The following is a 53,546-nucleotide window of genomic DNA, read 5'->3' as shown; positions in this document are numbered from 1 at the left end:
AGCTTGTCACTATAGGATTAATTAGTACATTCACACATTCTGCTGATTGTACCTGAAATGACACAAATGCTTGTTCAAATTTCTTGCCACATTAACCCTCATAGCTGATTATGACAGCAGAGTGAGTCCAAACTAAGTCATTACTGAGGCTTCCTTAGTTTCTACTACTGTATCTTTTGGAAACTAGCCAGGTAATTATGTAGGCAATGTATGGCAATGACCTCCCCAGTGTCTGAAAGTGTTTGATTGGGCAAATAGTGGAGCATTACTTTCTGCTGACATTCAGATAAAAAAAAAAAATGGAATAATGTTGCAGCTATTTAAGCTAAGAAGCCTTTGGCCAATTTGATTATTTTTATGAAAAGTTGATTATTTTTATGAAAAGTTATTTTTATGAAAAGTCTCTGCAGACCAGTGTTTTTATAAAATCTTATGAAAATAAATAAACTTTTTGGTATGCAGCACTTAATAAGTGTTGTTGATGAAGTATGGTTCATACTGTTTCTTTTGGTATTTATCTAGTTATTATTAAATATATACTCCCTGAACAAGTCTACAGCTTGCAGCTCTGTTTTTAGCAGTACTTTGAGCTAAATGCTTACATCTGCATGCTCACACAAGCTCACAATGACAAGGCTGACATGCAAATGATTCACAGGTAATGTTTACCATGTTCAACATCTTAATTTAGCGTGTTGGTGTGACAGCATTTGCTATGTTGTCATGCCAACAAATTTTGTCATGCTGGTTGACTGTCAAGCTGTTAGTTTGTAACTAATCAGTTACTAAAATTGGTTGCACCATGATTTCTTGGGGCATAACCTGACTATTTTGGATGTAAACTAATCAAAGATGGAGTTCTATCGTCATGGTTAATGTGCGCATTAGCTTTCTGGCTGGCATGAGCCACTTGGCATCGAAGCACATTGTAGTAAACTAGATCGATATTGAAATATCATATCAATAAATTAGGTCTCTACTGGATTACTGTGTTGTAAAATGGCAGCAGTTAATGAGAAAATATGCTGTGTGGCAGAAAACCTGCTGTTTTACTGTTAGTGAGTATAATTCTGTGACATTTTATGATTATCACCTACCCTTGAGGCATGTGTATCTGTTTAGTTGTTACTCAGAGTTATGTTGTAACTTATCTCCGTGGTGCAACTGCTTTTATTTTAATAATACATAAATCACAACTTAGTAATAAGTTACGTAATAACTAGATTTGAACTTCCACACAACTGCTGCAACAGGCTGCAGCAGTTGTTTGTCCTACTCTGCAGCTACGTATTTTTTCTTGTAATGGGCTAATATCTACGCTAATATCTTCTCTGATCTACATTTGATCTCCCATCTAAACGACTCTCTGAAGCAGGTAAGTTCAACCAATTATTTGTGGTCTCTGTGTAATTGATAATACACTGTTATGTTGTCATTACTATTGTTTGTTGTCCATATTTTTACCGTAGAATGAGTGGGTGGTGATGAGGCAGTACTGATGTGATAATGTATGAGGGGCACCAAATCCTAATCTCGCCTAGGGTGCCAAAATGGTTGGAGCCGGCCCTGGATAGACTGACGGATGAAATGTTCTCCATGCTCACTAAAAAGTTTTTTTACTTTCTGAATGAGAACTTAGTCTGAAAGACAAACTGCCAAAAAGTGAATTTAGTAAAAAATTTGTAGCCAAATGAAGCACTCAAAATGAGGCTACCACAAAGGCAATTTTCATGTTATCATCTGTGCAAAATCAGTACCTATATTCAGAAAGGTATGTTTATTCATGAGTTGGATGGGAATTCACATATTTATTTACATAAAATGTGCAAATACAGATTCCTTTATGAGTAAGTGCTACTCTGTGATTGCGGAGTATTTTACCATGAAAAACAGTAACTGCAGAATTCCTCAGTTCCACAGAATAAACAATCTGCTCATGTCTATCTGGCTGAGAGAACAAATCACTCACCCAGCTGGAATGCAGGAAACAAGCTATTCCCCTCCTACCACACTAACTTCTGAGGAGTCCTTGAGCGGGGCAGTAAATCTCTATTTAGAGGTTCTTAGAAACCATTCTCTACATAGGTATGTACAAAGATAATTGTGCCCAATGATTAAGATAATGATTCAAATTAAAGTACAAACATGCACCATTCAATCACAAGTAATTACAACCAAAACTTTTTTTAATTGCAAGATTTTGTATCAGTTACCCAATATAACTTTAAATAAAATCAGTGCTGCAAAGTCACAGAATTAAGCTACATTCGTAAAATAATTTATGTTTGTGTGTTTGTGTGTTATTCTATACAGTCAGTTGACACCAAAAATATGCATGCAGAATACTGCACATGGCAGCATGTTCATTGTACAATCGAAAAGCCAGCACAACACCACCATTATTACAGAATTTAAAAAAACAATTAATCAATATTCCCCCCGAAACATAAATATGGAGAGTTGGTGTTTAAAACTGAAACTTCATTATGATACAATGTCCAAATAACAGTTATTTCAGATCTATAAACTGCACACAGTCCCAAACAGAGAAATGAAACTCCAACACCATTGCTACGAAAAATACTGGTAGGGAGAACATTGGTCATTTGTACTGTAAGGCATCATCATTACATCATTATCATCATCTTTCACACACAACATTGTACAACATATACATAGTCAAAACATAAAAAAACATTGGTGTTGTTATCCAAAACACAGTAGTACTGTAATTGGTTAAGAAATTGAAGATCATTAAATCCTACATGGATAATAATTAAAAAAAACAAAAAAACACCAGAAGACAATGAAATGAAGAAGAGAGGAACATCCCAGCGTGAACATACTGTAGCAAAAGTGACATGAAGTTTGATTTCTGTAGAGGCACGACCAGTATGATTTCACCATAAATAAATTTGCATTTCTCCAGAAATGCTGCACTACATTTACTGAATCTGTCACATATTACATCAAGACAGAAAACTGCATTTCAGTTACCATCAGTGTTCAAGTTAATCCTAGCTGGGCTAGTTAGCTACTGTAATTCTTTCTTGTTCAACACTCTTTGACTTTTGATACAGTGCTTGAGAGCTGATGTGGTATCATCTGATATAAAAGGCATAGTTTAAATCAATTCCTAAGATGTTTCTGACTCTTCTTGATGTTTTTTTACACTTCTTTATAACATTAGTTATGCATTTTACTATGCAAAGTGTCACTTGTAGGTCCATCTTATCACTTACAGACCCTCCCTCATTGTCATATTGTGGCCATGTTCTCCAATCATCATTTGTCCTTTTTTCTTAAGTTTAGGGGAAGTCCATTGCATGAGCATGTGGCTTCTTGACATCTCCTGTCACATCTGTTTTATTTCCATCATCTGGTTTTACACTTCTGTATATATGTGCAAATAAAAAACTAAACTATACAATCACACATCAACACACAAACACTCACACATGAATATATACACAGTGTACACGCTCACATTTGGCTGTGTACTCAGCACAAAACAGTGAATTCAACAACTTCAAAGATTTTCTGATTTTAAGATAAATATCTGGACATGAAGACTTCCTCTGTGAATTTTGGACTTACAGTGAATGTATGACTTATCATTTAAAAAAGACAAAGATTTCTGTTCAGACTATTAACCTCGGTCACAAACTGGAACATTACTGTAGCTGTACATTTGTCTACAGATATTTTTAGATCTGTTAATTAGATACAACGCTCTAATCATCTGTAATATCCTTTTGACACTGATTTACACATTTGAGAAGGTATCAAAATTCAAATCAAATACGGCAATTATCAAGAGGGATGATGAGTCATTTTCCACACTTTAGGATGATGCACACATCTTGCAACCAGCATTGTGATACAGTGTGTTGAAAAGGTGTTTGCTATTGAATCACTGCATGAAAAGAAAGATATTGCACCTACATGATAACTTTAGACTAATGGATACAACGGTTACATATGAAACCTCCACCATTACCAAGTCATCATTTAGTTATCATTCAAACTTACAATAATGAATACTTAGTCTCAGAGGCATTTATAGATTGTCTGATTTAGTGGAGAGTCACTGTGATTATGTTAAATATGGTTGTTGCTGTACAGTTCTGTTTATTTTACAAGTAAACACTATTTTTCCTAACAATTAAGAGAAGATGGAAGATGTTTCATTGTGAGAACTTTGAACACTGAAAGTTAAATATATTGTACCTTTTCTGAGATGGGATACAATGTCAATATTACAGCACAAACTGGAATGGAAAGGCCACTACAACAACCTGAAAACTAACAAAGTCACTCTTCATATATCACATGATTGTAAAATTCTTCTTGAAATGGACACTGAAACTAATACATCTGTTTTAAGTGAAGTGGCAACTGCTCCAGGGAGCCAGTGTCCAACTTAATGGAAACACTGCTGTGATATTTAATGCATTATTTAAGCTGAATACACCTGTCATGGCAATATTGTACATATTGGCTGAAATGGTCTACATTTACACATACATACATTTAATGTAATTCCAACTGGATTCTAACAAAATTCACAAGCCAAAGATACAGAAATACAAAATTTGCAAATCAATATCTTAGTTTTCTTACACAGTTATGCTGACAAATTGTCCCTCATTCTTCATTTACTCCATCATATTATGTAAGAAATAAGTATTCTGACATATGTTTGTAGTCAAATAAAAAATCTCAAAAACCATTGTAATAATTACTCAAGAAAATACAAACACATTGTTTTCCTTATCCTTCGTATCTCTGGTGACTCTGTCTTTGCTGTCCCATTCCTTTCACCTCATGGCGTGGTCCAAGCCAATCAGCAGTTAGCGATCAAATATTTTGTTGATAGATTTTTTTATTTCTTTCTTTTTCCATGTAGCTTATCCATTTTCAATGTGTCTCTGCCTCTCTCTGTCGTCCAGCGTTTGAAAGACAGACAGACAGCTACAGGTCATCACAAAGGTCAACATCAGGCGTCAGGGGGTTAAAGAGGTCAAACTGTCCATTAGATCCATCAGCTTAACATCAGAGCGACCTCTCTCAGACGTCTTGAGGAACACCCTGGTCTCTACAGCCTGAGGAAGTGGGTGGAGAGCAGACAAAGGGAGAGGGAGATATGGAGAAAAGAGAAAGACTTGAGTGCCTTTAGAACTACCCATTGTACAGTAAACTCTATTGTCTTGCTTTTATGACCCCAGGTTTTCTAAGAGCTACTTGCAATTACAAAACATTTATTTTGAACGTTTGACATTAACTGCCGTTCTCCATTTCATTCAATTGAGCAGACTGAAAGCAGAAAGGTTGGCAACAGCCAAAAAGGAGCTAGGCTGAAGGATTAAGCTTTCAAGGAGTTAACTGGTTATGTCTCAATTTAATAGTGATGCCTCTATATGAGACCATCAGCAAGAAGATTGGCTACTTTTCTATATAGTTATTCTAAATGCCTGTCCCCAGGTCCGATTTCCCGCAAAATCAGACAAAACGATTTACGGCATGCACACCAGAGGAACCTATGTTTACATTTTCCCAGGAAAAGTTACGCAGTGAGGAGTACGTCAGCCATTTAAAAGACAGATATGTGATATGAATTTACGTTGGTGGCTAAAACAAAGCTAACTTACTCACTTTGTTAGTTGAATGTAGCTAACGTTAGCTGCATTTATTGAGCAAAGGAGCACCACAAAGCTTTCTATAATTATGAGCATGATGACCAACATGCACCAGTCAATCGACAGTAGTTTGTATGAAGTTGAGAGGCTCGCTTCCAAAACAAATGCAGGATCTTTACGACATGAGGGGGTGGTGCTCATGGGAAATGCAGTCTTCATTCCGGGAAACACTACCGCTTTTGTCCACAGGGGGCGCCAAAATCAACACAAAATGAAAGTTCCTTGTAGTTGCTTTAAGTATTAGCCAGTCAGGTTTAGCCAGTGATTCATAAAGAAAAAAATTCTATGAATGAGCCAAAAACAGAAAATTGTATAATAGCCTCACAAAGCAAGTCAACAGTTTTTGTTTCATACATTATGATCTGGTGTGGATCAACAAGCAGGACAGATGTCATTTCAATGATATGACCTCTGGTCCTCTTATAACTCTCATCGACAGGAATCCCCCCTTTTAGTTCAATTTTCAAACAAAAACTCAGCAGCTGTTCAGTAAAAATCTAATTTCTTGTCAATTATCCACCAAATGTTTTGAGTGGAGGTGAATTACATCATCTAAACTACTGGTTTCCCAATTTTCTTTGGCTTGGGACCATTTAAATGAAGCAATGTCCACTTGTGACCTCATCACAGATTATGGTCTTATGGCATGAAATCTGAATTGTTTAACCAAATAGTGACTTTACCTTCTCAAATAGTTTGCTTTGAAGGATTTTTGGAGACAGTGAATATCCAGTATTTTACAAGCAAAAAGCAAAAATCAGAGAAAACACAGAAAAAAAACAAAAATATATATTTTGTAGAATGTAATTTTTTCTTCATTCTTATCCCTTTAATCATCTTGCATCCTTCATTGTTATCTTGTGACCCCTTTGAGGGTCCTGACTTGTAAACCACTCTCTATTGTTCATTGGTGCAATTATCAACAAAATGTTAGTCAGACAAATATTTCAGAGCCAAAACTGAGCTCATGAGTTCTCAGGGTCCACCTACAAGCTTTTACTAGAGATTTCAACTGTAGAACATTGTCTTCATCAGTGGATGAAGTTGTCATCTGTTGTCACGGGGCTTATATAACATGGTCTCATCAGCAGATGAAAGAGCTGTGCAAACTCCATCCACTGATCAATACAGTGAGATGTGTTTAATGTTCTTAAAAGCTAGTGAGTGTCCCCTGAGTTGGGATTGTTTTGTCAAGCTACTACTTCCAAGGTCAATACTGAACTTTGATGCTTAACTTTTAAGTCAACATGGATGAGAAGTCCTAAATGTGCAAGGGATGAAACCAGGGAAGTCAGTGAGCATGCTTGTTGTCTCCATGACAACCCAACAAACTCCATCCACTGATATGACAGATTTAAAAGCTTGTAAGTGGACCTTAATTTGGGATCTATGTGGTCAGACTGCTATTTCCGAGGTCAAGAATGAACTTTAATGCTTGTAATACTTTGTTAGTCCTGAACAGTCCAGATGAAAGATCATGAGAAAGTTCTAAATTAAGCTTTGTTATTGCAAGTATTTCCAAGCCTGGGAAATGTCGTTATCTGTTTTGGATATCTCGATATTTATGTCAAATATAGTCAAGATAATGATTTACTGTTTCTGCTGTATCAATTCACTGGGGAACTGTTGTTAGCGAGTAAATGAAAAAGAAACACCTACCGTCAGAAACTTTGGTTCATGAAGAAGGAGAGCAAAGGGAAGAGAGAAGAGACAAGACAGACATGTTAGGGATGATGAGTTCAATCGTTTGATGATTAATCTTTTAATTCAGAATATTTATGAACAGTTTTTTTGGGCAAAAAGAGACATTTCCATTGAGCACTCTAGTAACTTTCAAGGAAAAGCAACAACTCTCTTTCAACATGAGCTGATCTTGTGTTGATACGGATATATTACAAGATCAAATGAACACAAATACAATAACACAGCCCTGGTTTGCTGGATCGATAAGTGGAGAGATGGAGACAGGAATGGAGGGAGACAGGGCGAGTAAAACCGAAAACTGAAGAAGAATAAGGCGGACAGGGAGACGGGAGGGCGGGCAGAGAGTGGGAGGAATAGTGTGAGGGAAAGAAAGAGAGGGATATGGCAAGATCAAATAGGAACAATCATTAACTAGAGAGAGAGAGGCAGAAGGAAGGCGATCAGTGGGAGGAAGATAATACCATGATCATTAGATAGATGGAGAAAGAGAGTGAGGGAGCGGGGGAGAAGAGAGAGGAGAAGGAGGGGTGTTTGTAGAGAGTTTGTAGTATAAAAAGGAATACATCATATATGCAACACAGGCTCATTAGAGAGGAATGGAGGGAATGAGAGGAAAGGAGAAGACTGATAAACATGCCACATTATCAGAATGATTCATTTCATGGAGGAAGAAAGATGGAAGAGCTGAAAAGAGCTTAAATCATAGAGCTACAAAGATATTTATTGTGTTGATCAATGTGTGAATAATAATTGATCTCACAAGCAAACAGCATACATAATTTTCAGTACCAGTTCCCTGAGAAGCACGGCTGCGCTAACAGGAAAATGGTTTCCATATTCAATATAAATATTCAATAAGCTGCTAGCCGAGAGCGCTAACAGGAGTATAGATTTTAGCAGCAACAGTTGAATAAGACGTGTGCCCAGAGGCCTAGAAAGCAGCGGGGAGCGGTGAACAATACACACCAGGGGGGCTGCTCACTCCCACACACACAATTACTGTACCTCACACATAAAAACACACACAGATTCCTGAAGGCATGTACGTACCAAACACATTTGGTTGGGCACACAGGCAGCAATTACCTCACATACACGCAGTCATACAGGCACAAAGCAAGCACTGCTGCAGTAATTCAAAGGCTGCCTTGGCACAGTGAGAGAAAAGTGACTGTGTGTGTGTGTGTGTGTGTATGTGTGTGTGTGTGTATGTGTGCGTGTGTGTGTATGTGTGTGTGTGTGTCTACACTTGTTCATGCATCAGTGCCTGAGGAGAACACACTACTTTCTGACAGAGAAGGTAAAATTACCCAACCTCTCCATCTTTGCTCTCTGCATTGTATATCTATATCTATATCTATATCTATATCTATATCTATATCTATACCTATATCTATCTATATCTATCTATATCTATATCTATATCTATATCTATATCTATATCTATATCTATATCTATATTTTATATTCTATATGCGTATCTCTGCTCCATATTTCTTTCTTTCTTTCTTTCTTTCCTTTTGTGATCACCAGACGTAAATGATAATGCTGGCAATATTCCATATCTTTGTTATTGTCCACAAGTTCATCTTCGGTGTTGTGCGTGGCTGTCAGCCCCAAACCCACCCATCCCCCTACTGTAAATCTTGCATTATGCACATTTCCATGTCTATATTTATATTCTGGGGCTCTACAGGAATATTTTAGCATGACTTACAGTTAAAAATCTCCTTATTTATCTTACACTGACCCTTTATGCAGCCCCTCAGTTCAGCCTCTGTCTGAAATAGGCTGTTTTAGCTCCTGTCTCTTTAAGACCTCCCTCCTGATGAGCCCACTCTGTTCTGATTGACCAGCTTCCAAAAAACTGCCTCTTATCAGACTTCTGCATGTGCCGGAGGCTATGTAAACAAACAATAGTAGTCAGATTTCATTTCCTTCTCTCGCTCTTTTCTAAAAAACCCTGACCCAACTTGTCAAAGACTTAAGTAAATGTTTGTGCCCAAATTCGATTCAAAATATGCGAGTGGACAACATGAATGGACTGCCATTTGTTGGCATGCATGAACAATCTGACTTCAGTTCGATGGGGATATCAGCATGTTTAGAGCAGGCTGAAGCCCTGGGCTTTTATCTTACAAAGAGCATTTCTACATAAGTTCACCTCAAGTTTTGGAGCTTTTATTATGCTTAACATAGATATCCAACATTATACCAGTATAGAAATAACAGAAAATCTCAAAAAGCATGTTATATCTCATTATACACCCTAAAGTCTTGTTTTTGCTGACCCCCAGTGGTTTAACTTCTCAACTTGCTGCAATGATGTACAGGTGAACACCAGGATCCTGTGACATCAGTGTTGGGTGTTATTTTTTTTTTACAGCAGTACAACAATAGTGTATATGGGATTGACTCACAATAACTATACAAGTCATGTAGCTCTATGACACAGATGAATAAGATATATGAGGCTTTGGCTACACAGAGAATACCTGTTAGTAGAATCAATCAAAGTCATGGGATTTGTCAAGTATAAGAAAGATATAGAATATCACCAGACTTTAAATAACACAAATAACACAAATAACTTTAACATATAACTAACATATAACTAACATAACTATTGTCAGTTTCAGTCTTGTTCCCACTTCTCTACACTCTGTGGTAACCCTAACCCCGACCTTTCCGTTACACCAGACTTGACTCAATGTTTGGCCCAGACACCGAAAAAAGAGACATATTTTTAAGTATTACAATTTGATTTTCATATTGTAAAAATCATTTTACTTGTTTGGATCATCTTTGAACTCAGCCACCCACTGCATGTCACGTGTGAGACAGAGACAGACAAACAAAGAAAAGTAGACAACACAAAACTAAAAAAAAGAGAGAGAGGTGAAAAGAACAGAAGAGAAACAAAGACTGTCAAACGGAAAGATAAACACAGATGGACAAGTACTGACTTGCCAGGATGACCATGTCCATTCCCCAGAAGATGCTCATGATCCATCCAACCATGATAACAGCTGTCAGTATCTGGATGAGGGCCGCCGCCACGTTGAGCCAGAACACGCAGCACACACCTCGCTCTGAGATCAGCTCGCTGCGAGCTCCGCACAGCACTGTGAAGGCTGAGATGAAGGTACCTGCAGGACAGAAACAGCCAAAACATCATCATCCTCTCTGTTTGTTTGGGTAGTTGCCAGAAGAAAAAATTAAAAAATTAATGAGATAAAAATACTGCACGATACATTTAAAAAGGTTTTCTTTTGTTAAGGGGACTGATATGGTGACACCTCTGTTAACATAAAGACAGAAAGCAGTCTCCCTTGAAAATCAGTCAGGTTGATTTCCTGTGAGATAAACTAGACACCAGACCGCCAGTGTCTGCTGTATATGTACAGTAGGGCCTACTTGATGTCTTGATGGTATAAATGTAAATGACAAAATAAATAAGCATAAAAAGTGATTAATTCACCACAATGTTTACAATTATGGAAGCGGAGAAACAATCTCAAATAAATTGTATACATTTGCTGTTTTGCAGTGAATGAAAGCAGGAGAAGCTGAACAAAGTGGCTGTAGTGGAGTCATTCATCAACCAAAAGAAAAACATCTACTAAAACTCAGCGTGGACAAAGAAAGCTCTCCTCTCTCTCTATGTGTCTCAAAGAAATAACAGTGAAGGTTGAAGCTGCTCTACGCTCACTATTCACAAAGCATCCCTGAGTGCATGAGTCTGTGATTGAGTCGGGTGGGTTTTTCTGGTCACGGCGACATTGCTATGTCTATGTCTTGGAAATGAGACCAGGAAGACTCACACACACTGATACACACATCCACCGTTACCGAGCTGAAAACAGGATTATCTCCCTGGACAATACAGTACTCGTCCGCCTGAATGAAATCCAATATCAATCCTTATCCTGTTATCTGGAGAATCAGACCTTCCTGGCCCCTAGTTCATTGTACAGTAAATCCACTGTGTGTGTGTGAGTGTGTGTGCATGCGTGTGCTTTGTCACCTATAAGCACATGTGTGTGTGTGTGTGTGTCTCAGTGCACATTGATCAGATTATTTCATTACAGGAAGTTTCCATGACAACATTTCCTCAGGATGATTTTGACTGTCTAAGCCTACTTTATATCATTGACTACATTTTCACATTAAACAACCTTTATGTTAACTACCAGAGTATCTTTGGCATTGTCTCATCGACACAAACTACCAGGACTGTTTGATTCAGTTTGACATCCATCTATAACATAGTTGTGAATAGGACAAAAAAGCCACACACAAAGTTAACTTTTTGACCAGATTATTTGGCACTGTCTCCCTGACTGCATATTTCTTGCTCTGAGCATTTGTAACACACATCAGTTTACACTGAACATCTCCAGAATTCAAACTGTTTATACAGGCTTGATGGGATTCTGCATTTCAGCAGTTGGTGTTGATAATAGTGTCACTAAACTCTCCAGTCAAGATGTATTGAATAAAAGGGGACATCAAGTGTGTTTTTTGGTTCAGTAGTATCCCCACTTAGAATATTATAGTCTTTAAATAAGCATTCATTTAGAAAGTCTCACTGAGATCAAGATGTCTTTTTGTAAAACTGTCTGAATGTGAGGTGTTTCAGGTGATTAAGTCATTAAGTCTAAGAAATGTTCTCATTTGTGCACAGTCATATATTATTCATAGAATCAGCTGATGTTTACACTTTCTCTCTACAGGCTTTTTTTGTACTGCTTTTTTGCAAATATGAAAGTGAATACTGTGAACACTGAATGCGACACTAGAAATGCCTGGTGGGTGTTGTGTGCATGTTGGCCTTGGCCCTTCTCTTTCTGCTAGCTCCATTTCTTGTCACATTAGTGGAATTCATATACCAGAGCAAGTCGAGCAGGTGGGGGTGGGGGTGGGGGTACAAGGTTGACCTGACTGCCAGCTGCATCTTCTTTCTTGGGAGCAGGAAAGGCCAAAGTCGACTCATATGTATATATATGTATATTTATGTATATATAAGTTAGGTTCTTAGCACCTTTTTTACATCTCTCCACTATTTTCTCTGATTAACTGCAGATATACTATATTTAGACCATGATCTCTACAAATCTGAGCACACACTAAAATATTTACTTTCACATGACCTACATTAGCCTTATCTGGAGTGACCTCCAAAAAGTCAAACTGTGGAACAAGCAGAGACCCAGAATAGAAAGCAGACCTGGTAAACGTTTACATGTGGACATGAAGAGATTAATTAGATATTTACTTTTCCTTTCAAGCTTTAAGTCGATGCTCATTTCAAAGTATCTCACAGAAAAAGAGCAACAGCAGGCTAAAATGAGATTCCGCCCAGAGCCGATATGGTCTGATCAGACAGATCTGACAGAGAAATTTTGAGGTTGCTGAGGCCACACCCACCAGCAGATGCTCTGGCTGCCGGTGGAGCTGCCCACCTCCAGACATGAGCCGTGATTGACAGCAAGCTGGTGGCTGAACGGTTACACATCACTTCCATCTGAGTGTCTGGCATGCAAAATGGGATTTATATCACCTAACTTTCAGTTTTTCTGCGTGACTTTCCAATGTCTGTAATCACTGACAGCAGGTACATGTCAAATGCACCACTTTAAAGTCCAACTGAAATCACATTTAACCATCCCTCTCTGCAGTAAAAAATTATGTCAACATGTTTTTAAATGTATTGTTAATAGTTTTGTATTATTAGAATGAAAAAAAGGTCTTTGGGGAAATATCAGAAATGCTCCTTCTTGTCTCAGCCAGCATGTCAGTGTCTGCGTTTGATTGACATTACCTGGCAGGCTGCTGTTACACCATATGGAGACAAACGGATGTATCTATAAGTCATGGACAAGCAGTGTGTCGCTAACAGGTATTTTGAAAAGAAATGACTAAACTAGCATCTGACCAGACTGAAGTGACATTTGCAGGTATGTTTCATATGCTACAGCTGAGCAGCTAATTGGCTATCCAGCCAGCTACCAGATGTTAGTAATGCACTTTTCCTGGGTTAATTTTGTTTTGTGGCTGGTTCAACAAGTTAATGTGCAGGACAGGATGTGTGTTCATGTTTGTAAGTTAGATAATGTGAAAGCTAATAGTTGTTCAGAATCTGTGTCTCTTATGTTGTGTAGCCGGCTGCTATCAGGCTCAGTGTGACTAAGAAATGACTAAACACCACGTTATTGCTTTAGTCAAGATTTTTTTGAAATAATGTAAAACTAGGGGGTACAATAGTGGAATCGAAGAATATAACCAGTATCCGCTCATGATTATTTGCAATATGGATTCACCTATTGATAATTGTCTTGATTAATTCATTTTGTTGTTTGTCTATAAAATGTAAGAACATAGCGAAAAACCTCAATCACAACTTCTATCATCTTTAAAAACCTGGTTTTGTCAACCAGCAGTTCAAAACCAAAGGCATTAAAGAAAACAAACAATTATTTATATAACAAGAACTTGTCACCACGAGTGACTCCTTTCTCATTGCACATAGTAATTTGATCAATTGCTAAATAACAAATATTGATTAAAGCAGCTTTAATTTTGACAATCAAGTTAATCAACTAATTATTTCAGCTTCAATGTTCACTTCTACTGGAGATCAATAGAAAAAAACCCACCAGCCACACCGACATCAACATCAGATTTCTGTGCTTTCTCATTATGAATGTGTCTGTAATCCATAAATAAATCATAACAAAATCATCATCATCTCTTTGTTTCATGAGCAGTATTTAATGAAACAAAATAATTCATAGCTTGAAGCATGCCAATTGTTGGAAGTTGAAGGAAATATTAAAAAAAAACAAAACATTGCATGTAATCTTTTGTTAATATGAGATTAATTCTACACCACAGGCAATATTGAAGCAGCAGAAGATTTGTATTATTTGACTGTTTCACATTTAATAGCTGCAAACCTCTCACAGAGCCTTTCATACTGCTCAGGTTGTGCAGACTTGGTTTGAAGTTCAGGTCAGTTTAGGGGTACGTATGTTAAGGTTAGGGTCAGGCATATGGTGGTTATGGTTAAGGTTTGGATAAGTCTCCAGGAAATGAATTTAAATCAATGTAATGTCCTCTGAAGTGATGGAAACACGACTGTATGTGTGCATGTATGTGTGCCTAGATATAACCCAGACTAATGACTATAATTACACAGAGAACTTCACAAAGCACCCACTGGCAGTGTGGGAGGTTAATGATGGAGTGTGAAAGACAGAAAGAGAAAGAGAGAAAAAGAAAGACGAAGAGAAGGAAAAGACGACTTTAAAGGAGAGAAAAAACAGGGGCAACAATAGACAGATTGGGAGAAAGGGGAATGAGAAAATTGCATACTGTAGCGACAGGTTAACAGAGACAGATTGGGGTAAGAGCTGCACAATGCCAATTTTAGGCATGAGTATGTTTTCTGTTTTTTTTGTTGGGTTTTTTTTTACATCATGCCAGAGTCAAGTTATTTTCCTCAAATCCCTGAATTTAACCCTAAATGTAACATTCTCCTCAAACCTCCACAGTGCTGGAAATCATCTAAGTATATTTACTCAAGTACTGTACTTAAAGATCCCCTCCAGACATGTATTAAGACATATAAAAATACTCTTTGGAACAATAATGTGTGTCTGATATGTTTTTTTTCCACAAAAAAGGATAATTATCATGTTAAAATCCTTAAAATGGCATCTACTCCTCCTCCCTCATTAAAAATTCAAAATATCTATAAATATGCAAATATTTTTCATTTCAAAAGTTTTCTTGCTGGACACAAGATGTCTCCTACCTCACTATAAAGTCCATTCTCAGTGTTTGTGCACTGAAGGCTTAAAGTTTCTACATCACACTTGTGTAAGTTTCATACTGGACCACGATTGGCTTCGAACTAGTTGTGATGTCACAAATCATTCTCGTAGGCCCACCCCTAAACTTTCCACTTTCAGCAGATAAACGTGAAAACAGCCTTCTAGTGTCAAACTCTGCACATATATTATTCTGCACAGCGAAGCTCAAACATCCAACTGAAGGAACAAGAAGAAAAACATACTTTCGAGTGGAGGAGGGGGACTTTAAGTACAACTTTTGAGCACTTCAGCTTCACTGCATTCCAGCAGGAAAAACATCATTATATTTATTTGACAGGAGTAAAGGACTGGTTAAACCTTTATTTAACCAGTAAAACCTAATTGAGATTAAAAAAATCTCTTTTTCAGTGTCTCGTGATTCAATGAGAGAGACAAACAAACAACATAAAACAGGAAATAAATCTCAAAATAAGTCATAATATCAGAGTGAAAAAAAAAAAAAAAAAAATATATATATATATATACATATATATATATATATATATATATATATTACATCATAGAGAAAACCTCAGACTCCGTAAAACAACCCAACAGCTATCTATATATATCTATAAGGAGACATCTCCAGAGGTGAACTACTTCTCATAGGGACCAAATTTCATCTGGCATATTGACTCTTATGATAAACTCGAGCCTTTTGGCCCCTGACGACATCTCCTATCCCTCACTGAAACCCCTCTGGGATCCGGCTCTTTCATAATCAAGTGGACATCCTCTTTTCTTACTCGTTGCCCAGACTCTACACATTCAGAATACATCCATCTTTATCCATACAGTTGTCCTGGGTGCAGTAACTGGTCACGGATGAAACCGACAGCATCCTGCAGATGATCGTACTGCTTTCCTCTGAAGAATCAGGCATCAATAATAATAATAATCCAATAATAAAATATATAATATAATACTCACAGGACCATTTCCTTTCTGTATTATAAGCACTTTTATTTGTGATGCCGAAGTAAATTTAGCTGATTATACTTGTGCTTTTACTTGAGTTAGGGTCCTCCCCCTCCATGAGCCTAATCATAACCCTAAAACTACACCTAACTCATAATCCCTAATCATCAAAACCCAATTACGACATCAACTGTGACCTTTGACCTACAGCTAACCCAGAGTTAATTTGGTCAAAATGAGGACCAACAGAAATATTCTCACTTTGCAGCTTTTTCCTCAGGTAACACTTGGTCCTCATAAAGACGAAGAAGTCCCAAAGACACACATCCCCATACACTTGCATCCAGAGGCAAGATGTCAACATGACCCAGTAAAGCCATGTAGTGTCTCCAATATCACAAACCATCAATCACACACACGTGTGCACACACATAGACGCACGCGTGACCTCTTCCACCCACACACTCAAACTGAGGGCTAAATCATATATTCACTTTATCTCTGTGTGTCAAAGCCTCACACGTTCCAATCCTGTTATGGCAAAGAATGTAACACAACTTGTGAGCTGCAGTTTCCTTTATGATTAGTATGTGTAATTATTTAGCCCTAGACTGTTTAATCAGTTTAAACTGCACTCACCAGTGGATTTTTACTCAGTCTTTATTACATTACAGGGACAAGCTAATGTTTGTAACCAAGCACCGGACCTGAGGCGACAGAGCCTTCTACATAGCTGCCCCCTCCCTCTGGAACTCTCTGCCTAAACACATCCGAGACCGATCTGTCCATGTTCAATAATTAAAACTCACCTTTTCAGAACTGCTTTTAATGTGTGTTTAATATGTGTCATATGTTTTTTACTGTGTTGTTTTCTATGCTATGTGGTTTTAGCTTTTAGTCTATGATATATGCTTTGAGTGTATTGTTTTTCTATGATCATTTTAACTCATGTAAAGTGTCTTTTAGTAGCCTGAAAAGCACTCAATGAATAACATGTATTATTATTATTATTATTGTTATGGCATTGTAATGTCAGAAAAGATGTAAAGTTGAAACAAGCTGACTTGAAAGAGGGAGGTTGTCAGATTAAATCCCCCTAACTTGCTTTAGAGCTCTCGCTGTCAAACAACTCATTATCGATGTATTTGTGTATTTTTGAGGCTCACTTAGAAGAAAATCTGAATTTTAACCCTGAGTAGATCCTGCTAGATGATTAGGTATTTTTGATTTCTGAACTCTTGTTTGTTTGTTTGTTTGTCTGGAGGGGAATTTTCCTCATCACAAACAAAGCACATGTGAAATGTATGCTTTAATATGTGAAATGTAAAATATGAAATTACAGAAATTCATCATGTGAAATGGTGGTTAACAATGTGTGACTTTGCATCCTTTCTTCTACCAACAGCCAATGTTGAAATTATGCTTCACATGTGCCTTTTTTGTAAGGTGGATACTTATAAGAAAATACTACAATTACTACAACAAAGGATATTCAGCAATCTGAAGAAGAAATAATGTGTTTAGAAAGCCCAGTTTTTCCAGTTCAGGTGAGTTTTAAAGGACCAGTGTGTGAGATTTAGCGAGTTCTATTGGCAGAAATAGAATATAATATTCATAAGTATGTTTTCATTAGTGTATAATCACCTGAAAATAAGAATCTTGGTTTTTGTGTTACCTTAGAATGAGCCCTTTATATCTACATAGGGGGCGGGTTCCCTTCCATGGAGGCTGCCATGTTGCACCGCCATGTTTCTACAGTACCCAGAATGGAGAAACCAAACACTGCCTCTAAAGAGGGCTTTTTGCATTTTTTGTGAGTTTTGCAGCCACCGTAGGTTCTCCTACATGCTTGGAAGGGGAAGGGAAGGGTATTCAGTTTGTTGCAACCTTCATCCTCACCACTAGATGCAACCAAATCCTACACACTGGTCCTTTAAACGTTCAGTATTCTGGTAAATGTTTCTGAGCAAAAACAAAACCATGCAGTCAGTCATAAAAGTCTCATACAGTATTTGTCATTTTACACACACACATTCATGTGTACTCTTTTTGTATACGTGCATATGTCTGTGTGTATTTATTTATACACCTGTGTGCGCATGCAAGCAAGCAGGAGTTCGTGCTCTACTCTTGTCCAAATTCAATTACATATTTCTAATTTTATTTTGGCTGGAGGTTGAATAGAAAAAGATGCTACTTTCAGTCTCGGTCAATTAAACCCAAACAGCATTGACACACACACGCACACATGCATTGTGTTCATTTCAGTCAGTGTTGTCATGGCAACCAGTCAGCTATTCAATAAAAATGTCAAGGCATTCAGGCAAACCTACACACACTACTCACACTGTACACACACACACACACACACACACACACACACACACACACACCTGGATGAGGTGTTGCCTTGATGCTTTTGCCTTGATACATCTAAAACCATTTTAGTAGGGAAAATACCAAAAAGAGCAGATAGTGAAGGAGAGGGGAAGAAGAGATGAGAGAGGACAAACACTCACACACACACACACACACACAATTACTCTCCAGAGAGTTTAGAGGTGAGGCACGGAGAGGACACATCATAGGTTATTTGGTGATGAACTCAGCTCTGAGTGATCACTATGGAAACATTAGTCTCATAATTCCTTCAGAGAAAAGATCTGAATTTGTGTATCTTTTCCTTAATTTTTGTTCTCTGTATGTTTCTCTGCTTCTTTTTTGTCTCTCTTCTCATCACACAATGTTTTCTCTGTCACAAAATGTGACTTTCGCATGTTTAGTTGCTTCATATTCTGCTGTTCCTAAAACTGAGCCTTATCTGTGTCTTAACAGTATATACATGTATGCATTTATGTAGCAACGGTGTTGTATTAGTATGAATAGGGTTTAGCGACTGTGGATACAGCACAGTGTGTGTGTGTGTGTGTGTGTGTGTGTGTGTGTATGCTTCAGCCTGGCTCCACAGGCTTTTGTTATGTACAAAGTGAGGATCAATGTATCGTTCAGGTTTTTACGGCATCACGTGAGTGTGTGTGTTAGTGTGCGATAAGCTACCAGATGTTGTTACATAATCTTACAATACAGACACACATGCACAGACATCCAACCAAGAAGAGGATCAAACTGTGGAAATAAGAAGGCAAAGGCAACAGAAGGCAGAGACATCCTAATAATACAAAATGATCTGCATCTGTATTGGCATCAAAGTAATGTTAGAAAAATAGACACATTTTGGAGAGTACCTAAATCCTGAGATAATTAGAGGTTTAAACAAGAGTGAATTATGCAGAGTTTAAAGTGTGTCAGACTCAACACTGCAGTTATAGCCATTTGAACTCATCATGTTCCTGTTGTGTGTTGTCAAAATCCAGTTGCAGTTACTCATTGTGCCCAACAATTACGGTAATTTATGTCAAATTGACCATGCTAACAAGCATTTAGCTAGTTACACAAAAAGCAGCATGGGAGATACATATATATATTTAAAAATGACAAATTCATAACCTTTTTGGGGTCATAAAAATATATTATCAAACATCTTATGTATGCAAAACCAAAGTGAAAATGTAAAGTGCCTGATAATGACCACATGGTGGCGCTATCTACACCAGCAACTAATCAGTTCTTCCCAGACCAAGCATTCAACTACATATGATTATAATCTGTTGAGTAGTTTTTGGGATACTCTGCTTAACCAATGAAAAATCAGACAGACAAACAAGACAGAAAACAGAACTTCCTTCACAGAGATAATAATCATCACCTCACATACACTGAGTATTATAGTAAAGTGCAGTCGGCATGCCTCTGTGTTTACATGTGCACACTGTATTAAAGTGTACTGTATGTGTTGTGGTCATTTTCTCCTTCTGTACTGACAAAATATGACAAATCTGGTGATTAGATAAACAATAAATAGCTTTGCTGTAGAGTGGATCATCTTCTAGGATCCTCTGGTAGATATCAGTTTATCATTGAAGGCTGTATATGTAATAACTGTATAATGTCTGTACTTTTCTAGTATTGTTTCATGTCTTCTAAAATGAGTTACATGTTGCTAAATTCACAACACAACACTCAAGTGTCACGTTTTCTACTCAAGAAAATGATGCAAATGTTTAGTGCACCCACAGTGATGATGTCTCCGCTTGCTGTGATGATGTTTTCCGCCCATAATGACGACACCGCTGATGGATTTTTGCACCCAGAGTGATGGCATATCTACCTGCAGCGATGACATCTGGACTCCACATTTTCTGTGTCTTATCACCTGGCAGACTGTGGCTGTGTGTATTTGCACCCTGACACTCCTATTTTAACACAAGGCGTGAACGGGGTCTCTCACTATCCTTCATGTGTGTGCATGGACACAGAAAAATACACAGAAATACACACTCAGAGGCAGATTGAAAGGTGAAAAATAAAGGCTTTTCTGTTCTGGAGCTTGTGTTTTACTTTAAATAATAGTTTTTAATGCCCTTGTGTTATTTTAACACGTCCTTTAACGTTAGGAGGGCTTTTAGATGCAATTTTTCTTCAAACACAAATGAAAATGACTCCCTCTAATGGTTGTACAATCAGTGATCAAACTTTAGAAGGAATCCCTAATGTGCTTCTGGGCTGAGTAAATGTGTGTGTGTGAGAGAGATATTAAGTAAGCTGGACATACTGTAGCACAGGGAGCACAAATTAATTCTAGCTGGTTATTGCCTGAAAACCTTTCATGCAGCATTTGCGGTCCCTGCCCACATGCATCACAGCTATAAACTCCCCATGGTTGTGTGGGTACTCCAGTTTCACGACCAACCCAGTGTCCAGTTTCACTATTTTCAACCCTGCATGTTTACTTTCTGTCACATTTGCTCTCTTCATCATACCAATACATTATACCAACTTTTATGTTTTCACCAGTTTGTTTATTTGAGTTTCTGTCTATTTTTCAGTTCAGAAATCACTGCCCTTCTACTAGAAAGTTAGACATTTGGCTGCTTTTATAATAACAGTAGAAGGACACAGTCCCTCATGCATTATGATGAATTCAAATGAATCAAAAAGAGAAGAAAACAAGAGATTTCCTACTCACCGAGTCCAGGTATGAAGGTGTTGAGAAACAGACAGATGACGGCTAGAGGGAAAGGCATTGTGGGTATTGCAGCCCTTAGGGGTCCCTTCTTCTCCCGGACTTCCACCACCACTCCCCCGCCTGCTGTATGAGCCCCGGCCATGGCTTTGGCCCCAAGATTGTCCCCGGTCTTAACACGCCCCTGCTCTGTTCCTCCCTCTTTCTGTGCCATCTCGGTTTCTTTCTTTTCCTTTGTCTTAAGACTGAAAATAGTTGGTGATAAGCAGGTAAGTGATTCTCTCTCTCAGTCTGGTCTAAGCTTATTAGTGATTCAGTAAAAGAAAGCAAAAATAATCAATGCTTATCGATTATGCAGTACATCTCAACATTTACAAGTCACCACCTATATAACATTCAATTAATCATTAAAACACTAAATAACAACATCAACATGATATTCTATTGTAAAAGTATTAAATTTATGGTTAAGTGAAAGAAAAAATCAATCTATATTTTTTTGACAATGACTAGAAATATTTAATTCTACTCCAGAGCAATGGATTGAAATATTCTGTGATGCTTTCTTAAAGTCAACTTTAAAAACATTCAGACTTATCCACAAAACATAATTTCTCTTAAAAGCTTGAAGCAATATTCGGGTAAGTTTCAGTCTTCCCTGGAGAACAGTTATTAATATTTTTTTCTTAGAGATGCTGAAATTCCTTTGAAAGTTACCTTACAGCTGTTTACATTAAGTCCCACCAAGAAAAAAATAGTTTCTTGTTGAAATCTCCACACAAAAATCCCTTCAAGCCCTTAAAAGTGACCACACTGTCTCATCAGAGGTCAGTGATATCTGCCATTTGTCTCCACATCCAACATGTTCTTAAGGAATGCTGAATCAATAACAGTTCCACCTTAAAATTGTTCAGAAAAATCCTCAAAAGATGTACGTCTCTTTTCAGCAATTTCTTGTGAACTTCTTTCTTTCTTTCTTTTTCTTTCCTTCTTTCTTTCTTTCAGTCAAATCACGCTCAACCCACACACCTCTCCAAGACAGAGAAGAGAAAGTGCACACAACAACCCCCCTTTTTCTACTACATCTCTCTCTCTCTCTCTCTCTCTCTCTCTCTCTCTCTCTCTCTCTCTCTCTCTCTCTCTCTCTCTCCTTCCCTCTCTCCCTCCCTCCTGCTCCCCATCCTTTCCATTTCCATTTAAAGGAACAGTACGCCAATCTAATTATACTGTTCAATGAGATCACATTCAACAAGCTGTAATTTGGTGCATCAGAACAGATGAATAAAGTTTATGCTCTGAAAGAAGCATTTAAACTCACATTGAGATCAGTTTATATGATAAACATTAAAGGATTTGGCTTTATTTTTCTTATTGTCAACAAACCTCATGTGCAGAGCCAAACAAACAATGAATCAATCCTACTTAAAATTCCTTCATTATGAAGAGTATAGGGACCTCAATTTGTTTAGAAAAAGGCTCCAAAGACTGATTATGGCGACAACGTCTTCAGTCTTGGGAGAGTAGTTCCTTGTGAGGCAGACGTCACTGTGCATGAGCATGAACACCTCCCGACTTTGAACTGAAGAAAAAATTAAAAATGTAGTGCAAAGTCAAGGGGTTGTTGTATGTAGCACAACAAGCTGGTAAAGCTCTGTAAACGGCGTTCCTGTGCATGTGCAGTGGTATACAAGGAACTACTCTCCAGAGACTGAAAACGCTATCACTGTTATTAGTCTTTGGAGCTGTTTCACCGCAACAGTATGTCTCAATGACGTGTTTTTAATAGTTTTTGGACAATAACGGAGGTCTGCAGCACAGAGGATACGATACATCAGGATTTTGGATACACACACAATACTTGTAGGATCCTGTAGAAAGTAGGACTGATTCATTGTTGGTTTGGCTCTGCACATGAGATTTGTTGACAATAAGAAAAATATAGAAAATAATCAGCCTTATCCTTTAGGGACAGGCTTGAATATGTTGGCCTCATGTTAGATTATAGTGTTGTTTGTTTGCATTTATTTAATTTACATGACATTTACAGCCAGTGAACAAGCATTTTTTTGCAAATAAAAACAAAGTGAACAGAAAGAAAACATGTTTTCAAACTTAATTATGCATATTAATCAGTTGTATCAGTTTGTAGTGATAAACACACTGATATTGATTGATAAAGAAAAAAAAACATGAAAAAAGAAAAACCAAGAGGATGGAGAGAGACATATTTCAAAAAATGAGAGGGAAAAGAAGTAAAAGGAAGCCATAGGATTTAGTGGATGAAGGATTAAAGAAAAATATAAAAATGAGCATCTGGTGGTCAAGATGATGGAAAACAGAGAGGACAAGGGGGAAAGATGGCTTGAAATGAAGAGACAGTTGGTGTTAATATCTCAGTAATTATTCATACAACCCAAACCCCTATAGATCAGACATATCTCATCTACCCACACCCAACCTTATCTCTGACTTTCTTTTCATTTCTGCTGCTCCTTCCTCACTTTTTGACCTCCTCCTCCTCTTCAAAAAAAAAGAAAGAGATAAAACACAATGGAAATTGTACGTGTCTCTGTGTCTCATCTTCTTCTTCTCTTCCCCTTTCTCTCATATCCATTTGGCAACCCAGGAAGCTGGAGGTAATTATACCGATGATATTGATCTCTAGGTTTTTGGTCTCTCTCTACCCCCTCTCTTTCTCATCTTTCTTAATTTATTCTCAATTCCCAGTTTTAATTTCCTTTTAATCTCCTTTGAAACACATAAGATGGCTGCCATAGGAAGTGGTTTTACTGTATTTTGTCATGCAAAGCAGCGTTATCATGTGTGTGACAGTGCAGGATTCTAAGAAATCTGGACGGCTGAACTCCATCATCATTGGATTGTTCAGCCAATGTGCTGATGCTTATTACCATGACAACGTGACAGGAAAAGTTATATGACAGCCATCTTAAAGTGACAATTTGGTTTTTGCTGTTAAGGAGTTTCCCAGGAAATGTAGCTACTCTGTTTGAGTTGTGATAAACAACCAGCATTAAACTGGTGATTTACACTCTAATTTCTCCGTACTGCCCTTAACGGTGAGCATCATAATAACCCTCTAATCGTATGTGTGTGTGTGTGTGTGTGTGTGTGTGTGTGTGTGTGTGTGTGTGTGTGTGTGTACGTGTGTGTGTGTGAGTGACAGGTGTTGGTCTTGGCACATGCTGTCACACTTTGTTGCTAAAATAAAATATTCTTGCACATTCGACTGCATGAACCTCTCTCCTCCTGCCCTATCTTTGACTCTTTCTCTGTCCTGTCTCTTTCTCCTGCAAACACACGCACACACACACACAAGCACACATACACACGCATGCCCGCACGCACACATGCACACACACACCCTCTCTCTTGTTCTCTCAGGGTTTAATTTATGTTGATCCCATCTGTCAGGAAAAGCTGACATCACACACCGGTTATTTATATACGTATGTGTATTCATGTGTTCATGTTCCTTCTCTTTATTTCTCTCAGTCTCCCATAACACCACATGAATTCCACATACAAGTGTATCACTGTGGTTTGTGTCATTATTATTATTTTTTTTTTTATTACCAAGATAAACAGCAGGAGCATCCTACAAAGGCAAAAACATCCCTTGTGCTCACCAACATAGAAGCTTTTTCACTCCAAGGTCACTGATTCATTATTTCAGGCTTCAGTGATCATCACAGGTGTTTTGTGTATCACTACATCTTGAAAAAATACCAAATATATCTCAGTAGACAGGCACAAACACACATTATTGACACATTTCTGTAAAGGAAGTAATAGCCCATTTCTAACTATAGTCGAATGTAGTGAATTCATTGTGAAGTCAGGTGAAATACTTCAGGCCTGTGACTGTAATACCTCAGGCTGCCTGCTTGTGTCCTAATTTCTTTCTGCTACAGGTAGGTCACGCTGACAGACGGGTATAATATGCAAATTTAATAGGACATCTCCAAGACTCCCTTCCTGGTCTCATGAATAAGTACCACAGCAAATCCTCCAGACAAAAGCTCAAATGAGATATGGCTTGAATTTTATTTTATTCATTAACAGTGTTGTCATTTAGCCCCTTTTAGCTGAATATTTGCTATATTGATGAATTGCTTTGGTGAGTTACCCATGTCTCCGACCTGATTCTTTTCTTCATTAATATGCAAATCTCTGTAGCAAGGTTCTCCAAAATCTAATCAGACCATCTCCTCTAATGGGTCACCTGTGGTGCGAGTATGAAGCTTCAGTCATAAGCTTTTATTGCGTTCATAAGCACCTGCATCGAATGAGGCTGATAACGCCCATTCAATTGAATGATGGCATCCGAAACAGGTGTCATAAGATTGTGTGTGTACACATACATGTAAAATAGCAGGGAGGGTGGCCAGACATAAAAATAAAAAAAAAAATCTGGGTCTGAAACTATTTAAAGGACTGGGTGATGATGTCACTGACGTCATTTGAGGTGTCATTTTGAGGCCGGCGGACGATTTTCAGGTCAAGTTTGTGCAGAAATTTTCCAACAAAGAGCAACGAGAGTTTCATGAATGTTGATCACATATTTTAGAGAATGTTTTTACCATTTGGACCCTGTTGGCTAAGTCTGCACCCTCATATAAGAAGATTTTAGTTGTCATGTTTGCCCTGGTACTCCATAACTGAGTCTCACAAAGATGCATTTGTCAAGAACTTCATTAAAAGTGATATTAAAAAAATTCTCATTTTGATGCAGTCCACCCTAGAGCCATAAAAGCCCAGCCTGGAAAACACAGTGATCCATTTTTGGACCTTGTTGAATGTGAGAGAAGACAAGAACGACATCTGCTGGCCACAGAGCTACACCAACTGCAAATTAAGGAGTGCAGCTGAAGAGGAGTGATGATCACTTATTTGTACAGAGTTAGAAGAAAATGATGTATTTTCAAATCATTCTCAAATGCTTAATTTGCTCATGTCAGTCTAAAGGGTTGAATCTGCTGAATGCGTGACTATCACACCCTTGTGGTGCAGATCTGGAGCAGATGTGGTGCAGTTTCCTGTGGCTTTATCAAATAGAAACCACAACACCAACGCTGATTATATCTAATGTTTCTCTGATGTCTGATATAAAGTCGTACAAGGACTTACATGGCCATTTAAAAAAGTGAAAGTGAAAATAAGTATGATATATAAAGCATTTTATTAGAAAATAATATTAGTATCTGATTTAAAATGTCATAGCTTATATGCAACCTTCCAATACATCACTTAAACCTTCAACTGCATTGAAATAAACATACAAACAAGAAGTTATCTCAGGTTATTTTGCAGTTAGTTTTAAGCTCATTGAAAAGTACACTTTAGAAAAGTAGAGAAAGCTTTAAAGATGGCTGGATTAAATGTTACCACTACACAACCGCCTCTTATTAATACATTGGATCAGTTAGTGGTTTTAACCAGAGCTGGATGCTTTTGCAGCCTGGGAATCTTTCATCTTGATGATGTTCCTGACCCACTCCACAGACGGGTCAACACAGAATACGGCGCCACTCTTCATTGTAAAGCTGGAACAGAGACAGAGATTTTTTGAGACATTTTATTTAAAAATGATCATGGAAAGCTTATTTCTGAAAAGAATCAGATGTGAACTTATAAGGTTTATGTTTAATAGCAGGAGATGTGACACTCACAGCGCGGCTTCCATCGGACACATTTTGTCTGTGTATTTGTAGCTCATCACCTTTCTCTTGGGCAGGAGTTTGGAGTAAAACTTAAAACAGCACTCATCCGGGCCAAAGCTGCCTGAGAAAGCAAGAAAGAGACAGAGAAGTTATGAACAGACATTTATGGGTTTTCTCTTTACTCTTTCCCAGCTGAACATTTTGATAAGTCACAAAAACAATTAAATAACTTAAATTATCTTAAATTATTGGTATATTTGGGAAAAAATACCAATTATATTATATTATATTATATTATATTATATTATATTATATTATATTATATTATATTATATTATATTATATTATATTATATTATATTATATTATATTATATTATATTATATTATATTATATTATATTATATTACCCCCATGTGTTTAAATGCCAGTGTGTCTTTGGTTCTGACCTCTGGATTTGTTAGACATATATAAACTTGCAGTCAAATACATTTACATATATAAAAAAGTACATACTGTACACACACACATGTGGAAATAAACACTGTATGATGGATAACGTACATGTAGTGTGTACTGTATACACACTTACAGACCTATATACAAATATACCCAAGTTTATAAGACAACAAAAACTTTTCCTAATTGCCCCCATGTCTATGTAACTTAAATATAAATACATACATACATCTACAGCTCATTTTTCCACTTTTAATTCTTTGTAGAATATTTTTTCCTTCCAAGACTCAGAAATCAGACATTATAAACCTTGTTAGGCCTTTAGTGAGTAACTTAACTTTTAAAATTATGGAACAGCATTATTTGTTATTTTCCATCAACCTTTTATAAGACAAGTTAGAAGATAACACTTGATTGAGGGAAATTCATTCTTTAAGAAGTTATTACAAAAACAGGATTGCAAATGCAGTCAACTTACTTTGAGATGCTTCGACAGTGAGGGATAAGAGAAGCACAACGCAGGCTGTCAGAATGATGGAGCTCTTCATCATCATCATCTTGATTGTTGGCGTCTTTCTTCTGCTGGTGGTACTCTGTCTGTCTGTCTGCATCGCTCGAAGTCCCTCACTTTTATTATGCTGCTTCTGTGTGTGTGTGTGTGTGTGTGTGTGTGTGTGTGTATGTGTGGTTAAAAGCAGGGGTAGTAGCAGGTAGCAAAACAGGTTCCATGACCATACCCTGAAACTACCCATCGTGCAAAAAAAAAACCCTGCGGCCATGTGGTCAACAATTCTCAGTAAGAACATGAGGCAGAGGAAGAAGAGTGAGGGGAGGGGAGGAGGAGCGTAGTAAGTGAAAGAGCATATTCTATGTGATAAAAAAATATATATGCACATCAGTCAGTCTATATGTGTGTGTGTGTGTGTGCATTTGTGCATGAGTGTGAACGTGTCTGTGCAGTATGCAGATGCATACTGCAAAGATGTGGGTTTAAGCTCCTCTCTCTATTATTGCTTCATGGGTATTTTTTTTTTTAAAAAAAGAAATGATGACAGGCGATGTGTAGATTAATGACATTCTATCATCCTTAATGTTAGTAATGTGTGCAAACACGATGGTCAAGGTCTATTTTAAGAAGTAGTGACAAAGCCTCATCAAAATCGGTCACTCTTCTCAAACTTTACAGTGTACGTAGATCATGCTAACTTTTCTTAGACTGGTTTTTTATCACTACGTTTCTTCTTTGTCACATTAGACTCATTTTACAACAGCAGGTCCTACAAAGTAGTTTTTATGACAATGGTTGTTTATTTATTGTATGTATAGTATTCTCTTTTTCACTGCGTTTTTTGTGAAATTAGAATGTGAAATGGTAAAAGGAGCATCTGTGGTGGATGATGGGGGACAACATGTATGGGTATTTTTGACTATATAGATGCTCTTGATGCTGTTTACACATTATGTCCTTTTGAATCTTGAAATTTTCTGAACATGAGGGGGGTTTTGGGGTATACGTTAGGGATGCAGGATTCAAGGGATAAGTAGATTTTTGGGGGATCAGAAAAGCACAGGAGTTACTGTAACAGCAATTAAGGGCTTAAAACCAGGTGTACTCTATTAGAAATATTATTTTTTTCTCAACTACAGAGCATAACACATGTAACGTAACCTAATATAGCCACAGTGTACGTCAATATCGAGTGAAAAGTTTAAAAGCTGGTTCAGCTGTGGAAGAAAATGCCTCCCTAAATGTCAGATTATCACTTCACAATTTAGTTGTATCACTAATCTGTATTTGACCTGTTAACTCAATACAGATCTGGATGGTTGTACATTCATACAATATGTACCCTTTAAGCTAGTCAGTTTCTGTGGTTGTGCATTCAAAGTTGCAGGCATTTAACTCGGCTGTTTACACTTTCAGGGTTGATGAGGTCACATTTGGTTTGTTAGTCTTGTCTGTCCTGTGAAAGTTGTTAGAGTCATTAAAACCAATCACTTGACTCAGTGTTTTTGGATATAATTAAGACTTTAAATTATTGAGAGGAAAAAAGTAATTAGTCATTAGTCATGAATAAAAAAAAAGATACATAAAAGACACACAAAACCCCCAGAGGATGACTACTGCAGCAATCCACCCCCTGCTAACTCAAACGGAAACCTGTGGTTTCGCAACAAAGGCGGGCGTGATGATGCAACAGGTACGATGCACAAATGTGGATATGTAAAAACCAGCAAAGTAACAGGTTCATCAAGTGAATTTCACTTATTGATACCTGATATTAGCACACATATATTTTTTTTGTAGAAACAAGCCTAACACAAGTTGTGCTCCAAAACTGCTTCATTACAACTATTAAGTTTAGGAAAATAAGTAGATCTTGTGATGAAAGATGAAATTTAACATGAAAACATACTTCAACCCAACCTAATACTCTCAAAGGGGAAGTTAGCCAATTTTTTTCTTTTTCCTGGTCTTGGGTAGTAAAGCTAAATATATGATAAAACTTTTTCTTCTTCTGTGGCTCCGGAAGAAACTGCGAAAAGACTTCTGGTTGGTTTGGAAAGTTTAAATGGAAAGTTTGCTTGCAGACTGGGTTTGGGGGGGTGTTGGTGGGAGGAGGAGGAGGGTGTTAAGCTGCCAGCATCGCAACATGCTGCGTTTGCTTATCTCAGCATATTGTCTTACTTTGCGGTTTACAATTCTTTTCATAATTTGGTGACCTCAGCTAACGCCTAGCAAAAATCCACCAAAACTCATCCAGATTTAACAGATTTAATTGGCCAAAGTAATTATCATAATTTCAGGAATACTTAAATTACTTCAGTGTTTAAACTACTGTTTAACTAATTCAAAAGCACGCCAACAGTGTCTCAACAGGATGTTCCTCAGACACAATTCTGTTAAAAAAAAAACATCTCTAGACTGACAATAGGTGGATCATTCATGACCCTCTGGTTTATTTATCGAAGCCCATGCTTCACACACACAGGTAATTTCACTTATTGCCTAATCAGGCCCTTCAGTTAAGATGGTGTGAATGTGTATAGACCAAGAACAGTTCTGACTCGTTTCTGTAATACAGTAATACAGTAAATACAGACCAGCACTTACAGATTAAACAAATGAGGTAAAACAAATTAATTAATTATCTTTATAGATGCTGCTAGGTGGAATTAGTAAACTTTTTGTGGTACTGATATGATAATTTAAAAAAAGAGAGAGAGAAACATGAGAAAATAAAATAAATCCTTCATGAAGTTCTATAACCTGACCTATCCAGATGGATAAGTCATTACAAGTGTACATTTAATATTCAAGGTTAATTTTAATCATTAAATAATGCAGGATTGCACAATGAAATCCAGGTTTACTTTTTTTCAATTTACGTTTCCTAGTTTCACTGTAGCAGACAAAGAGGTTTGAGTAAAGAGGCCAGAGTGTGATCTCTTCTATGAAATGGCTCTTTATTAAAAAATATGATTAAAATCTAAAATGAAAAAGAAAATAAAGCAACATTATTGCTGGTAAGCATGTACCGATCAGATTTAGCACTGTGTTTCCTAACAGAGGAAAATAACAAAACAAAACCAACTAAAGCACCCAGATGTTGAATATGAATAACAGAGATGACAAACTATCCCACCATCAACATAGAGGACTAACTTCACACCATCCAATGGTGTAAATATGGTGTAATATTTCTTTTGTTGTTGTTGTCTTATTTATTTAATGGGACCATGTACAGTGTTAAACATAAATGTTACCATTTGATGTACTGTATTTGATGTACCAGAGTTAGCTTATAGCTAATTTTCATCTGCAGTCCCTTAGGCAGGTCACAATTAAAACATATAACAGCACAATAACAAACTGTACAAAGCAAAGAACACACAGGACATATAATACAAAACACAAAGCTACACACAATAGCACATCACATACACCCACAATGTCAACTACAAATGACTAATGTATGCTTGTCATATTAAAAGCAAGATTATTTGCGTTCATGAGGATACCATGAGATAAATGGTAGAGTCAGTAGTTTCAGAGCTGAGTAGTTTTTAACAGACATTTTAATTTGGTTTTGAACGTGCTGATGGAACTGCAGCTCTTCACATCGTCAGGTAGGATGTTCCACTGAGTTGTGGCTTTCACAGAGAAAGCTGACGGCCCAAATGCAGTGCGACGAAAAGGTATAGTGTAACCTCGCATAAAGGATATTCTGGAAGATCCAATGTAACTTACTGAGCGAGTATACACAAAGTCAAGTGAGCAATAGCAACATGTAAAAACACTACATATATAACAACACTATTATATTTTAATTAAGTAGAAGTACAGTACTATTCACAGCAAAATGTACTCTAAAGAAAATGGACACATTAGGTAGCAGACTGACTCCTGTCAAAGAGTTTTATTATGTTGTATTGGATATTATTGCTGATACGTTACCATTTTAATGTTGTAGCCGTTGAAGTAGGTGAAAAGGTATATTTCACTTCTGTATATACTGTTAGCCTTATAAACTAACATCATATATATTAACAGTAATATCTTGATCTTCAAACTATGGCTGTGAAATTTAGGCTATGTAGGTATATACAATGTACATATCGAAATAAAAATAAAATTTGCAGCGCTGGTACAACCAACCACAGTACTAGAACAGAGAAAGAATAATTAAAACCTCTAATTTAAAAACATTATTGATTGATCCTAAAATAATAACAAGGTATCCATAACTGATTGGAGAGTTTGAAAGTGATGTTTCTCTAAGGCTTGGGGGATTTAAGGTTAAAAATAAGTTAGGCTATATCCACAACTAGCTATATATATTCATAAATAATAAAACTACGATGTCAGATAAAGAACTAGTTAGACAAATATCTAACTAGATAGTTCTTATTCATTTTCAAAACTTGATCATGCTAACAAAGATTCAAAATTCATCAATATATCTCTAATTGCACCACCACCACTGCAGAATTCTCTGTCACATGCATCATGTTCCACATGTCATGACAGCAAAACTAACAGCTCCACTCAAAACTAACCAGTCATTCATTTCACCAAATATCACAAAGCAGTTCAAGTTTAGGTTGAGTCAACGGCTGCCTTTGTTGAGAGTGTCATGGAAAGGTAGAGTGTGTTCCCAGCAGTCAGCATCTGCTGGCCCTGAAGTTCAGCCGCAGAGGTTTTGAGGTGAATTGTCGCATTTTATATAGTAAACTGTGTGTATTTAACTACTGTTGGAGCAGAGGTGGATTTTCTTCTGTGTCATCCCTTGGAGCAGTCACTGCAGGTGCTCATATTCAGAACCAACACCTGCTGCTTTTTGAGTCATTGTTGCAGAGGTTTAGTGTCAGCTGTTGGATTGTTGTTGTTGAGAAACTGTGAAAATACCAACTTGTGTTGGAGCGGAGGAGGGTTTTTATTCTTTTTAGGGGAGGAGGTGTTCACACAGTAGGACTGGAAGGTCTATTCAGGTCATCATCTGCTGGAGATTCATCGCCACTGAGGTTTTGGGGGTGAAATGTAAACTGTCACGGAGGAATCTGAGAGCTCCTGCTGTGAATATGTGGCGACCAACAGCTTACACAGTGTACACTATATTGAGAACAAGCATTGCTGTTGCTTTTTCTACGATGAAAGCCACTGTATCCATAATGACAGTAGGAGGTGTCATCAGTTACTCACCATTGGTGGTTGGTGTTTTATTGACTTATTTTTGTGGTCACAGTGGTGGATGAGCTCACCACTGCTTTTAAGCAAATAACTGCTGTTACAATACAAATTAAAAAAAGGAAGTGCTTTAGCTGTGGTACAAAAGGCATTAGTACTGTTTGTGCCATGGCAGGAGCGGGCTTTGTTACTGTTTGTAACATAATGTATAATACATAATAATGTACATGTGTATAATTTCTACTGTTTCTACTGTTTTCTTGGGCTTACACACGTGGTGGCTCCGTGGTTAGCACTTGTCACACAGCAAGAAGGTTTGAGGTATTCTCATGCAGGTTAGATGAGCTGTAGAATGTAAAGTTCCTGCGGGTGTGAATGTTGTCTTTGAGTTAAAATATGTTCCTTGTTTCATTTTGATTCAGTATAAACTATATTTTACTGTGCAAACTGTTTTCAATTGTGGCTGGATTACAACCCGGCAAAGCCTCAAGGGGCCCAAAGGCTCCTGGCTCATTGTATGGGTTTAGTTTAAGGTCGTTCAATAATTTGAAATTTTGTTTAATACTGCATGCACCACCAAAGGCCTTAAGGTAACACCAGCATCTTGAGACCCTGTCTTGTAGAGGTGCCCTGCGTTAAAATCAAGTTTTAAGAACTTATTTTCATATACAGTATATTGTTTTTACATTGTGTGTTTTACTTAATAAATTTGTGCTTCATCTAGTCACCAAAAACTGATCAATGGGGGATAACAGCACATTTTTGACCCAGACCGCCCCTAGGTTGGTTAACATGGTCCTGGTTGGGAGAAAAAAAGTAAAGACTGAGCTGAATATGAATGACCAACTTCGCTGCCTAGTGAGTTGAACCCCAGTAAATATTTACAACTAGTAGGTAACACCAAAAGTTCAAACTTAAACAAGGCACACAGACTCATTGACTGGGGAGCAGAGACATGATTTGAAAATGGGTTAATGTACATTTTTGAGCATGAGATGTGAAATGTTTCAGTAACTGAGCAACCACTGGGTGGCAGCAGAGACATGTGGAGATGAGAGGAGTGCTGTAGAGAGAAACGTACTCTTTGTTGTTTTTTTTCCTGTTTATCCCAATCACCGTTAATTGACATTATTTGTATTAGTGAAGTTTGTAGATTGATGGATCAATTTCCTAGGAGCTTCAGATAAACTTTGGTATACATTTCTGCAGAGAACAAGGATTGTGGAGTTTGTCACTCATCAATCACACTGAAAGCACATTAGGAAGAGATCTTTTAATGGCCAGTATGAACAGGAGGAATGATCACAGCAGGCAAAACCTGTTTAAATCCTGACTATTGTTTTAGATTAGATTAGATCCGACTTGACATTGAATTGATTGAACAGGTACTTAAAAAACGAGATGCAGTTGGCATCTAACCAGACTGCAATTGAGGCATAGAGTGCTGATGTGCATGATATAAATTACTTTGAGCCTCTTACAAGAAATACACAATGTAGATATACAGATTTGTGCAGTGATGCAGTATGTTATATGAAGTGGAGAGTAAATTGTTTAGTTGTTACAGTTCAGCAGATAAACAACAGAAGGAAAAAAGCTGTTCTTCAGTCTGCTGGTGCGGGACCGGAGGATTCTATATCACCTCCCTGATGGTAGTGGAGTAAACAGTTCATGGTTTCGTTGCAAAATGCCTTTGGTGATGTCGTCAGCCCTCCGTAAACATTGTTTCCGATGGATGTCCTCAATGTGGGGAAGCTGGGTGCTGGTGACATGTTGTACAGTTTTCACCACCTGTTGAAGGACTTTTCTATCAGCGACAGAGCAGTTCCCATAAAACACTAAAATCTGTGGAGACAGCTGTGCTTTCTTTAGTGTTCTCAGAAAGCACAGTCGCTGCTGCACTTTCTTGATGAATCCGGATGAGTTGATGGACCAAAAGAGGTCTGTCTAGATGTTGATGATCAGGAACTTGAAGCTGGAAACACGTTCCACGTCAGTCCCATGGATGTGGATGGGGGCTTGTGTGCAGGTTTTATTTCTTTTGTAATCTATAATCAGTTCTTTGGTCTTGTTGATGCTCAGGTCCAGGTGGTTCTCTTTGCACCAGCTGCCGGGTGCTCCACCTCCTCCCTGTAGGCTGACTTGTTGTTGTCTTTGATCAGGCCCATCTGCAAACTTGATGATGGAGTTAGTGTCATGAAGAGCTTTGCGGTCATATATGAAGAGGGGGAAGAGGAGTGGGCTGAGAACACAGCCCTGTGGGACCCCAGGGCTCAGAGTCAAGGTGGAAGAGGTATGGTTGTCTAGCTTAACTGATTAGGGCTCCAGAAAATCCAGGAGCCAGTTACATATGGAGGGGCTAAAACCGAGATTGTGAAGTTTGATGACCAGCTTGGAGGGACGAACAGTGTTGAAAGCAGAGCCGAAATCAACAAACAGTATCCTCACATATGTGTTGTAGGCGTCCTGGTGAGTCAGAGCAGAGTGCAGTGCTGTGGAGATAGTGTAAGACAGACTTGAAAGATTGTGGACGTTTCCTTTAATTATATGAAATATAAAATGTGAGCAGGTCAGTGATGCGTGTGGTGTCTGTGTGAGTGGTATGGAGAGTATGAGTGTATGGATATGAAACACAAAACACAATGCCAACAGAAATTCATGATTCATGATCCAAGGAAACACAAAGAGGGAATTTTATGCTAAAAAGACTGTAAATGTGGCAGATACCCACTTGATATGACTAACCCAGATTGCCAAAAGCCTAATATAAGATTCAGATAAACTTTTAAATGCATTTTTGAAATGAACAGGAGGAATGATTACAGAGAGAAAAACCTCTTTCTGGGTTCATTTGGGCACCTGACTGTTGTTTTAAGACATACTTAAAACAACAAAATTATGAACCTATCCTTTAATATCCCTCCTTGCAGTTTTCATATTGTACCACCAAGCGGCGCGCTTCCATACAACGGCAGCTCCTCCGTCCCTCATCCATCATGGCGTCGTCCCGGTCGCCAATTATTTTTTCCTAGGATGGTGAAGTCATTACCTGCCCTACTCTGCCTTTGATTGGCTAGTCCTCGTTGCCTTCGTTGGTTGGGTTGGTCAGGTTTAGGCACGAGGAGTGAGATTGGTTAGAATAAGGGTAAGAATATCACGGTAAGCCAATCAGAGGTAGAGTAGGGCGGGTCATGACCTCGCCATCCTAGGAAAACTACACATCGCGTCCCGGCCGGCTTCAGCTCCTGCACCATTGGGCGGGACCGCGCTGGGTCGGGCTGCCAGTCGTCGGGCACTTCCGCCGGGCTCAGGTTTCCTTCGACTAGGCATTTAAATTGAGCTGCAGGGCATCAGCTGCTGCTACATTCAGCGCCGTGCTGTGACAGTGAATAACCACTAGCGCTAGCAAACAGGCTAATCTTATTTTTTGACTCGAAAACGACAGAAATAATTTTACCCTGACGAGTTTGTGCTGGTTTTGTGTGGCGGAGAGCGGGAGCGGTTGAACAATAACGGTCGCTGCGCTCTGACAGCAGCTCGGTGCATCATTTTTGGGATTCCTCTGCTCGCTCTTGGACGATATTGAATAGCGGTAACGTGATGAGCAGGGTAAATTAAGTTTTTTTTTTCCCTCGGCAGTGTTTGTTTACTAAGCTAGGTTGGTGAACAAAAACAACCCCATTGAATGCAGTGTTTCTTTCCGGCCCAGGATCATCATTAGTGGCCTGGATATTTAAGCAGGACCGATGGACTCGATGATCAGGATGCGTTTGATGGGTCAGGTTTAAATTCTCATAAATAGATACAATTTAGATTTTTATCCTGTCTTTTTTTAGACATACCTAGAGACAAAAAACCCCTCAAATTGCTTTCAACTGGGTTGAATGTAACATCAGGCCAAGCGTCAATATCATCACCAAGAACAACAACAGTCACCACCCATTCAGCAGAGCAGGACACACATACACACCGACTTTCATCCCTGTTTTTGTGTCCTGGGACAGTTGTGACAGCAAAATACTTTTATCTTTTTTGCAAAGATTTCTAGGAAAACAACAACATAGATTTTTGTCAGTGTTTTCGCCTGTCAAATTTAAATAACCTTTTTGCTTAGATTTAAATGGAAGTTGTTTTTAAATTCAGCCAAATCTCAGCTTCACCTGCCCCTGTATCTCCAGTTAGACACATTATGTGTGTTGTAATTTAAGTTTATTAAGTTTTAGAAAACATAAAACTTAACAAAGTAGACTTAAAGCTATTTTGTTAAGCAGAGTTTTGAATTGGAGCTGTTAAAGTCTTGTACGTTCATATTGACCTTGAATATTGTCCAGCTCATCAACAAACAGCATTTTTGACCAGTTGCACCTATTGGAAGCTAGACAACTCTTAACAATCAGCCATCGGTAACCATGTTCAGCTGGCTCGGGACCGACGACAGGAGGAAGAAGGAGCCAGAAGTCTTTCAGACCGTCAGTGATGGTCTGAAAAAGCTCTACAAAACAAAACTCCTGCCTCTGGAGGAGAGCTACAAGTTCCACGAGTTTCACTCCCCAGCTCTGGAGGATGCCGACTTTGACAACAAGCCCATGGTCTTACTGGTGGGACAGTACTCTACTGGCAAGACGAGCTTCATACGGTGAGAAAACAACACATACTGACATGACATACTGATGAAGAGCTCCATATGGATATGGGGATCACATACAAACACATAGGGCAGGGGCTTCTAGAAAGATAGAAAGGGAGAGGTTGACACACCCAAACTGACTTTTCCCTCTCTCAGCTTCAGCAGTGAAGCAGTTTGTCAGCAAGAGTGAAGAAGAAGAAGAAGAAGAGTGCAGTGGTCTCACAATAAGCTGGATTTGAACATAATAGAAGTAGCATTGAAACAATAAAAAGCAAAACATATCAATATTAAAAAAGAAGAAAGGTCAGCCATCATACCCACCAATAAAAACACTCATAGCCTAACTGTGAGGAGCCACACCTCTGCAAGCTTTATTAAATCCATAAAAAGTTAATATGACAGCTGACATAACACACACACACACACGCAAGCTTGATACCTCATATCGAGGCAGCTCTGCCTGACTGCAATCCTCCCTGAAGAGGTGTGTGTGTATATACAGTATACATGTGTATGAATGATCAGACTGATATATATATATATATATATATATATATATATATATATATATATATATATATATATATATATATATATATATATATATATATATATAATGTTCTCTCTACTATGTATTAGGGTCATGAAATGTTTGTGTTTTCAACTAGGGAGCCAAATATGTTAATAGAACTTGTTTTAGAGTTATATTTCAAAATTAGAGCGTTTGCCTTCTTATTTACCAAATATACCATATACCAATTTAAGTTACTAGATTTAGCAAATGTCCATGAATGATAGTTTCTGAACAGACAATCAGTTCGTACATTACAAGACAGGCTGTAAGTACCAAACTGAAAACAAAGTAAGCAGATGGAGGCACAGATGGGTACAGAGTGGACGTAGGAGCCTTGTGTCTGACCTCATGCAGAGCTGACGGGCCCTGAGGTGCAGGAAGTGTCGGGGACCTCCTCCTCCTCCTCCTTGTCCTGCACCTCATGAAGAAAAATTACAAAAAACTTGGATGTTTTCTTTTTTCTTGGATTAAGCTCCCAAAGTTAACTATTTAAGCAAACATGTTGTCCTTGTAAACATTCTTTTAAACGGTCAGTCTAGTAAATACATTTCCTGCTTGGATTTCACAAACATGATCAAGGTTATGTTGCATATATTATCAGCTTGTTGTAGCTTAGACACTGTACTCATTAGCAAAGGTTGTGTTTTATTATAATTGATATTATCATATATTCTGTTTAATCAGAGATTATGGGGTGGGGAATTTCTGGTATTGGTGTATATTCATGTGTGTGTGACAGAGAGAGATATTCGCAGCTGGGTGTCGGGCCTCTTTTGAACTGCACTGCTGCCACTAACGATTTGCGCCTCAGACACACACATGCACACACGCAGAACACCATATACACACACACACACACACACACACACACATACACTTGCATTGGAGGTAATTAGGAGGTTAAGCCTTTGAAAGCCAGAGAGAGGATGCTGTTAGTGACTTCCTGCTATAAGACAGCACAGTGCAGACATCCCTTTTCTCTCTTCCTCTTCTCTACTCTCTTCTCTGTCTTTCTCTCTTCCTTTTCACTGGTTCTTCACTGATGACAACACCCCCCCTCCGGTCAGCAACTTGACCCTACACCACCGACATTGTGACAGTAAGACGCAGAATGTACAAAATGCTGAGTAACCCTCGGTCAGAGCTGCTGCAGTCACAGATTTGGAAGCAGTAAGGGTACTTTTGTCAGTGGGTCAGGTGCGGATGTGCTTGGATATGATGATAAACAAAGAATGATTTGTCCATTTATTTAAACAGATATTTATTTAAATTATTTTTAGATTGATGTGAATGAGAAAAGGAATAAAATATAAAATAATATGAGTCAGGCAGCTAAAAGACTAAAAGAGAGAAACGAGATGCTGATGGAGGGTAACATAGTCTCTCTATTTAAGCAGTCATTCAGAGGTCAGTAACGTGAGCTTGTCTTCATTTTTGGGCTGAATTTATCGATTTTTCTCTTGCTCCCACATCTGACTTTTATGGTCTGTCAAAGAGCAGATCATCATCACATAAAAGGTTTCCTTCAAGGTGACAGGACACATTCTGGTAATGTCATAAAATCGAAAAATGTTACGGTGACAAATGTTTTTCACACAGCTCTTATAATCTTCTATTTTCTTTACTCATGGGTTGATTTTTTTAAGATGCTTCAATGCTTCAGACCTTTAAACTATAACTTTGAGATTGTGTGTCGGTGAAGCTTGTGGCTGCAAATGTTTATTTTTACCTCCCTGTCAGGAAATAAACTGAGATCAAACTGCACAGAATGTGATAAATGAAACAGCGTGCAAGTGAGCTGATATGTTAGTGTGAATTTCACACACGCACAGACACACACACAGACACATACACATCTATGCTATCAAACATATAATCTGGTTGATGCACAGCCTCCCTACTCACACTACACAGACACGTGTGCAGAGAGATGGCTCCACCAGGCACAGCTAGCTCCTCTGAGAAGGTGTGTGTGTGTGTGTGGGGATTGGAGATGTATAAGAGGGAACCATCCTTACATCTGTTAGCAGTTAAAATGAATACACATCCCACATTCACACTTAAAATTTATAGCCCTTTTAGCTGTAAATCTTTTGTCTAAATCTCTTTTTATGGCCTGAGTTCACATTGTTGAGATAGTGAACCTCAATACAAACTCACTAATCTTCATTTGTAACATGTGTGATGTGAATTAACAGTTGAGGATTCAACCTTTCACACCTTAAACATATGAGTTGTAAGTCAGCTGTGCTGCCATAGCAACAATCGCAGATGAGGTCAAAAGTTTACATCAGTTTTATGTTGAACAAAATACATATTTGCTGTAAAACACACGAACAAATTGGAGTTATTTGAGATATTTATTATGAGCTTTCCTGAAAAATCTGCTCAGTCAAAACCATGCATATAATCCAATGTTTGGATGCCTGTCTTTAACCTTTTTCACCTCAGTCAGCTGTTTCTTATCATCAGTTAGCAAACAAACCCCTGACAAGGTAGTATATTTAACCATTCACCTTGTCAGAATAGGTGGAGCTCAACCAAATTCTTCCACAGATATGTCTTCTTAGTCCAGTCCACATATTCTCTATGTAGTCAGAACTTAACTCTCAATTTTAACCTTATTTAGCCATTGAAAAACTATTTTTAGTCAGGATAGTGGTGTGACTCTGGGCAGTGTTGGTCTATTTGACGGTCGGTTTGGCAGTCAGTTGTTCCACGACTTAAATATCTCAACAAATATTTAATGGTTGCCATGAAGTTTTATAAACAGTCATGTTCCCCAGAGGATGAATCTAAATGCCTTTGTGATGCTGTGACTTTTCCTTTAGCGCCACCATGAGGTTGACATTTGTGGTTTTGAGTGAAATGTCTGAAACATTGGATGGACTGCCATGAAATTTATTACACGTTCCCCTCGTGATGACTTGGACTTTGTGTCACTTTTTAAAAATTTTTTTTTACCATATACCTGATAAACTAATGTCATTCCCATCAGCCTCAGCTGTACACACTCATTAGCAATTATTAGCTAACACTCTAAACTAAGATGGTGAACACTGTAAACAGTAAACCTGCTAAACATCAGCATGTTAGCATTCTCATTGTGATCATGCTGACATTAGCATTTAGCTCTAACCACCACTGTGCACAACCTCACAGAGTCTTGTTGACGTCTTTTAGAGTCACTGTCTTTTAGGAACACTTTATTGTGTCCAAATTGCTGAATAACATTGATTTAATCTTTCTGATTTATCATTACTTTGCAATGAGTCAGTCCCAGAGTGCAACGCTGTCATCATCATTCCTGAAAATAGCCTCTGTGGCTTGGTGATAGATATCTCACCTTTTCTCCTAGTAACAGATACAATATTGTCATTCAACTCCACATCTGGAAAATTATCATTATCTTGGTCTCACCTGACCACAAAACACTACTTCAAAAAGGTTTCTTATTTGCTCCATGTGATCAGCAACTAATATCTTGAACTAATATCTGTTGTTTTTGGAGCAGGTGGTTCTTTTGTGCACGGCAGCCATCCAACACATGTGATGTAAAACCTCTCTTAATCTTTGTTCCAGCAGCATCTAATTCAAGGCAGACTTGGCAATTCTTGAATTGCGTCTTACCATCCAGACCAATTTCCTGTTGGCATAATCACTTTGAAAAGGCATGCGGCATCTGTCCTGCTGTCTACAGATGAATGTAGGGATTCAGTGAACTGATGTGAATGAGAAAACTGATATAAGGCCAACTTGCAAGCAGTTGTGGACATGGAGAATTGCTTCTTGTTGAATCAGTAACCCATGGATACAGAAATTGTTTACATTCTCTGTCATTATAGCTTTATACATTTGCAGTAACATCACTTTCTTCCTTGGCAAATACTTAAAAAAGTGGATGCCTCTATTTACACTATTGTTCAGTGCCTCAGATAGCATCTTCTTTAGGGATTACTCTGACATACCAAAAAGGCATTTATGTACGGTTGATTTATTCTTACTCGCTATATAATTTATCAAAGACATCTAGTCTCTTGTTTAGTTTAACGCCACATCTCGCTATCTCTCTGACAGCTACCTGTTGGAGCAGGATTTTCCCGGAATGAGGATTGGCCCCGAACCCACCACGGATTCCTTTATCGCAGTGATGCACGGCGACACAGAAGGAGTCATCCCCGGCAATGCCTTAGTGGTGGACCCCAAGAAGCCTTTCAGAAAGCTGAACGCCTTTGGAAACGCATTCCTCAACAGGTAGACGCTCACACACACTTATACATGTTCACTAGCTGAAATGATCTGATGGCAGATGCTGTCAAATTTCCTCACAGGTGTGCCTGTCCTGAAAAGAGTAAATGTTACGTATCGAGGTGAAGTATGTAAACATAAGATGGAAAGACTGAGGAAGAAAGAGAGCGAGCGAGAGAATCCACACTGCAGCTCTACATTCCTCTGTGATTGAATTTCCCTCTGCTCACTGGTCAGGCTTTCCTCTGTTAATGGCTCTCTGTGTGTGTGTGTTTGTGTGTGTATGTGTGTCAGCCAGTCATCTTTGCAGAGTCATCCTTCTGGAAAAGGAAAACTGCCAAAAACTCTTTTATTTGCATTTGCTCTTGCGGTAGTGTCCTCACTGTGAGGGCCCACCACTGCTGAAAGGAGACAGAAGAAACGCTGATTGTCAGTGGGGATTAGAGGGGTTCACAGTGAGGATGACCGCCGTTCGTATTTATACAGCTGGAAGAAGAGAGCGAGAGATAGAGGAGAAGGAGGAGAGAGGGACAAGGAAATGTCTGGTGTTGGATAATGTTTGTTGTTTAAACATTTTACACTTCTGTCCTGACTCTTGTCTTCTCGTCTTCCCTACTCTTCTCTCCTCTCCTCTCCTCTCCTCCCCTCTCCTCTCTTCTCTTCTCTTCTCCTCTCTTCTCCTCTCTTCTCTTCTCTTCTCTCCTCTCCTCTCGTGTGTGTGTGCAGATTTGTGTGTGCCCAACTGCCTAACCCAGTGCTGGAAAGCATCAGCGTGATCGACACACCAGGGATCCTGTCAGGAGAGAAACAGAGAATCAGTCGAGGTAAAACACACTTTCATCACACACTTTTATCTACCTCTGTTTATGTTAGAGTGTGTGTGTGTGTGTGTGTGTGTGTATTCGTTCACCGGACCCATTCAGCTGTGGCCCCCCTGAGTCCCACTAAAGTCTGAACTTACAATGTCAGCATTTTCTGTGTGTGTGTGTTTATTTTAGCTTTTAGCTATCAGGAGGATTATGCTTCATTCATTTCAAAGAACAGGAAGCGGTGACAAAAAGATGAGCTTTCAATGAGCTCCCTCTCACACAAACACACACAATGTAACTCTGTACAGTTCTGTATTGAATTTAAAACATGACAAACACAATGTGTATTTGCCCTCTCATGCACCGAAATCTTCACACAATGTTAACAAACACAGCTGCAGATTTAAGAGGACCAACAGTCACAATTGTTGTTGAAAGTTGGACCAACTTTATTCAAACTCTGCACTGAACAGAAAATGCTACTAAAGTACCATTAAAAACAACATGGCAGATTTTTCCTTCATCACACTTCATTCTTTGGTGATTCTACAGTGGTGAGATATCTGTAGAGGCTCTATTGCAAAAACAAATTCCTTGACATCTCATTGGTCGCAACTCTACTGTACATGTCATCAACATTTTGGAAACATCCCTGCATCACTGGATATACTGTATGTGAGATATTTATCATGTTGTTAAAAAGTTCAGCCAACGAAGAAACTCTTTTTCTGTTGTTGTGCAAAGGTAACAGAAGTATGTCTCTACTGGCTTCCTTGATGCATTTACTGCACTTACAGAGTGAAATACTTTTATCAATTGTTTATAGTGTTCCTAGCAATTCTGATCAGACTGAATTGCTGTTTTATTCTATTTGAATCATCAGAAATTGTCAGATAAAGCTGTATGATTTTGAATTATACTTTTGAAATGAGCACATATCCCAGAGCAGCTGAGGAGTTTAGGTGTAAACTGCAAACAAGACTTCTTTCTGCAGCTTTCTTCTTACAGGCTGATATGTGTCTGATGGCTGGCATTCCCAAAGCTCAATGGTGGCATTGCCATACCAACGGCTGAAATAAACAAAAGCACAGGGATAATTAAAGACAGCCATACTTTACTCTTTCCCACATTCACCTACTCCTTCTTACACCGTCCATCTTTGACTTTCTTTCTGCTTTTCTCTCTCTGTCTTCTATGTTCTGTTTGTTCTCTGTTAGAACCACAGTTCAGGTGTAAAGGGTGATGAAACACAAGCAACATTCAGAAGTGATAATGAACAGTTTTTAACTATATCACCATACTATTTTTTCATAATGAGGTTTTTACAATACATATTTTCTCCCCACTCAAATCTGTATGCCCTCTGTTGTTCCAAAGAGGTTGTGCATGGTCAATATCATGAAATTCAGGGTGGTTAAATGATAAAATATAAAAACATATTTCCAAGGGCTACATAAGAACAAGGAACGAGTCCTGGTCACTGGGTTCAGCACATTACTTCATAGCAGGGTTGGGTCTGGATTTTGGAAAAAATGTTTGTCATGAGAAGTTTGTTGTCTTCAGCTTCTCTGTTGAGAAACAACAGAGAATGAACACTCTTGTCAGCACCAGCAGAATTTCACATTTTGTTTACATTTGGAAGTCATCTAATTGAAACAGACCCACATCGACTCTTCTCTGCTTTCTATTTGTTCGGCCAAAGTGAACGTGAACGTGCTGTCAAACCAAATAAACAGCACAGTGAGGTGTGACCCTGCCCGTGTCTGTTGGATATTAAAAAAAAAAAAAAATACTTAACCTCTACTGAGTCAGCACAGCTGTGTTTTCTCTAAGGACAGAGTGAAGTTTCTGTTTTGTGTGTGCTCATTTTCATTTTCATTTCATCCATTATTGCATGTCATGTATGTGTTTTCATGTTTTATTTGTATGTATGGTATTTGTATGTTGTCTCATTCTTGAATCTATCATCCATTTATTTCTTTTCTGCCTTGTTACATCCATTTCTCTGTATTTATTTGTATGTGTGTGTGTATGTCCAGATGAGGAGTTTTCAGGCTATAGCTGCCTACATAGATGTCTTTATGGAGGTACTGTAATCATAAACATGGGCATCAACTAGCTGCAAAAAGGCAAAATAAAGCGATATCTTGACTTTGACGAATTTGTGGACTGTTAACACGTTCTTCACCAGAATCTGGTCACATGGTTTGGGAAAAAATACATAGTATTCTTACCTTATTAGGGTATTTTAGTCAGATATATCACACGGTGCTGTAGCTTCATTCAGGTATCTCTTGATGTTCTGGGTTTGAGGGCTACTTTTAAGAGAAAAGTCTTTAAAAATGTGGTAAGCTTTATGCACCATTAGCAACAAGGCCTAATGATAGTGATAATTTTTACATTGCCATGAGATGTGGTACTCACTGTCCCCAGAAGATTTCTAATAACTGTGATGATCCTTTCCTCTTCTGCCATCATCAGAGGAATTTTCCCTTGTTCAGCGCTTTGCTCCTCATACTTTTTTTTTTTATCCCTTACCTTTCTTCTTCTGCTACCATCACACCCAAATGTCCACTTATATACATAGAAGCTGAAATTGTGCAATGTAATGAAAATTGCAATCTTGTTTAACCCCAACACCATGTGAAAAGTGTGTGAAGACCAAATCCACTAAATTCTGTTTTCATATCGAATTCAAAATATCAAGGTATCCGTCTCAATTAACCCTCTGTAGCTTTGCTCAAGCAGCAGCAGTGTGCCCTCTGTCTCCTCTCAGCTGTGATCATGCAGTACTGAAAGGCTGCTAAAACAGATTTCCATTGTTTTACATACTTATTGTCACTGCTGCTGAACTTTTGCTCTATTCCAGTAAAGAATTATTTCAAATTCCACCAGTAATTTCTTCCAAAACAGTATTGCCTTTTATCATAATTCATCATAAGAGCCTTGAATTCTAATGTCAGCATTATAGCTCAAGAATCAGAATCTTGGGATTTCACAGCATTATCACCCTTTTGTGAATCCAGGAAATTCATAACTCTTCTTCTACTGCCAGGAGCAGCAGTTCAGCTACAGCGGCAATATCGGCAGTTTAGCAAGTATGTAAAAAGGGTGATTTTTATCACAGCTATGTCTGTCTACTGAGACTCTTGAGGGTGGACCAGACTGGGTCAGACTTGGGTAATAGAAATATTTATATGGGTCTCTGATTTCTTATAAATCAGGGGTTGCTTCTGTAGGATATTGTTTTGTAATATAAAGGGAGACAATCTTTCACATTTGTAGCTCTCCAGAAAATCCATCTGACACTCACTGAATTAACATTAAACTACTACAGTACCTACTGCCAACTGACAACAAATGCCTCCTAGTTGCCATCTCATAATATTTACAGGTTTTGATTCTGTGTCCTTCAGTTTTAGTAAGCACACTAATCCTTCCTTGTGTCCCTTTTGTTCTTTGTTCTCCTCTCATATTCTGTGGAATTTCTGCAGGTGAGAGTGAGTTTTGTCCTTGAGTGGGACAGAAAGTCAAAGCAGTCTGTGATGTACTTCTGCTGACAGACTCAGTCATTAATTCACTCATTCAAGCATTTATTAATTAATTCACTCATACATACATCCACGTCTGTCTTCATTCATTCACAAGGTCATGATAACATTGGACTTGTATCACGTAAAAACTCAAATCTGTTTATTAATATAGCTAAATAAATAGTTAATGAAAAATCAATGTTTTACTATCCAAATGCTTATGGAGTGTGTGGCTTTCCCTCCTCATTATTTACTTTTAAAAGGCCGCTTAGTTTGGACCTTGGCAGGACTGCCTCAATCTGTAAACACACATTCTTTTCTCTCAACATGTTGTAATATTGGCGTCCTTCACATTGCCTCCTCTGTGACCCGAGGCTATTGTAATAGTTTATTTTGCAGAATATTGCAACATTACAGTTGAGGTTTATGATTCTTTGGAATATAGATAGCGTTGATCATCAGCATAAAAACACAATTGACTGATCTGAGCGTCAACAGTAACGTGAACGGTCTGAACCTTTTAATTAAAATGCCTCTCCTTAATGCTATTTTGACACCAGTATGGGATGGGAACAAAGAAATGAGATATAAAATGATACACAATCATCTTTTTTTCTCACATTCTCTTTTTATCTCAACCCTCCTATTGCCTCATCTGAAATCTTTATTCCACCTTTTTATTTCACACCCTTTTTCTCCTCCTCCTCTGTCTCCTCCTCACAGGCTATGACTTTGCGGCTGTCTTGGAGTGGTTTGCAGAGCGTGTGGACAGGATCATTTTACTGTTTGACGCCCACAAACTGGACATCTCTGATGAGTTTTCAGAGGTGATAAAGGCCCTGAAGAACCATGAAGACAAGATCAGGTACTGTAAGAGTCATTGATTTACAGACATTTTAATAACCAAAGCAAACATCTAATTGAAACACAAAGCATGCAACATCAACACCGTTCTGTTGTTCTCTTCAGGGTTGTGCTGAACAAGGCTGACCAGATAGAGACGCAGCAGTTGATGAGAGTGTACGGTGCCCTGATGTGGTCACTGGGGAAAATAGTCAACACCCCAGAGGTACAGTAAACTTAGTTTCTGTGATGATATCTGCAAATACATCAGCTGAGTGTGATAACCTGTTAAAACCTGCATGCAAATGCCCTCAAATGTATTGGTCTTTACGCCATAATATCTTCATTTTGTAGGATTGCCATGAAGAAACACATAGAAAGACATTGTGAAATAGAAAGTAGCTTTAAAATTCAAACTCCTTTTGGGCAACTTTTTTTACCTTACAGTTGACTTTAGAAGTTGGGAGTTTTCTTGGAGAAAATTCAGACCAGTTCAGTGGCCACATGTACCTACCAACCACTTTTTAAAAGCACTATTATTATGCAGCAAAGTAGAATTATGGACCATTACAGCACCATTTACTCCTCATTGATTTTTAAAGACACTGCTCCAGCCAAAAGGTGGCTCTCTTTCACTTTCTATTTTGACTTTTCTCCTGTATTTTTCTGGTTTCTACCGGTTGATTTCTTGATTTATGTGGGCTTGTGTTTGGTGTCAGGCTTCCCCTATGCTGCGTTCAGACTATATCTGATGGATGAGAAGGAATGGAAAGACTCTCATGTTAAGGACTTGTGAGCAAGTCAGGAACGCTGTATGATAACCGAGTTGGTCATATGAGGATTTAAAATACTGTGCATTGGCAAAATTACATTATAGCCATTAAATTTAGGTGTAATTACATAAAACAATGTGCTGTGACTGACATGAGGCGTCCATATTTGCTTGGCTTTGAGGCACTTCTGTATTATTAGGTGCCTCTTAGGTTGACTGCTCTTATTTGTAGCATCTGACTGCAGTTTTTTATCCTGAGGAAGACAATTTGCCAAAACATTGATCATCATTTGTTGAAATAAGTGTGTCGGTGTTATGAGTGTGCGGCTTTCACACTTATTTTGATGTCTGCCTACGAGCCAGCACATTACTAGAATAAGTGTGGGTTTTCCTTCAAGTATGTATTCTTTAGTTACCAGAAACCTGATGAGGTTAGTTGCTGACTCACTGCCTTAAATAGTCAAAAAGAAAGTTAAAAAGTTTACATATTTACTCACCTTTTTGTACATTTTTATGTACAGTTTACTGTTTTGGTCTCACCAGCCGCTGATTCCCTCTCTTGTCTCCTCACTGGCAGGTGATTCGTGTCTACATCGGTTCATTTTGGTCCCACCCTCTGTTGATTCCTGACAACAGGAAGCTGTTTGAAGCGGAGGAACAGGATTTATTCAAGGACATTCAGTCTTTACCGAGGAATGCGGCACTAAGAAAACTCAATGATCTGATCAAGAGGGCCAGACTAGCCAAGGTAAGGTACACAGGAAATAAAAATAACCACCCACCTAGGGATGGAATGACATGACTGTTGCGAAATGTAGTAACTTGTTGTCTGTGGATGTTATTAATGATGGATGTAATAAGCACTGTTGCAGATCCGTAACTAAAATTCCTTTGTTCCACAGTAGGATCAGTTTGGTCCCCATTCCGTATTAAATCCATTTGGCCAAACATGAATGAATTTACAATTTTATTGGTCATTTCCAATTATTTTCTTAACTGAAGGTTCTAGAAAAAAGCCTTCCTGCATTAAACATGTTTGTTTGCATTTAATTTGTTTGAACTGAACCCAAGCTTGAGTATTTTAGGGATGATAGTTAGTGCTGAGCTTTTTTATTTTTAGACATTTATAAATAGCTAAAATAATGGGACTCCTGCTGCGACAGTATGTATTGTGTATTCTTTCCCATCACTTGTTCACTCTTCCCGTCTCAACCAGCTGTTAACCTTGACAGAAAAAGCTTTTCGCTGTCACAGAACCAATAGAACCAGACGAATGTGGCACTCTCCTCTGAGTGAATTATTTCCTGTTTCCTCTACGGACAGGAAGTCAGGTACAAGAGGCGACAGTCCGCTTGCTGACTGTCGTAGTTGGAGTAAATACACAGAGGATGCACACACTCAAACACTCACACAGATTGAACAAACTGAGAATTGAGTACTGTTTTCCTGTTTGACAGCTGATTGGGTGTGTACATGCGTGTTTTGTGATGAGCTTCAAGGACATGAGATGGATTTAGGGAAACACTCACACACACACACACACACACACACACACACACAGATCACCACAGCAACATAACAAATACGGGTTTTTCCATTACTTTTAAAATATTTAGTTTGAGTTGAATATTAAAAACAAATGTCAAAAGGTAATCTGAGAGATTTACTGTATGACTAATCTGGTTAAAGGAGAGTTAAGGGTCCCCAGAGGCCATGTTGCAACCGTCTGCTGCTGCTGATGTTATATTTGAGACATTTATCAAAAGCTTGTTATTCCAAAAAAAATTATAAAGGGCATGAACAGGACAACAATAAAAACACAAATAACCTGCAAGAAATTGTATTTCTGGCCCACTTAACAGACAGTTAACACAGATACCTGTGTTAATCTGCTTGTATGTTGTGGTCCAAACATTTTAAAGAATTTATAGACCCATTAAACTCTTCCTGTATTTCAGTTTTGGTAGAGTTTTGTCACAGGTCTCCCTCTTAATACATAGCCATCCTTTATAGGCTACCTATACCTATATATGTGTATTACACCGAGTAGAAGTCAACAGTTAAACAAACTTTAAAGTAGGCCGACATTAACTCCCCACTGCATAGATTTTCTGTTGACAACATAAGTATCTTACAATCTCCCAATGCAGGTCCATGCCTACATCATCAGCTCACTGAAGAAAGAGATGCCTTCTGTGTTTGGGAAGGACAACAAGAAGAAAGAACTGATCAGCAGCCTGGGAGATATCTACAAACGCATCGAAAGAGAACATCAGATATCACCTGGAGACTTTCCAAATCTGAAGAAGATGCAGGTAAAGACGGAAGAGCAAAGGAATTATAGATAGATGTTTAGATAGATAAGACCTAAACTTGTGGTTGTTTTGCTTTCTGCCTTCCTCTCCCAGGACCAACTCCAAGCTCAGGATCTCACCAAGTTCCAGCCTCTTAAGCCCAAACTCCTGGAGTCAGTGGATGACATGCTAGCCAACGACATTGCTAGCTTGATGGTCCTTGTCCGCCAAGAGGAAACGCAGCGCCCCAACGCAGTTGTCAAGGGCGGTGCCTTTGACGGCACTTTGGACGGCCCATTCGGTCACGGGTATGGCGAAGGAGCCGGCGAAGGCATCGACGAAGCAGAGTGGGTCGTTGCGCGTGACAAACCTGCTTACGACGAGATTTTCTACACACTGTCTCCTGTCAACGGGAAGGTGACGGGAGCCAATGCCAAGAAGGAGATGGTGAAGTCAAAACTGCCCAATACAGTGCTGGGAAAGATCTGGAAGCTGGCAGATATCGATAAGGACGGGATGCTTGACGATGAGGAATTTGCGTTGGCCAATCACCTGATCAAAGTGAAACTGGAGGGACATGAACTGCCGTCAGATCTGCCAGCACACCTTGTGCCTCCTTCCAAGAGGAAAATACCTGAATAAATATAAGCTTCTCCATCGCCCGTCCTCAAACATGTAAGTACACCCCACCTCCCTCCACAGAAAAATATCCCCTTTTAAAATAGGAAACTACTCGTAGCATTATAGTGAAAAAGTCCAAATACAAGCAGAAGATATTTGAACATGAAAGACCCTTTTCCCAAACTTCAAGCTCTCTGTTTCTGTTATTCGACATCTGCAGTCTTTCGTTACCTTCAAGAGGTATATATTACAAAGGAATACTGAGTTACATTCAAATAAAAATTAGATTTGATTGTTAGCACATTGGCTGCAAACTTTTGTGTGATGTAAAAGACAAAGACTGACAGTTTGTTTTTTTTTAAATTCTGTAGGATTTGACTTCTAGTAACATTTGGATTCAAATGCTACAAGTGTGAAGTGCTGAAATGTCTTATGAGGGTAGAAAAACTAGATCTGGATGAGTCGTACGATTAAAGTCAAGTCTTTAGCCCAACGTGCTCTTTTGTGTTTTAAGTTTGAGATACTGGGAGTCGTTAGGTAGGACGGATGTTAGAGATGATAGGACAGCTGATATGGTAATTAGTAAAAGTGTACAATACACTACAATAGAGCAAAATATAAGTTGATCTGAACTATTAGAAGAAAATGAGAGAGATGCGACAATGTGAAAACAAAAAGAGAAGAAAGCAGACGGATCATTTTGGAAGAAGAAGGACAGGGATATAAATATGCAAATAAACTGTTTATCCCCATTAAAACTATATTTATGATAGGAACTATTATTATCTGATCTAATCAATAAACTAATGTCAACTACATTATTCCTCATGAGAGCCAAAACATTTTACAGCTCTTGTAGTCCGAGGTCCTGGATTATTTCTGTCTCCTGGCACGGCTGATGATTCTGGCTTTTGTTTCATGGTGACGTATTAAACAACTACAAAGACTTCCTGGCTGGTGGTTTGAGAATACACAGAAATACAAATATGTGGAAGCACACAGACACACACACACCAAACAGATTGAACAGTGTAATAGAAAGTGGAAGAGCTCTAGTGGTGTAACACCTTCAGTTACCATAAAAAAGAAAATGGCCTAAATCAATTATCAACTTTTAAAATTTTGTAACGTGATGTGCTGATGTTCATATTTGTGTGGGAGTTCATGACATCACCATCATTTACCGTAGCAACTGGATGGACACCGAAATGAAGAAGGATGTGTTTCTCCAATGTGAAACTAGCAGGGGAGAAGTGGTTTTATTATTTTTTAAACATTTCTGGATTTCATTAACATGTTTGAAAATACTGTGACTATAATATGAAACTATATTATGGGTATTGTTTATTGTATAGGACTTTGAATGTTGAATGTTCACATGTTCATGGTTTTGTGTGGGCACATCCTGACTATTGTATGTATGTATGTATGTATGCATATGACCACATGTATCAGTGTTATTATTTGTAATGTAAATGTATTAAGTCTTACGCATTACATGGGCTACTGAGCTGGGAGTTTTCCTGAGGGTTATTAATTGAAAAAATGATTAATCAGTTATTATTCACCGTTTTGAAAGTAATCTAAACTAACCTGTCAGTCCAGAGAGTGATCACACAGCTGTTTTTGTGATGGTAACAAACACTTAACCACACATTTTTCGACTGTTTCTTCTTGTTTTTGAAGGAAAATTTGGCTTTCTATTTCATGTATTTAAATTGTATACATGCAATAAATGTGTTGTTCTGATGTATCACTGTAGCGATCTGCCAGTATGTACTGTCTGTCATGAGATGAAACACTAAACTAACTACATTTGGACTCCAATATGATAAGAAATGTTCAGTATGTTATGAATGAGACAGTATTTACCCATTTCAAGCTACAGAATTAACTTAACTGAAACATTTGCAGTTTACGGCCCTTTCATGTCCCTCCCTGTGCGTCTCTGTGCTGTTACTGTGAATCTAATGTACATAGAAGACTGCTTGCATTCCACAAGCACAGATTGAGAAATCATCCACGTGATCCGGAGCACTTAATGCATCACTAGCTCATATTTCATAGATGAGCCAACACACAACAATGTGAAAAACGATGCTTGTTCGAGCTTC

General features: G+C 38.3%; 3 protein-coding genes across 5 annotated transcripts; 1 reads left to right on the top strand and 2 right to left on the bottom strand.

The window, feature by feature from the left end:
- Window positions 1-4,527: 4,527 nt before the first annotated feature.
- stum (stum, mechanosensory transduction mediator homolog) lies at window positions 4,528-22,327 on the bottom strand. Of its 3 annotated transcripts, none has more exons than XM_044376677.1 (5): window positions 22,002-22,327; window positions 21,288-21,529; window positions 10,370-10,552; window positions 7,359-7,367; window positions 4,528-5,105 (listed from the first exon to the last, which is right to left on the bottom strand). In XM_044376677.1, exons 2-5 carry the CDS (start codon window positions 21,496-21,498, stop codon window positions 5,071-5,073), a joined length of 438 nt encoding a protein of 145 aa, XP_044232612.1. In that variant the 5' UTR covers window positions 21,499-21,529; window positions 22,002-22,327; the 3' UTR covers window positions 4,528-5,070. The 3 variants fall into 3 exon arrangements, with proteins under 3 accessions (XP_044232612.1, XP_044232613.1, XP_044232614.1); XM_044376678.1 differs by having other exon boundaries at window positions 22,184-22,327; XM_044376679.1 differs by lacking the exon at window positions 7,359-7,367.
- A 4,138-nt stretch (window positions 22,328-26,465) lies between these two features.
- On the bottom strand, window positions 26,466-28,069 carry LOC123000012 (C-C motif chemokine 13-like). The gene is made up of 3 exons (XM_044377442.1): window positions 27,901-28,069; window positions 26,975-27,086; window positions 26,466-26,848 (listed from the first exon to the last, which is right to left on the bottom strand). The coding sequence occupies exons 1-3, from the start codon at window positions 28,031-28,033 to the stop codon at window positions 26,737-26,739; spliced, it is 357 nt and encodes a 118-aa protein (XP_044233377.1). The 5' UTR covers window positions 28,034-28,069; the 3' UTR covers window positions 26,466-26,736.
- Window positions 28,070-36,352: 8,283 nt separating this feature from the next.
- Window positions 36,353-51,785, top strand: ehd3 (EH-domain containing 3). Its single transcript, XM_044377353.1, has 8 exons — window positions 36,353-37,747; window positions 42,390-42,566; window positions 43,287-43,384; window positions 47,626-47,767; window positions 47,872-47,971; window positions 49,095-49,265; window positions 50,668-50,832; window positions 50,926-51,785. Exons 1-8 carry the CDS (start codon window positions 37,521-37,523, stop codon window positions 51,451-51,453), a joined length of 1,608 nt encoding a protein of 535 aa, XP_044233288.1. The 5' UTR covers window positions 36,353-37,520; the 3' UTR covers window positions 51,454-51,785.
- The last annotated feature ends 1,761 nt before the right edge of the window (window positions 51,786-53,546 follow it).

This window comes from Thunnus albacares, chromosome 16, assembly GCF_914725855.1.
Source record: "Thunnus albacares chromosome 16, fThuAlb1.1, whole genome shotgun sequence".
Lineage (NCBI taxonomy): Eukaryota > Metazoa > Chordata > Actinopteri > Scombriformes > Scombridae > Thunnus > Thunnus albacares.
This window is presented reverse-complemented; position numbering and strand designations above follow the sequence as displayed.

What these genes read in the sequence shown, in the direction of transcription:
- stum (XM_044376677.1), bottom strand. Translation starts at nt 21,498, where the DNA reads ATGGCACAGAAAGAGGGAGGAACAGAGCAGGGGCGTGTTAAGACCGGG. An exon ending in CACCTTCATACCTGGACTCG is followed by an intron (nt 10,553 to 21,287) that starts GTGAGTAGGAAA and finishes TCTGTCCTGCAG; the next exon opens with GTACCTTCATCTCAGCCTTC.
- LOC123000012 (XM_044377442.1), bottom strand. Translation starts at nt 28,033, where the DNA reads ATGCAGACAGACAGACAGAGTACCACCAGCAGAAGAAAGACGCCAACA. An exon ending in CACTGTCGAAGCATCTCAAA is followed by an intron (nt 27,087 to 27,900) that starts GTAAGTTGACTG and finishes TTGCTTTCTCAG; the next exon opens with GCAGCTTTGGCCCGGATGAG. An exon ending in TGTCCGATGGAAGCCGCGCT is followed by an intron (nt 26,849 to 26,974) that starts GTGAGTGTCACA and finishes TCTCTGTTCCAG; the next exon opens with CTTTACAATGAAGAGTGGCG.
- ehd3 (XM_044377353.1), top strand. Translation starts at nt 37,521, where the DNA reads ATGTTCAGCTGGCTCGGGACCGACGACAGGAGGAAGAAGGAGCCAGAA. An exon ending in AAATAGTCAACACCCCAGAG is followed by an intron (nt 47,972 to 49,094) that starts GTACAGTAAACT and finishes CCTCACTGGCAG; the next exon opens with GTGATTCGTGTCTACATCGG. An exon ending in CAAATCTGAAGAAGATGCAG is followed by an intron (nt 50,833 to 50,925) that starts GTAAAGACGGAA and finishes TTCCTCTCCCAG; the next exon opens with GACCAACTCCAAGCTCAGGA.